The 60,948-nt window shown below is 35.7% G+C and overlaps 3 protein-coding genes and 6 non-coding genes across 11 annotated transcripts; 8 read left to right on the forward strand and 1 right to left on the reverse strand.

Annotated features, from left to right (window-relative positions):
* Positions 1-7,324: 7,324 nt before the first annotated feature.
* LOC116029874 lies at positions 7,325-7,849 on the forward strand. The gene has a single exon (XM_031271916.1). It carries the CDS (start codon positions 7,325-7,327, stop codon positions 7,847-7,849), a length of 525 nt encoding a protein of 174 aa, XP_031127776.1.
* Positions 7,850-15,210: 7,361 nt separating this feature from the next.
* On the reverse strand, positions 15,211-15,294 carry TRNAL-CAA. Its single transcript has one exon. It is a non-coding gene; the product is annotated as a tRNA-Leu (tRNA).
* An 8,687-nt stretch (positions 15,295-23,981) lies between these two features.
* LOC116028987 (soluble inorganic pyrophosphatase 4-like) lies at positions 23,982-28,224 on the forward strand. Of its 3 annotated transcripts, XM_031270859.1 has the most exons (10): positions 23,985-24,176; positions 24,613-24,645; positions 25,093-25,237; positions 25,325-25,353; positions 25,796-25,861; positions 26,734-26,841; positions 27,256-27,321; positions 27,391-27,511; positions 27,626-27,707; positions 27,858-28,224. In XM_031270859.1, the coding sequence occupies exons 2-10, from the start codon at positions 24,640-24,642 to the stop codon at positions 27,898-27,900; spliced, it is 666 nt and encodes a 221-aa protein (XP_031126719.1). In that variant the 5' UTR covers positions 23,985-24,176; positions 24,613-24,639; the 3' UTR covers positions 27,901-28,224. The 3 variants fall into 3 exon arrangements, with proteins under 3 accessions (XP_031126717.1, XP_031126718.1, XP_031126719.1); XM_031270857.1 differs by having other exon boundaries at positions 23,982-24,176; positions 27,256-27,511; XM_031270858.1 differs by lacking the exon at positions 24,613-24,645 and having other exon boundaries at positions 23,984-24,176; positions 27,256-27,511.
* Positions 28,225-29,611: 1,387 nt separating this feature from the next.
* Positions 29,612-29,683, forward strand: TRNAW-CCA. The gene has a single exon. It is a non-coding gene; the product is annotated as a tRNA-Trp (tRNA).
* Positions 29,684-42,491: 12,808 nt separating this feature from the next.
* On the forward strand, positions 42,492-42,563 carry TRNAW-CCA. The gene has a single exon. It is a non-coding gene; the product is annotated as a tRNA-Trp (tRNA).
* Positions 42,564-48,216: 5,653 nt separating this feature from the next.
* Positions 48,217-49,006, forward strand: LOC116029875 (exonuclease 3'-5' domain-containing protein 2-like). The gene has a single exon (XM_031271918.1). It carries the CDS (start codon positions 48,217-48,219, stop codon positions 48,880-48,882), a length of 666 nt encoding a protein of 221 aa, XP_031127778.1. The 3' UTR covers positions 48,883-49,006.
* Positions 49,007-49,280: 274 nt separating this feature from the next.
* On the forward strand, positions 49,281-49,352 carry TRNAW-CCA. Its single transcript has one exon. It is a non-coding gene; the product is annotated as a tRNA-Trp (tRNA).
* A 4,716-nt stretch (positions 49,353-54,068) lies between these two features.
* On the forward strand, positions 54,069-54,140 carry TRNAW-CCA. Its single transcript has one exon. It is a non-coding gene; the product is annotated as a tRNA-Trp (tRNA).
* A 6,327-nt stretch (positions 54,141-60,467) lies between these two features.
* Positions 60,468-60,539, forward strand: TRNAW-CCA. The gene has a single exon. It is a non-coding gene; the product is annotated as a tRNA-Trp (tRNA).
* The last annotated feature ends 409 nt before the right edge of the window (positions 60,540-60,948 follow it).

Genomic DNA, 60,948 nt, shown 5'->3' on the forward strand with positions numbered 1-60,948 from the left:
TAGATCTTTCTCCAAAGTATTTTTTGTGTATAGTATATGGTCATACTATTTATATATAGTCACCGCCTTCTACATAATATAGATGAATTTCCTTCGAGTTGGGTGTGGGATGTGCTAGGGGCTCAAACTTTGTAGTTGTACGAGTTTATTTTATTTATTTTTTTATGTTTTTGTCTGGGCTTCTTCTTATATACCAAAATATAGTATAACTACTATTTATAGTGATACAATCAATATAATGAGTGAAATAAATTTATAACGAAAGTTGCATTTAATATCATTGAAATATTGTGAAGAAACTAACACTTACATGCATGCATGTATATTCATACATTAGGAAACATTTCATACAGAAGAAACCCAAGGCTCATACTTCTTACACTACATCTAGTAGGTCAAAGCTGAGACAACATACATGATTTGCTTTTTCAATTTTCAACTTAATCCAAGTAAGTCTTTGGCCTGTTTGGTAAATGGTTGTTGGCTGATTGGGTTGGCTGTTTGGGTTAGAAGGTATGATTTGTTAATAACATTAGCTGATTGTAAAAATTTGTTTGATAGATTAGCTGTTAGCTGATAGCTGTTTGGTATAATTTTTTTCTCAAAAAGTTAATTGAAAAGGTTGTTTTGAGTAGCCTTTTGAATTTTAGTATTTTAGAATTACAAAAGGCTTATTAACCAAACAACTAATAGTGATCAAATAAGCGAAAATTGACTGATAGACTGATTATTACCAAAAAGGGCCTTTATACTAAAGATGAAATTGGATACTCATCATTGAGAAGTATAAGATCATACTTGTAATTAAGAGTTACAGACAATATATAAGTGTCACGATTATTTTTATACTTATTATGATCTATTGTGAGAAGAATAAATTATATTAGGATGATACTTGATATTGCCATGTCGTGAAGCTTGGAAGTTCCTAAATTGGATATGAAAATAACTTTCTTAAATGGTGAGTTAGATGAAGAGGTCTATATGAAACAACATGAGAGTTTTATTGTTCCGGGAAAAAATTAAAGAAGAAAGCCTATAAATTGGTTAAATTATTATGTAGTTTGAAACAAGTGTCGAAGCAATGACAGTAGAAGTTTGATCATGCAGTAATGTCGAATGTATTTAAGATAAACGAGAGTGACAAATGTGTCTATGTAAACCATATGATAGACAATTATGTCATTTATATTCTTTGTTTATACGTGGATACTATATTCTTTATTGATAGTGATGATCGAATAATCAAATTTATTGATAAGCCGTTAATTAACATATAAATATGCTTTAATTGTACTAATTTCTAAGTGAATATCATGTGTTTGTGCAAGAAAGAAGTGTATTTCAGATATTTACGACTCAATCATTGGAAAGTGGGACCTAGGCATGAGGAAGCATAAAATGAAGACGAATCGGGATGAATTTAAGGCAAAAATGGGTCAAGAATTAAGGGTCAAAACCATAGCAAGTTCAACGGAGAATTGGAGCAAAGGAGAAGCTAGAAAACACTACCGGGAGGGTGTCACGCTGGAGGTCACGGTGTGACCTACAGCGTGACACCATGGTTATCTTTCAGATGGTGTGTGTCACGCTACAGGTCACGCCGTGACCCGCAGCGTGACCAGCCACCATCTGAAAGTGGCCTGTGTGGTCACGATGAAGGTCACGCCCTCCATCGTGACTTGCAGGCCACTTTGCGGATTCAAGGCGTCACGCTGCAGGTCACGCCATGACGTGCAGCGTGACGGTCTGGAACCCACAAGGCTTAAAGTCTGGTCACGATGAAGGTCACGCCGTGACCTCCATCGTGACCAGGCATCTTGGAGGTAGTTTTTTTTGGCGCAATTTAATTAGTATAAATAGGGTTAGACTTTATTTTGAACTGAGTTTTTCATTTTTCTAAGTCTTCTTTTAGTTTCCCTCTCCACAAACACTTTAGATCATTTTATCCATGCAATTCCATTATTTTTTTAAGAAGATTTAGAGAATAATTACTCTTTGTAATTATCAATTTCATTACAATTTCATAGTCAAACATTATGAATTCAATCAAGTAAGAATTTCAATTTCTTCTTCTTTCAATTCTTAAATTTCTTTTGCATTTAACTTCATTGCATATTATTCCAATTGTGTTAGTTTATAATTTCATTATGAGTTGTTAGAACACTTCAAGGATTTAAATTGAATTGCATTGTATGAATTCTTGCATGAATTAAATTGCTTATTCTAAGTTCTTCATTGCTTTTAGTATGAATGTGATTGTGAAATAGTGAATTACGTGACTCTTGTTTGATTAGGGTCCTATTACACAAGAGATGTATGGAATTGGAGTTTCACCTATGAGAATATGGATTCACCATAGCCAACACTTTCACAATTCTAACTTGCCCTTGAGAAAGGGAAGTTGGAAGGGATTATGCACACAATGTGTTTGATTAAATGCATCACCAACACCTAGTCTAATTGCTATGAGAATAGGATTAGAACTTTGGTGATAGCCATTGTCCACGAGAGTGGCATTGGCATTGACTTAATTCCCTCACTTCATTGTTTAGTATTGTTAAGCCTAGAACATTATAAAAGCATTTGTGCATTGCTATTTGATTTAAATCCTCGTCTTTATCATTGTTTATTTCTCAATTCAATTACTCGTTTTTATCATTATCTCATGCAACCAAATACATCATTTTGGTTAGCTTTAAAACACTCGATGAACTCGTGTTTAATCCCTTGCTACTCAAATCCCTCCTAGCCATTCCTAGAGGACGACAATCACTAAATTCAACCACTAAAAACTACAACTTTCATTTATCAAAAACATGTTAAATTCGAGATTTGACTTGGATGATATGGGTTTCCATTGTATCAATTTTGTAAAATTTTAACTTATAATGGTTTTAATAAATTTAAAATATATACAGTTCAATACTTCAACTCAAAGATTTTCCATACATCACATGTATTATTTCAAATGAAAAATGTTATTTATTACTAGAATACATTTTTTCACCAAATGATACATTTTAATCTATATAGTATTATCCATTTTAAAATATTGGAAGAATGCAAACTAGCACAATAATAAATACTCCATATTTACAAACTACTTGTTAGTTGTTACAAACCACTACTTGTTACTACTACTACTAATACTACTACTACTACTAATAATAATAATAATAATAATAATAATAATAATAATAATAATTGGTATTTAAGTTACATGGAGCATTTTTAATGCAACGATGGAATGCTCCCTAAACTTAATAAGATACAAATTAGTTAATAATTACACAATATAATATGATTAACAAGTAATTCATTGGGTTGATCAGAATGCTAGGCCTCCTAGAGTCCTAGGGCAGATGGTTGTTGTTGACATTGCCTAAGCAAGGCCTAGACCGGATGTTATAATCCCAAAAGCCTTTCTGCGGAGAGTTTTGTACGGTTTTTGAAAAGTTTTTGTATGTGTGATTAGAAAAGAGAAAAGGAAAGAAATAGAAAATGAAGAAAAAAAAAGTTGAATTAAAAAAAAAAAAAAAAAGAGAACAGAAAAGCTATTAACACGCCCTCTAGGCACGCACTGTTGCCAACACGCGTTATTATAATGCACCTTTTTCTTGTCATGCGGGACCCACCATTGCTGACCAAAAATCGGGAGCTCCTGCAACACCCCCATCTTTTCTCTCTCTCTCCCTTCTCTCACTTTCACATCATCTATTTTACATAAAAAAAATTTCACCCAAAATCACAAATGGGGATGACCTAACAAGAATAATTGCCAAAATTACAAAATTACTTTTCAATTCATTTTAAACTTAGGGTCACCAAGAAATAAAAGGGATAAAGTACAAATAAATCACTGAACTATCCAATTAACATTTTTAACAGGTTAATTCCAGGTTTTTTCTGACTGGATTGCCAACATACACGCGCGCGCACACACACACACACACACACACACACATATATATATATATATATATAAATACATTTTTAGGTTTTTTTTTTTAGAAAAAGAACTTAATTCATTAAATCGGATAAAAAGGCAGTTAACAAAGAAATGAGGAGGAGTATCAAACCACTCCCTGCAACACACAGAAACCGCTTCCCGAGTTGATGACCAGAGACGGGGATTCCCCGCCCCTGCCTAATTCTCCGTCGGGACGTACGTGGATGGGGTCGGGGTTTCGGGGACAGAGANACGCCCTCTAGGCACGCACTGTTGCCAACACGCGTTATTATAATGCACCTTTTTCTTGTCATGCGGGACCCACCATTGCTGACCAAAAATCGGGAGCTCCTGCAACACCCCCATCTTTTCTCTCTCTCTCCCTTCTCTCACTTTCACATCATCTATTTTACATAAAAAAAATTTCACCCAAAATCACAAATGGGGATGACCTAACAAGAATAATTGCCAAAATTACAAAATTACTTTTCAATTCATTTTAAACTTAGGGTCACCAAGAAATAAAAGGGATAAAGTACAAATAAATCACTGAACTATCCAATTAACATTTTTAACAGGTTAATTCCAGGTTTTTTCTGACTGGATTGCCAACATACACGCGCGCGCACACACACACACACACACACACACACATATATATATATATATATATAAATACATTTTTAGGTTTTTTTTTTTAGAAAAAGAACTTAATTCATTAAATCGGATAAAAAGGCAGTTAACAAAGAAATGAGGAGGAGTATCAAACCACTCCCTGCAACACACAGAAACCGCTTCCCGAGTTGATGACCAGAGACGGGGATTCCCCGCCCCTGCCTAATTCTCCGTCGGGACGTACGTGGATGGGGTCGGGGTTTCGGGGACAGAGACGGGGAGTATACTCCCCGGCCCCGCCCCGTTTCCACCCCTATATATATAAATGTAATATATATATATATATATATATATATATATATATATATATATATATATATATATATATATATATATATATATATATATTATTAAAACTTAATATTATTTTATATAAATTTTTAAATATGAAAAAGTTAATATTATTTGTAGACATTACTTATTTTTTTGAACTTTGAATAAATATTAATTTTTGTTAGACTTTAAAGTTGTATTGCAAATTCACAATGTTAATATTCGTAGACTTTACTTAGGGTTGAATGAACCCTAACCCATGGATTAGTGTTGTAAAACGTAAAAACTGAAAAGACACTATTTTGACAAATTTTGCATGTGCATATCCCTTGAAAAATGACTTTTCCAACACATACATATTTTCCTTTTACTAAGGCATCATTTTTCATTGACCTCATTTTCTCCCTCTTGCCAAACACTGAAACCCCGAAAAACATTTTCTAAAAGTCCTTTTCCAGATTTTCCCTCTAATTGGAAAAAAAACTACATACGTGGCATACTTGCTTTGTGTAATGTGATTTATAAGATCATAGACAAAATGGTGGCTAATAGGTTGAAACCACTGTTGGGGGAGGTGGTCTCGGAGTCTCAAAGTGCTTTTATCCCTAATAGGCTCATTACAGATAATATTCTGATTGCTTCAGAAGGTGGTCACTATCTGAGTAGGAAGCAGTGCGGGGTGGTTGCTTGGAGTACCCTTAAGTTGGATATGGCAAAAGCATATGATCGTATGGAGTGGCCCTTTCTGCGCAACATGTTGTTGGCTTTAGGGTTCTCTGTACGCTGGGTGAACTTGGTAATGCTATGTGTGACTACAGTCTCCTACAACTTCCTAGTAAATGGGAGGAATGCTGGGCAGATTGTTCCGACTCGTGGTATTCGGCAGGGAGATCCACTTTCTCCGTATTTGTTCATCATCTGTGCTGAGGGCCTTTCTTTGTTACTACAACAGGCTGAGGCACGAGGGGAATTCCATGGGTGTAGAGTCGCAAGGGGAGAACCACCGGTCTCTCATTTATTTTTCGCAGATGATAGTCTCCTGTTTTTTAAAGCCACTGTTCAGGAAGCAGGTGTTATCAAGCAGTGCCTGATTGAGTACGAGAATATGTCTAGGCAGGCAGTGAATTTCCATAAATCTAGTGTCTACTTCAGCAGAAACACCACTGAGGAGGCGAGGAATGATGTGGCTTCTGTGCTAGGAGTTGTCCAGGCTCCTAATTTTGGGAAGTACTTGGGTCTCCCATCCTTCATTGGGAGGGAGAAAAGAGTTGTATTTTCGTATATTGAAGACAAAATCAAGCACAGGATTGGGTCATGGAGTAAGAAGCGTATTTCTCAGGCAGGAAAGGAGGTTCTTCTCAAAAGTGTGGCACAGTCTATGCCTACATACTCTATGAGTGTTTTCCTGCTCCTGGATTCGGTCTGCTCATCAATTGAAAGGACTATGAATCGGTACTAGTGGGGCCCTGGGGATCAGAAGGGTATACATTGGAAGGCATGGGATCGGTTATGTATTCCCAAGAAATGTAGTGGACTGGGATTCAAGGATCTAAGGGCTTTTAATCTAGCAATGCTAGGGAAACAGGCCTGGCGCTTTCTAACTAGGCCTCATTCTCTGGTCACAAGAATTTACAAGGCCAGGTATTTCCCCAAAACTTCTTTTGTTGATGCTACCTTGGGCAGATGCCCAAGCTTCTGTTAGAGAAGTATTATGGCTGCCCACGAACTTATTTGCAGTGGAGTAAGGAAACGAATTGGAGACGGGAAAACAACTTTAATCTGGGGACACCCATGGCTTCCTGATGACCCTAGTCCAATGGTACAGACTGCTATGCCACATGAGCTTGAGGGTGCTACGGTTTCGGGTCTTATTGACCCAGCTTCTGGCTCATGGGATCACTCTATTTTACGAGACATATTTGATGCTGCTGATGTGGATCGCATTTTGAAAGTCCCGGTTAGCCCTCATTATGAGGATTCCTTGTTTTGGCTAGGAGACCCGGGAGGCTGCTACACCGTCAAACACGGGTACATGCGCATCACGGGAGATTTTGAGAGTACCCCGGGCACCTTTGACAAGTGGTTACATTTATGGAAGATTAAATGCCCAGCAAAATGGAAAACTTTTATGTGGAGAGCCCTTTCTAATGTTCTTCCCACAACTACCAACTTGCTTATGAAGAGAGTAGATATTGACCCGTCATGCCCTATGTGTGGCTTCATGCATGAAACCACTATGCATTCACTCCTCTTGTGTGATTATTCAAGTCTTGTTTGGCATGAGTCTTCATTGCATGTCCCTATTGTGAATGTAGATGACTTTGGGGTATGGTTCGGTAATGCAATCTTTGTGCTAACAGCTAGTGATATTGTGCTTGTTGTAGCAGTCCTTTACCACATCTAGAAGACACGGAACAAGGCTGTATGGGAGAGGTGGTTGCCACGTCCGAAGGTAGTGTGGCGTGCTACCCAGGCTGCGGCAACAGCTTGGCACACGGTCCATGCAGTCAATCTCGATCAACACCTCCTGTCGACCACGGAAACGCCGGCTACTTCTTCGACGCCGGATTCCGAGCTCATTCCAGGGGAGGTACGGTAGGGGCGATCTTGCTCACGCCGGATGGAAGTTTTGTAGCGGCGTACAATGGCCTCCTCCCGACGTGTTATTCGCCGCTTATGGCAGAGTCTTTGGCATGTAGTGCGGTTCTATCTTGGCTAAAAGGACGGGGAATAACATCAGTGCAGGTCTATACCGATTGTTCCACTCTCAAGAATTTGTTAACAGCACCTAGTAGTAGTCTTTTCTCTTATGTTGGTTATTCAATTGATGCCTCTAGGGCTATTATGTCTACTTTTGTTAGTTGCACAGTTAGTTATGTGCCTAGATTTGCCAATCGGGCAGCTCACACTCTTGCTACGATGGCTTTCTCGCAGGATATTGTGTTGTAATGGGAATCTTTCCCGCCTCTCTCTATTCTTGAGTTGATCTAATCTATCTTTCTGGTTGGTTTAAAAAAAAACATTATAAATTTGCGCATATAACATTTTTTAGCAAGTTATTTTAATTTCATGTTAAGCAGGTAAGATGAATGACATGATATCTTATGTGACAATTTTCAATATCTATCACATGTGAGTGCACGGTTGCAAGTTGCCTTGACTGTATTGTATAGTGGTTGATGATGAAGAAGATGGGAGATGTGCTTTGGGTAGAGTTGGATATCAAACTCATAGTAAATTGATTTAAATATTAAAAATTGTCATATAAGATGTCATGTTATTTATCTTACCTGCTTAATCTGAAAGTAACCTGCTAAAAATGTTATCTGCACAAATTTATAAAGTTAAATGATTTAATTGCACACTTTTTTGTTCAATGACCTAATTGCACAAACACTAATTAGTTTGATGGCCTATTTGACGTTTTTCCAAAATTTTATTAATTTAGAAACTAATTCATGATTTCAACTTTGCATAGATGAGTTGAACACATATTTCTACTCTTGGAAGTTTTAAGATCTTCAATGAAACTTATTGCATCGTGGACCATGGTTCACCATGCGCATTGTAGACCATGTTCAGATTATGTGCATGTAGTTAAACATATTATTTAATTAACAAATTATGTACCTCATTTAACTTATTATGTATCTTCAATTTATTTAGAGGTACATAATGTGGCAATGATCTTATGGTCGGTATGAAGTGCCTCTCCTAAATGGGAGCTCATGCATTTGAGCTCTAGTGAAGGCGGTATTGACTTTTCATGTTTCGATCAATAAGTTGAGAAAATAGTTATAATACATTGTAATAGATTCAAGTAGTACTAAAAAAAAGGTACATAATGTTAACTGAATAGACATAATCTAGACCGTATACAATGCACATTATAGACACTTGTCAACGATATGGTTTGCGCTTCAAGCGGAGAGGAGCATGAAAGCGATTCGAATTAAGCAAGGAAGTCGTGGATAATTCTATTTCTTGGCCGTCACCGGAGCTCAACTTGTACGCTCTTCAACACATCTCTATATACTTATTCTACAGAATTGTCATATTCCCCATCACCATTAACCTTCTCCAAGATAAATTCAGTGAAATGTTAATTATAGTGAAATTTTGAATACAATTCATATCTTATTATGAGATTGAGTCTCATATATTGCACTTGCATCTTTAATGGTTTTGCCACAATGACAAAACAATATTTTTATTTTAGTGATTAGGGATTTTATGTTGCAATTGAAATGATTTTTAAAATTGTGGACCAATTGGACTAAGGTGGGCAAAGAGACATCAGAAGAAGTGAAGTACCACAAATGATCTTAGAAAACGCCAACGTGGTTAATGGGTACCTTAATAGCTTAATGCCAAGACTAACTTTGCAGCTTTTTGGACAATTAAAGTATAACATTTAAAAAATGATGAGAAAATACATGGACAACATTTACAAAATAGCAACACGGGACCAAAGTGTTGTCTGAAAAGGAATTTATTTACAAAATATTTCCAAAATCAAGTCACGATCTACAAGGAAATTAATCCATGGTCTGAGCCACTCATCATATTCTTCTTAAAATGGATTCGCATTCTCCTGAGGGTGCTAAGAGTGTTGAAGCGTTTATTTTCTAGGATAAAATGGAATATAAGTGATGGATAAATACTACCCGAGTCTACCGCGGGTAAACCCGGAGCAGGAGTACGGGGCCGACCCGACTGGGTCGTCTTGGGCCCAAGTTGACCCCTTGAGGTCGACTGGCCGACCTCATAGGCCAACCCCGGGGTCGTCTTGGCCGAGCTCCGGGCTCTGCCATGGCCTCGGGTCCCAGCTTGACGTGGTCTTTCCGGCGCAAGACGCGGCCCAAGGCCGTTAGATCAGTTGCTTTCTCTCCGAGAGGTTGGGCCTAGAATTAGTATAAAAACATGCAACATTGTCCTATTGAGACATCTTCAACTACTTTGTCCTAACGACATTCTTATCTTATTATTACACAATATAATCTTGTAATAGTTTTTTCCTATTATTAGGTTTATTGATTCGGGCTACCCGGATTAATTAAATCCATCAATAACATAAATATTTAAGCATTCAAATATAAACGTTCTCGGCAAACTAAAACAAAGAGCACTTCGAATTTCATATAAGGTTTTGGTAGAAATTTAGAGAATGTAGAGAGAGTTCGAAGGAATGAGGATCATAATTTTTGGAAAGAAAAGAAACACATGCAACGTAGGGGAATGAAATTCATTGGCATTCACAATTGACAAATTAATCAAAACAATTCCGATGTTACAAAGTTAAATCTTTGATAAATTAAAATTAATCATAATTAAGTCAAAATTTTATCAAAATTAACTGAATTTTCAAATACGTTATAATAGTAAAGGAGATACAAAAATGATGGATGAGAACAATAAGCAATACAATAGTAGCAAAGCTTTGACGAAATCCTCTAGTGCTCGACAATAAAGGTTTGACAGTAATACTTCACACAATCTTACTAAAGGTTCAACGAAATCCTCTACTGCTCCTCGATAGTAATTAAGTCATCACAACCTTTACTGCTCGAAGCTAGCCATCCTCTATTGCTTAGCACTTAGCAGTAAGGCTTCATGAATTCAATTGGTGCATCTTGTTGCACATGGGTTCAAACTTTTTGAGTTAATTTTGGGGTTTAATTTGCACCTCCCCCGCCATTGTGTGCGCGCGAGAAAGTTTCTATGATATACAATTCAACTTTTTAATCTCAAACTTCATTTTTTTCAACTTATCCATTATTCATTTTGTGTGTATAATATATCAAATTTATAATCTCAACTAGGATAATATGAATTCACTTTGACTTAATCAAATCAAGAGTGGACCCACTCAAAATTAAACTTTAAAATGATCACTTTAAATGTTATTTTGTGACAAAAATTGTGCTTTTTCCCTAATTTTATGAATAAAACTTGGACATGTTACTATTGTAATTAACCAAAGTATCATGGTAGACATTGTATAGTGAAATGTAAAAAATTTAACCTCTCAAATCCAAAAATAAATAAAATAAAACAAATATTATAATGTATGTATAGGGAATCCTTATCCATCCAATGCCGCAATTTGCTTCAATATGCATTGAATACAAATATGTTATTGAGAGGAGAATAAGTAAAAAAGAAAGATTATTTGGGAGAATATGTATATATGGTGCACACCTAGAACTTTAGCCTTTTAAAGTTTTTTTCTTTTTGGGTTCTATTTTCTTTTTAAGCTAGAGACATTCATGGTCACATGCATGAATGCAATAGATCAGAAATGAGGTTGCTTCACCGCCACTGCGTGTGTTCTTTTTAAGTGGGTCACACTCCATGTATGTTCCACCGGCTGCTTAACCATCCATATAGATTCATGTGAAAGTAACATGTACATGTATTTGGAGATACCTTCCATAAAGAATATGCCCTTATTTTGTTGGCATCCGACAATAATATTACTTTGTAATTTGTTAAGTGTCAAATCATTAACGGTCTCCAAAGGCCTTCTGTTACTTCTGAAATGAGAGGTTTCAGGACTCTTGTGCTTCAGTTGGTTAAAAAGTGTGTATGAACAAATACTACATTGTAACAGAGTCAATAGTACTCAAAAAAAAAATCATTAACAGTCAGATAATAAAACATGTCACGATCGTGTCAAATAAATTTTGTTCAAATTTGTATAGTGTTACTCATAAAGAACGTAACACATATATTTATAAAAAAGTTACTCAAAAACAATATTCCTTGTTTTGTTTGCCATTCGGTAATAGTGCATTATGATTAGTTAATTGTTAGATCATGAAACTCCTTAACTAAACAAATAGCTAGAAATTACAAGTCATGTCAAACTGAGTTGAGTATGTATATATTACTCAAGGAAAAAAAAAAAAAACTCCTAGTCAAATTGATTAAACAGTTGGTTTGATAACAAGATTTTAAATTTGACCCTATTGGAGTGGTTTATTAACTTTCAATGTTTGATGAGTCAGTTAACTATGAGCAAACTAAGTTAATTTACTTTCTTATGATTTTTTGTCGGCTAGGGTGGGCGGGCACCGCTCAAATTGTACCTTCGGATAATAATTGTTGTTGGTTGTGGGCTTGTAACAGGTAATAATGTGTTATAATTGATTAATAGTTATATAGTGGAGTCTCCTCTAAATGGGAGGTCACATGTTCGAATTCCAATGGAGACATTGACTCTTTGTGTTTCATTATTTCAATAGGTTGAGAAAGTATATATTGACAGATATTGCATTATAACGAAGTTAATAGTACTCAAAATATAACGGAGTCTCTAAATTAAATATATATTCATGAGTAATTATTATGTGTCACATGAAGCGAAGAATCACACGTACATGTTGGGCGAGAAATACTATCAGAAAAAGGATAGGCCTTGTTTGTTGGCATCGGCAGATCGATCTGGTGGCAAATTATTGCATGGACCATGGTCCACACAGCTGTGTGGACCAAAAATAAAAAGTACATTACTTTTGTACTGTAGGTACATTATTTGATAGTATATATCAAATAATGTACCTTCAGTACAAAAATAATGTACCTTAAAATAATGTACCTACAGTACAAAAATAATGTACCTTCAGTATAAAAATAATGTACTTTTTATTTTTGGTCCATGCAATAATGATTGCGATCTGGAGGCCTTTATATTTCTGTTAATAGAAACGTAAAGCAACCAACAATATATTGCCTTGATGCCAAAGATTTTATGTAGCAGACTGATTAAGTCATCGTATTCCTTACGTCGCAACACTACACTAGTCGATACAATCTGCCAATGTGGAACTCAGCTTCTTCAACCACTAAAACAAATTTAAATTGTATATTCCTTACTAGTCGACAATATCCTATTTAGTCTTAGTTTTCAAAATAGTCCGAATAATTGATGCCATATTCCATCGAGTGCCTAACATTAATTACAACAAAAAAAAAAAAAAAACACGTTTGGTTCAAAGAATGAGCCTGCAATGGAATTACATCAATTGTTATACCATGGATCATATGTTTATAATAATTACAGACACATAAACTGTTAGTTGTAGGTACACAAAATATGTTAACGCTAGACGCATAACATGTTAACCAATATCTTATATGTTTGTATTTAACATATTATGTACCTACAGTTAACAATTTATGTATTTGTAATTATCATGTTATGTGTTTGTAGTTATCATGCGATGTGCCTTCAATTTGTTTACATGTACGGATACGATTAACTGAAGGTACAAAATGTATCAGATGCGGTTATTTTTGGACCAGGGACCACAATCCAAGGTAAACCGTCCATGGTATAATTTGCTAGAATGATATCCCCAAAACAAGCTTATTTCATTGTTTGTTAATTCTTTTTATTCTCATGATGAACATTGTTCCTGGGAGCCAAGAATGAGCTATTCCCTTTGCAAATTAGGGGAATAGCAATTCTCCGAGGTCCTGGTATTAGGCTATTTCTGAATTCTCTGAAATAGCCTAAATTTATTGTTTCTTATTTTATTTCCAATTAAACCTAGAATTTATTTATGCTTTTTTTTTTCTTCATATCATAACACTTTCTTTATCACTAGTTCGACAATTGCATGTCTTTTAGGTTCAAACTCTTCAACCTTCACAATAATTTATTCATATATATATATATATATATATATATATATATATATATATATATATATATATATATATATATGTTGCAAAAATCGGTTGCATAGGCCGCCTAGATGTTCCTTGGCCGAGGAGAATTGCTCCCTAGGCGGCCGCATAGGTGGCCGACTGCCTAGGCGGCCTCTTAGCGCCTAACTCGGCTGACTAGGTCGATCGGGTTGGCGGCCAAGTAGGCCGAGTTAACTCACCCAACTCAGTAGACTTAGCCGAGTTAACTCAAGCGAGTCGGCCTTATTAATTTTTTTTATTATATATATATATATATATATATATATATATATATATAAATATATATATAGATATTTATTTATTTATTTATTTATTTATTTAAGAGAAGTAAGAGAGATATATATATATTTTCAAAAAAAAAAAAAGAGAGAGATATATATAATATAATATATGACATACACCCACATACATAGCACTATTTTTTTTATTTTTAGACACCCCCGCCTAGGCGCTAGCCGCTAGTCTATCGTCCGACTAGCGTCTAGCGCCTATTGCAACTATGCAATAGGCACTATATATATATATATATATATATATATATATATCCATGCTAAGTAATCTACATATGAAATTAAAATTAACATGACCTAGTATACCATGCAGCAAACTCAAAGATTCAAGCAAGTAAAAGAAAATTTATTAATACTTTTATTATGAGATAATACCCAAAATTGTCCAGCAACTCTGTCATAATTCTCAAATTGATTATCAATTAACAATTCACTAAAAATAGTCTATCAACTAAGCAAAAATTTACTCAATTTAGTCTTTGTTGTAAGTAACAGAGAACTAAAATGAGTATAATTTTACATAGTTAGAGGACTATTTTAGGTGAATTGATAGTTACGGTCCAATTTGAAAATTATGAATTAGTTAATGGACTATTTTAGGTATTATCTTTTTTATTAATAACAATAATATAATTGTTACATTGAGTTTTAAAAGCCCATCAACTATAATACTATATATCTTTTACATACATACATACATACATACATATATACATATACATATATATATATATATATATATATATATATATATATATATATATATATTCCACGTATAAACAAAACTATTTTGTTAGACTTAAAAATTATCCGGAAGCCATGCTTGTTCAGTAACAAACTAGAAAGTAGGTTCTTTCACAGCTTGTTATCCAAAGTCAACTCCTTAATTAATTCCCAACCGGAACAAATATATGCCAGGTTACACCGATGTTAATGAACTACTTTCTTTAGTTCGAACCAACCAAGTTCACCTTAATCCTTATTTGTATGGACCATTGCATGCTTGACCTTTAGTCGATTATCAATTTTAGGCAAAACTTGTACAATAAATAACAACAAACTATTGACATGTACAAAATGTTATCCAAAGTCAACTCCTTAATTCCCAACCGGAAACTAGAAAGTAGGTTCTTTCACAGTTGACATGTACAAAATGTTATCCAAAGTCAACTCCTTAATTCCCAACCGGAATAAATATAAGCCAAGTTGCACCAATGTTAATGAACTACTTTATTTGGTTTGAACCAACCAAGTTCACCTTAATCCTTATTTGTATGGACCATTGCATATGGAATTTTTTTTTGTTGTCAGAAGTGGGATTTGAACCCACGCCCTCTCACGAGGACCAGAACTTGAGTCTGGCGCCTTAGACCACTCGGCCATCCTGACGATTTATGATTAAATAAAGTTTAAATATATTGAATACGCGACGTAGCTAGTGTGTATTCTCATTTTTTTGATAATGCTTCATTGTATACGATAATTTCGAAGAAATTTTACAATAAAAGAATATTGTATAAATACTAAATTTCATTTATTTATGAATATATTGATTTTAAATTCAATTAATGTGTTTGTTACGCTATTTTTTAAAGCACAAATTTTATATTACTAGAAATATTGTCAAATGCCATTATTTGTTGTTAAAGATGTTGGATTTGAACCGACGCCATCTAATGAGGATCAGAATTGTTAGTTGTTTTTGTTATTAGTATGTTTTTGTTTAATTATAACATTTATATATACAAAGAAATGCATATGCTAATTATAACTGGAAATGAGAACGTCAATATCTTCTTTTAATTTACTTTTAAAATTTAATAAACCATAACTAAAATAAATAAGAGATAACAATAATAAGGAATATTTGAGTATACTTAATATCTTAAATAATTAATTTTGTGCTAATGTTCTTTAATAAATAACAAAAAGACTAAACTCGTTCAATAATTTAATTAATTTCAAGTAAGATTCCATAATTTTTCAAGTTAGTCATTATATTCTACATTGTTGAACTATGTAGGTACTATTCTTTTCTTCATATAAAGTATTCTTAAAGAAATACTAATGAGTGATGATCTGAAAAATGTAGAAAAAAGACAAAAAATTTAAATTTTATTTGTGGTTCAATAAATATTTAACTACTATAAATCTATTTGTACATATAATTCTTTCTACGCACTTAATTTAAAATTTTGTTAACTATTACTCATGATAATTCATTGAATTACATCATGAAGGAAGTTAAATAGTCGTTGTTCAGTTGTTACGTTGATTTAGGTTATTGGCACCAAAAAGAAAAAAAAAGTGTACGTATTTATCTCTATAAAAGCATATTTATCAGTGGTTGGAGGTTTAACACAAAAGACAAAGATTTGTAACCAAAATCGCAAAATAGTGAAATAAACTTGCATTTTAATTGACCACAATATACAATACTTAGTTCGCACAAAATTACTTTGGCACCAACTAATTGATTGCAATTTTAGTGGCAAACATTTATTACAACATAATAACTTCACACAAGAGTTAATTCCATTTTAGGTCCTAGATTTATATGTGATAGTCCATTTTAGTCCTTTTTTATTAGAACTTCCGCATTTGATCCTAGTATTATTGTGGCATGGCCATTATTGGTCATTTATTAACAAAACAGTTCTAATGTCGTTAAATGCGAAGACATTTCGGTCTTCAATTATAAATTTTTTCAAAAAAAAAATAAACATACAAATATAGTAGGGTCAACTCAATTTGTATAAAAATGACCAAAATGCATTTGTATATAACGATATTTCAATGATTTGTTGACGGATGACCAAAAATGGTCATGTCACAATAATACTAGGACTAAATATGGATGTTCTAATAAAAAAAAGACTAAAAGTGGATTGTCACTTATAAATCTAGGACCAAAAATAGAATTAACTCATTCACACAATATTCATCTATTTAATTATAGTGACAAAATCATTGTAAAAAATAATTACTTGTCACAATTATCATAACATTAGTGACAAAACATGAAATCAACACAATTATTGTCTCAATTTAGTAATTTTTATTACCGAAATATAGAGTGCCATAAATATTTGTAATAATTTAGTCACAAAAAATAACAAAATGAAATAGTATCTTTTTTTTTTGTCACAACCGTATCTCAATTCTAATAATACTAACTAATTATATATTTATTGACAAAAAGAGTTGTCTCAAATATAATAAAAAATAATGATCAACAAATATTTGTTACAAAAGTACCAAAATTTGTGTCTACACTATATTTTGTCACAATTACATTCATTCCTGTCATAACTATAATGCCACTAAAATGCACATACATTTAGTGACAACAAACAGTGACAACTTATTTGTAACAAATACTTAGTTATCACAATTGTAATACTATATATATATATATATATATATATATATATATATATATATATATATATATATATATATATATATATATATATAGTCCCCATCAAACCCATCAGATGCGGCCAATCTCCCCCGTGCGGCTGTGTGGCCTTATTTGCACCATTAGATCCCATGACCTAAGGCTTCATATTAATCCAAACAATATAGGCGCCGATCTTTAGCTACGCGAACGGGAAGGATAATGTTGACAATTCACTACAATTTCAAAACCAGATCAGATCAGACAATGACGGAGACTTGAAGTCGACGAACACTGAGCAACAAACACCAGACGAGCGTAGAAGGGATTCCATCACCAGCAACGAGCGCTCCGTTCTGAACAAAACACATAGGACGACTCCAACAGAGAAACGAGAATAGAGTAATTCGCAATACTCTGTGCATTATCAACATTAATCTGGTTCATATTTGAGATAATATTGCTGTAGTTCGCAATAGTATGTGTATTTGGTGTGTGGTGGTTAAGTGGTGTGTTTTAATTTGAGAACTGGTGCATTTTATAACGTATAATGGTGTGTTTTAATTTTGTTGGTGCATTTGAATTGAGTGGTGTGTTTCGGTATGGTGGGGAATGGGGTGTTTTAATTTGTCAAGTGGTGCATTTTATAACGTAGAATGGTGTGTTTGAATTTTGTTGGTGCATTTGAATTGAGTGGTGTGTTTCGGTATGGTGGGGAATGGTGTGTTTTAATTTGTCAAGTGGTGCATTTTATAACGTAGAATGGTGTGTTTTAATTTTGTTGGTGCATTTGAATTGAGTGGTGTGTTTCAGTATGGTGGGGATGGTGTGTTTTAATTTGTCCAATGGTGGATTTTATAACGTATAATTGTGTGTTTTAATTTTGTTGGTGCATTTGAAATGAGTGGTGTATTTCGTTATGGTGGGGAATGGTGTGTTTTAATTTGTCCAGTGGTGTATTTTATAACGTAGAATGGTGTGTTTTAATATACATGGTGGTGATTTTTACGAGAGTAGTTGCATTTGATGTGTGGTGGTTAAGTGGTGTGTTTTAATCTAAGAACTGGTGCATTTTAGTATGTTGAATGGTGTGTTTTAATAATACGTTTGTTGGTGTTTTTTGTACTCTAAAATTACCTTCCCACTTACAATTATCATAAAGCCCCCACTTAAGTTACGCGAATTAAACTTCCTAAATCCTAATATATAACCTCCACCGTCAGATCACCTCCATCCAGCGACATATCTTGGGCCACACGACCGCATTTGATTAAAATTCTATATATATATATATAAGGAAAAAATACATATAACGAATATTTCAAAAAATATATACACAAAATATATAATTCGAAAAATTATGAGATTTATTTTATGAAAAATAATCTCAACCAAACTAGTACAAAACTAGTACCAGTTCAGAGATTTAATTTTTAGGAAAAATTAATCACACCGCACGAAACCAAAAATTATTATATATAAAATATATAAAGAAGAAAGGGTTGCAGGTTTTAACCCAATACAAGAAACAAAGGAAGAGAAATTAAAACTGATTCGCTACCCCCCGAGGGTGATAGAAGCATTGTAACGTCAGTCTCCTAGGATAAAATAGATCACGACCTTAAGTTTGAGCACTCAAACGGAAGGTCCAACAAACTTCAATAACAGGCTGAGCACTCCATACAAATTTACGGAAGATGTTGGCAGAATTTGCTTAGTAAGAAAACGATTTTGAGGGAGGAGGAGAGAAACCAATAATTTTGCAAGTTCAAAATTAGCTACTACAATCTGCCACACACCAAGGCTATTTGTAGGAGAAGAACAACTATTAATTCTTTAGAGATAAATTGGAATTAATTCAAAATTAATTCTTACGAATCGGAATTAACACTTCTAGAACAGTACTCCGAAGAGTAGTTCACCCTGTATGCGCGAGAGAACCTCTATGCTATACAATTCAACATGTTTTTTTAAAGGCTCTTGTATATATAGTAGTGGTGCAAATAACACATTTTCCAAACCAATGTAGGACAAGTGCTTTTACAAAGTCTTTTCACCTTCATTTTCCAACTCAAATGGATTTACTTTGATAATCAATTTCTAATTCACCTATTATCCTTTTTGAGCGTACAATATATCAATCTCTTCGTCTCATTGCGAAGGATCCGAATATACTCTGACCCGACCCAAATCAGAAGTGCACCCCACATATATTTGTACCATAAAATAGGCAATAGCCACTTAAATGCCATTTTAAAGCTAAAATCTAATATTTATTTCCAACTTCATTTTTTCCTACTCAAATGAGTACACTTTGAGAATTAATGTCTAATTCACACATTATCATTTTGAGGGTATAATATATCAAATTAAATCTCTCACTTAGGAGAACCTGAATCCACTCTAACATGACCCAAATTAGGAGTGAACCCCACTAAAAATTATATCACGAAATAACTAGTTTAAATATCATTTTAAGTTAAATATTAGTATGTTTGTACTAAGTTGAATGGTTAATTTGTTGCAATTAACTACATTATGTACAAATCAATTTTCCACGTCATTTTCATCTAGACCCTTTGACAGATGGAGGCTATATATACAACACGTTTTCACGTACGTAAGAATTGGTCTGGTACAGTTGTACCTAGTCGCATTTATTTATTGCATTAAATCCCTTTCTTTGATTAATCAAAGATTAATTAAGTAGTGGGGTTTACCTGTTTATGACTCTGAACATATTTTCTTCCGTGCCATATGGAACGCAGCAAAGACGACGGCGGTGGAAGTTAGGGTGCGTTTGGTTCGAACATGGGAATCGGAATCGGAATGGGTATCAAATACTTGGTAATGGTAATGGGTTTTGGTGAAAGTATTTAACATGTTTGGTAATTGGGTGGAATAAGAATGATTATTAATAGTTGAGGAAGAAAGGAGGAAGGGAGATGAAACTCTTATTTAATAAGGGTATAGATTTTGTCATTAATGGGGTATTCCAAACCCATAGTAGCATTCACAAAACCTATCAACCAAACACAAACAATCACTTTCATACCCATTCCTTGTGCCTAAACCCACCAACCAAACACACCCTTAATATTTTAGTCTTCGGCGTCATTACATTAGCGTTAGAATATTTACAGTCAACAACCAAATGTCTGCGGCCTTAGAATATTTACTGTCCATATTTTGTTTGTGAGTTTGACTATTTTAACGAATCAGTTTGATCAAACTATTATTGCTGTAAATAGTACAAAAAAAAAATTGTTATTACTCTTTTTTTAACTAAACAAACCTAGAGTTAGGCGAACTCGTTGTACTATGGGATGTTTTCCGCTTAATTTCGTTGTGAAGTTATGCATTAATCAATTTTCAGCTTCGTTCTTTCAAAAAAAAAAAATATCAGGTTATTAATTTTAATATGCTAACATAAAAAAAATGATGAAAATAGTAGGGCCTTAAGTTAGTAGAGAGTATTTATTTAGTTCAATAGGCTAAATTTGTTCACTTGTTATTAAAGATTACAGGTTTATTTAGTAAAGGAAGAAGAATTAAATATGCCTTCAAACTAATTCGTTAAGAAACTTCATGTTTTGAGCGACAATAGGTTGTGGAATAGCTTACTAAAAGACTTAAGCCTTTAGGGTGGAGCAGTGTAAGGTTTGACTTCTCAAGGACTGGGATGTCGAGATTGAACATACACTACGTGAGTTTAATGTTGTTACGGATTGGCTGGTCAAGGTTGCTATTAGGAAACAATGTGACTGGATTGAGTTTCATGTTCCCAGGAGAACATTAGAGACCGTCTTGAGATTGATAGAGTTAGAATGGCGAACCGAAAAAATAGCCATTAGTTGTACTAGATTACCCCTTCCCACTTTCCCAAAAAAAAAAATCAAATCATACTTGAAAATGTTAATTTCTAAACTATAAAAAAATTGTAATTAAATCATTTAACTAGTTAGATTTAATTGTGCAATTAAATCAATTAAGGGTGTCTTTAGTTCGCACAATTGAATTAGAATCGGAATTGGAATGATAATCAAATACTTGTTAAGGTAATAAGTTTTGGTGAAAGTATTTTGATGTTTGGTAGTAGGGTAGTATTGGAATGATTATCAACATTGATGTTTGGTTATGTATGACCATATAATGGGAATAAATGTTTTAAAAATATAAAAATAAAAAAATAAAGACAATTGGAATGATTATCAATATAAATCCTCTTTCATATTTTTGGGCCAACCTAATGATGAATTGGTCACGCATTCAATTCAATATATATTGCTCATCATCAAATTGATCTTCATAATCTCCATTCGAGCATATTTTGGATTTCAATTAATTTAATCATTGTAGTAGTAATTCTTTCAAATCGACGTAGTAACTTTTAATTCTGTGGCCTTTCAAATCATTGTAATAATTTAAATTGCTTGGGTCATGTCCTCATCATGCCTAATTGCTGTTTTGGGATAACTTTTAATTGTGTGGTAAACATAAATTAAAATTTGAAAATGATGTTTTGTAAACGTTGTTGAGGAAAAAAAATCTAAAAAAATGACTTTATGCATAAACGAATTCTCCAAAGCATTGAGAAGGGAGGAGGAAAGAACAAGAAGAGGAAATCTAATTTGAGGTCTATACCTACCAATTTGATCCAAAATGTTAAAATTGAAAGCTCTATTTTGCAAGGTTGCAAAAATCGCTAGGCGCCTGGGGGGCGCCTAGCGCCTAGGCCGCCTAGGTTGTTTTTTTTTTTTTTTTTAATTTAAAAAAAAATAAAAAAAATATATTTTAAGTGTTAATAATTATAAAGTGTTTAATATTGTAAGTCTTACACTTTAATAGTTAAATATTTAATACTTATTAAGTTATTAGTTACTACGTATTATTTATTAATTATTAGTGCATTACTTATTAGTTTAATTTAGTTATTACTTATTATTTTATTAAGTTATTACTTATTAATTATTACATATTATTAGACTATTAGAGTATTAGTTAATACATTATAACATTAATAGTTTAAATGTTTCAAATTTATAATTTTTTTGAATTAAAAAAAAAAAAAAAAAAACTTGCCGGCCGGCCAGGCGGGCTAGGCGGCCTAGGCCCCCGGCCGCGGAGGAGGCCGATTTCGGCCTTCCTCGATGCGGCCGGGCGCCGCCTAGCGGATTTTCCAGGCCGATACCATGCAGTAAACAGTTTACTGGAAAATCCCTAGTGAAAAATCCCACAGTGATTTAGAGAAAACAAAATCCCACTAATGCCCTTATACATTAAAAAAGAAATTATCTAAAACAAAGGTTATTGAAATTCAAAATATATTAGGGAAAAAAGTTTACTGGAAAATTAAGAATATCTGTCTCATATAAGACAAAGACTAATTCTTTTTTTTTTTACATGCAGTATCTGGGTAGAGTCAATATCGTCTTCACTGGGACTCAAATTCATAACCTCTAATTTGAAAGAATCACTCCATGCCTCTTGATCATAAAATCTTTGGCAAGACGAAGAGTAACTTAAAATTACTGTTTATGTTTTTATTGATTTTTCATCAAAATTTAATAAAATACTATAAAAATGATCAAAATTCCTACTTCAGAAATGATTGAAAGACGCAAAATAGACAAGATAATAACTGAACCTAAGTATATACACATAGAGACAAAGTATAACAAAAGATTTCATTTTATGATCTTTTTAAATACTAGTAAATATGAATTCATATCTCATTAAAAATAAAATAAAAAATTATACCTAAAAATTATATTCTTTTAATAAAGGTTTGGCGTGGAAACAGCATGGTATTATGGTATGTGCCAACTGCCAAACAAGATTGGTTCAATCTTCATAAGGCAGACAGCTCCACCACTAAACGGCACCCCTCACCGTCCGTTGACGATCACGCCATGATTGAACATTACCACACGACTGTTACCAATTCCGTCATTTTCCCATCTCCTGTATATTGACCCCCCACCTATATTCTTCTTTTTATAGTTTTATACTTTTATTCCCTACGAATCTTCTGATTCCATTTCCTCGTGTAAACGAAACATTTCATTAAAAATTTTGTAATTTGTATTCTCATTTTACTTTTTATTTCGTACTATGATGATTGAATATTGATATTATAAAGCAATTTTTTATATTATAATTTCTCTTGGACTCAAAAAGACCATTGATGACTGATTAAATTGGTATAATTAGATCGATCTATAGTAATTTAATTTTTTTTTTTTTAAAATTTGGGTGATCTAAGGCTCCTAGCTTTGTCGGACTAATTCTAAACTCACTAACCTCGCAACCGAGGTAAATCTCAAGTCATACAATCAGCCCACTGGTCAATCTTAATCTTCACGTACGCACAAGGAATCTAATCCAAATCTTCCAAACTTCCAACATTCTTGGATCTTCGAACCTCCATATTGTTGCCTTTAGTCATGACTTTTAAGTCATATGATGAACCAATTAGGCTAAACCCCACGCAGCTTTATGAATGTTTTTAGTTAGACATTGAATTGCACTATTCATTTAAAAAAAAAGGATATATTTGATTTATTTTCTTTAAAATTTTAACAAGGTTTAAAATTCCTTTGAATATGCTGAGGATTAAACGACGTGTAACTGACTAATTTTCCTTTTTCTTTTTTTCCTCAGCTCGCTTTAAATGATACGTTGCTGAACATAGCGGGAACGCGGCATTGGCTTTCAACTGCTTCTCCTCTCTTCTCTCTCTAGGGTTTCTTTCTCTGTCTAGAATAGTAGAATCTCTTTATTGAGTATTCTATTCTCATTGCCGTTGTTGTTACGCTTAGTTGTTCAGATCTGACTTGCTTTCACCGACGCTTCGATTTCGTCTCCAGAGGTGTGGATTGTTTTTCTTCAATGCATTTCTGAGTTTTTTGTTGCTATATTTCTGCTTATTTCACCTTATTTGTGCTTCTGTTCATTTCTGCATTCATGTATCTGTGAGCGTATATTGTGGAGAAGACATTTCTACCATTTTTTAAAATGTTTTCTTCCGTTCTTTTTGCTTGATTGGATACTGGTTTTACTGTTCTTGCCACGCATTATACGTGGTGAGTGCGTGAGATATACGTTTTGAAAACACGCGCATTTCACGCTCTCTGTGGTAATCACGCCAGGATTTTCTTCATGCTTTTTTGGCTTCGTTTTCAAATACCGTGCTGATTTTCTAAGCTGGCTTTACTGTATTTTTAAAAAGTTTATACGTACTATATATGAGTGCATGCTGGTGCGGCTTTTAATTGCATATATTTTTTTAATTTCACGATTGTCAGAAGGTTCAGTTCAGGGAGGGATCCTTTATGGAGGTATAGAATGATTTCTCTGTTTATACTGTCTGTTTGTTATTTATTTTTTGATGATTTCTTGTCTTCATGTGCTGATCTGGCAAAAGAATCATGCAACAAATGTGCCTGGATTGTATCATACTAGCTCTTTTTAAGAAGTTGCTGTTATTAAAATAATGGATCTTATTGTGCAAATAATAAAGACTCCAAATTGATACTTTAGGGAAATGTAGTTGTGCATTTGCCAGAAAGCAGTACGTCTGAATTCTGAATCAACATTTTGATTATGATTTGGTTTCTGCTTTTGTGTGGATGAGGATGCTGGAAGTTGAATAGCATAGGTCCTACATTTACATGTAAACTTTCCTTGGGATGAAGTGCTCTGTTCGTTGTTGTGCCTACGCACTCAACTGTTGTCTCTGTGCTTATGATCCACTCCTTTTTTTTTTTTTTTTTTTAAATGTCCAGTTTCCAACTATGGTTCCACCTATTGAAACACCAAACAAAGCTCCCAAGGCCATTATGTCCTCCCATCCGCCACTTAATGAAAGGATACTATCTTCCATGACTCGGAGATCAGTTGCTGCCCATCCTTGGCATGATCTTGAGATAGGTATTTAACTAAATTCTGCCCATATCTAGATTTGATAACTTTTTGGAGTTTAAAGTTACTTGATCCGTGTCTTGTGATCTGATCCAGGGCCTGAAGCTCCAAAGGTTTTCAATGTGGTAAGCATTCACTTTGCTCAAATCTTTCAGATTACTTGACTTCTAAAATGTTCCTTCTGAATTTTCAATTTGTTCATTTTAGAAATTTAGTTAGGACTCATATCATGCGGTAAATCATATCCCACTGCTTTGAACTCCGTAAAAATTTTTAATTTAATGTAAAAAAACATATACGTCTTATTACCATTTATGTGCAACAAGCAAATGAGCTAATCCTATTTGAACCCTCAAGCAAATCCATCAGAAATTTGAAAAAGAAAATGTTGATGTTGATATTGTCTTAACCTCCCATTTGAATGCTCAAGTGCTCATTGACCTTGACCATATGGATTTACTTCTGTTATACTCGGGGAATGCCATGATATTTAATGGACTAATTTGGTATCAGGTTTTTTTTTGTGTGGACAAGGATTTCAGGTTAAGTTTTTCTATATCTATGCAGGTAATTGAGATCAGCAAGGGGGGTAAGGTGAAGTATGAACTGGATAAGAAGACTGGACTTATCAAGGTAAAAAATATCACAAATTGTTTATTGAAAACATGCACAATGCTTCTTGACTAGGTACTCAAATGTATACCCATCAGTCAGGCTGGTTGAGCTCAGGAAAAAAATTGAACTGGAGCCAGCCTGAGCCCGCCAATATTTAGGTGAATGGTTGGCCTGGGGAAAAAATTTCTGTAGGTTATATTTGTTCCCATCTGTCCATCTCTTTCAAGTATACTCATGCATTAATTTACAATTTGTGATTCATAATTTTTTTACTTTCATTGTATATGGAAGGTTACAAATCAAATCCGCTATTGCTATGGTTGTACAAGCTTAAGTTCAACCAATATGGTTGTATAAAAAATGCACTTGTTCAAATATACAGTAGTTATTTTACTTTACAAATATTTGGAATATTTTACAAAAATAATGATATACTCCATAATTTTTTTTAACATGCAATTCAAACGAATAGTTTCTTATTGCAATTCTTTAATATAGTCAACTCAATTTTAGGAACATGTAAACAATGTTATTAAACTTGGACAAAGAATATAGTCAAATCCTGGTAAATATTATTAGAAGGCTTTAAGCTGCATAAAATGCTATACTTTTGTATAAACAAGTTATTGACAAATTGATTTTTGGTTTGGTGGCTATAGGTGTAGCCGTGTAGGTTACACTTTCATTATGCATTGGGTCCAGGGTTCAATTTAAACCTTTAGACATTGGTAAATTTACAAGTTAAATAGAATATTAATGACCAGAGCCAAAGCAATCAGTCTTACCAGGAAAAGTGGGTAAAAAAGAGTTTAGAACTGTGGAAGAACCTATCCCGTAGAGTGTTGAACAAAATATCTAACAGGTCTACTGAAATGTATATTCTTCTGCAGGTTGATCGTGTGCTTTACTCATCAGTTGTCTATCCCCATAACTATGGTTTCATCCCTCGTACTATTTGTGAAGACAGTGACCCTATGGATGTTTTAGTTATCATGCAGGTCTGATTTCTCTTCCAAATCCTTTCTACAAATTCTAGTAGGTGCAATTTTTAGCCGATGTAGTTTAAAGAGCTTCCTGTTTTCTCTACAAGGTTTTAGTTTTATTTAATTTTTTAAAGATTTGCATCTTTTTGCAATATGCTATTTATTTCAATTTGGTTAGCTTTGTGCATATGTTTGTGTTCCCAGTATATGTAAGTTAATACTATTTGGTTGAAGAAGCTATCTCAAAAATGCCATAGTGGAAACATCATCTCCAAAGGTTTAAACTACTAGCGAAGTGCTATTGTTATTTGTGATGAAACGGGCAGTTTAGCTATTGTATTTAACAAAGTGCATACTGTTATTTGTGTTGCCTTTAACTTTTGTTATTTTGTATATTTTAAGATGCTGACTGTTGTTTGTGATGATTAGGAACCTATCCTCCCAGGCTGCTTTCTCCGGGCCAGAGCAATTGGTCTTATGCCCATGATTGATCAGGTAAATAGCGATCCATTAAAATTTAATTCTATAAACCTAAAGCAATATTTAACAGTAGTTGAAATTCAGGGAGAAAAAGATGACAAGATAATTGCAGTGTGTGCTGATGACCCTGAGTACAGACACTACACAGACATCAAGGAGCTTCCACCACATCGTTTGGCTGAGATCCGCCGCTTCTTTGAGGATTGTATCCTTTCATAAAGATTATAAATGGGAACAGGAATTATGTTTTAAAGATCTTCGTTTTAACAGCTGATTCTAATACAAAGGTGAAAATATTTGATACTTAACAATTATTCAGACAAGAAGAATGAGAACAAGGAAGTTGCAGTTAATGACTTTCTACCAGCATCTGATGCTTATGAAGCCATCCAGCATTCCATGTAAGTTTTCAAACCTTTGCCTTTGACATATTTCCATTCTTGCATTATGAATGCCGTCACATATCAAATAGAAGAGTGTACTTGAACTTGTGTTTCCGTCATTAATTATCTCTCTAGAAATGTTTAATTGCAATTTGATGCGTTTGCCAGGAACCTCTATGCGGATTATGTTGTGGAAAGCCTGAGGCGATAGTTCACTTGGAAAATGAAGGGTGGTGGATGATATTCATACAATATATACAAATATATACAAATACTCCTATCTAAAAGTTTTGCGTATTTTACATTGTGCATATACCTTGCCTGGAAGACATCTCTATCTGGTAAAATTTCCCCCTCTACATTGAGGGAATGGCTTCTGCCATGGTTCCATAGATAAATTTTGAAACACTTTCCAAGTTCTAATTAGTCTCAGTGGCAAGCTATGACTGTATTATTTCATTATTTGATACTCCGTATTTTGTACCCTATTGTTACAACAATGCTTACAATTATTGATTGATATTTGATTCATATATATTGCGTTTGCGATAACCAGAATGTATAGACAAACGCATAAACCAACATGGTTGGCACGGTGATTCATTCTCTCCAAACAATTGAGGGGCTAAATTTTTAAATTAACGGACAAGGATTGAATTTTTAAAAATGAAACAATTTAAGGGTAAAAAGTGCTATTTTGTTCTTTTATGTGTGTGTATATATATATATATATGTATATATTTAATTAATTAATTAATTATTTTGATTTAATTTTTTTTTGAAAGATTGATTTCATTTCTTATTTACTATCAAATAAAGGAATTCATTTTACCTTAATTAATTATCATTATCATTATCAAGTATTTAATTTTGGGTACTATTTCGATTCTGATATTTGAATTAAATACACCCTTACTAATTACTATGCTGATGCAATTATCCCACTAATGGGTTGTGCTATTTGATAAATACAGTGAGGTATTATTTAATTAAAAAGCTAACATTAAATAGTTTTTCAAGATAATATTTAATCATTTTCTTTTGCAATTATTTAAAATGAAGAATTATTTTTATAAGAAAATATGGTTTAAATAAGTTACAAATTATATAATACTCCGTAAAATGTAATTGAGCTACCAAATTAAAAGAAACAAGAGTGTAAATATTGAACCTAAGGTGATGTGTCATTGTAAATTTCATAAATGATGTGAAAGTTCTTTTTCTTTCCTACCAAACTCCAGCAGACCAGCATTGCTCTGAAGATCTTATCCCCTCCATTGGACCACGAAACAAAGTGAGAGACCTGTCAATATGCATAGCTTAATTAGTCACAAAGGTAAAATTTGTCACAAGATATCAAGAATTGAGTTTCATCCACGACAGTGTAGAAACAACAACTTAAAGTGATGGAGACTCATTGTGCAAAATGAATGATTTACCTATCCACAGACTGTCGGGTTGGAGTGTGGGGTACCTAAGGTGGGCGTCCATCTTTTTGTAACAAATAAATTGAGAGACCCTGACCTCCATCCACCACACCACCGCCACCACGAAAGAAATTGAGAGACGAAGCATTTTGCTTAGTCTCAGAGATCATAAATGAAGCAACAACTATAAGAGAGCTTTATCTCATATTTTAAAGATGAAACTACTTACTCGTTTATAGAAAAAGCTTCTTACTTCATTTTAGATCAAAGCGAAGTCTAACTTGAAAACTAAATTTTACTTTAAATCATATGATTGATTACCATAGTATTTTTACATTTAGTTATCAATATTAATTTGATTATATTTAATTTGTTTGTTAATTATTTAAAATGAATATTATCATTGTAATCATGCAACTAAAAGAGGTATTGATTCTAAATAAAAAAATAAAGCAAGAGGTATAAAAGGATAAAAGTTTCATAGTACTCACCAGCGGATCCGTGGCGCAATGGTAGCGCGTCTGACTCCAGATCAGAAGGTTGCGTGTTCGATTCACGTCGGGTTCAATCCCCCGATCCATCACGGATTATCTTTTTCCTCACCCTAACGAATGCCTACAATGTGTCCATATTACACTCCAATATACAAAATCAAAATACATGCAGCAGAAAGTGCAACAGTGAGAGGGATGACAAATTATTGTGGACTCCGGTCCTCCTTGATATCGAATATTCAAATGTTCACAGCTATGTAAATTATGTATTTTGAATACGAGTCCACCTATCTTATATGGTATTGGGTATACTTAAATAATCTTAATTCACCAAATCAATCTTTAACCAACTATGATCAATTTTGAATGCCAAAGATCTTGTGGTCTAGTGGCACCTGGTGTCCCGGTTAATACTCCCACATGAATGATATGAGTGGGTTCGATTCTCAGTTGAGTTAACTATTGACTCTTTGTGCTTCATCAGGATTGTCATTAAAAAAATGATCAATTTTGAACCAAAAAAAACAACATTAACTACAGAAATAGTTCCTCTAATCACCCAATTATGATCATTGCATTTTGATTTTCCAAGTTCTTTACATGGCATTATAATTTAATGAATAAATCGTATATATGTCCATTCTTGGTCCAACCTTAAAGAATGTTTCTAAGAATAAATATGTGTATTATTAAAGGAGAAATTATTATTTGCACTACACAGAAGTGACATCATTAACATACATACAATAAAGTCACATGATAAGTATTAAGTTCAATGCGCACTGTATGATTTAGGGTCAGGGGTAAGCGCGGAGCGGATTTGTGGTGAATTCACAATCACATCCCATCTGCTAAAGGTGGATTTGTAAAATCCCAATCCGTTAGGAGTGCAAATCCAATCTAATTTTATCTATTAATAGTTGATTTAACGGATTGAATGCGAATAGGATGATGAATTTTAAGTTTAAAAAATAAAATAAATTATAATACAAGATTTCAAGTGTTAAAAAAAATTCAAAACCACAAACTTTCAAGAATAGAAAAATATTTAATGCACCGCCGGTATATAAGTTCTATTCAATGTCAACAAAGCTATATTTGATAAAGTATATACGGAAGTACGGATGAAATACTCTGTATTAATACTCAAACGGGTACAAGTAGGAATACCCTATACGAAACCGGTCTACGTGACAGTGAGTCAGAGGTTCCCGGTCTCTTTGACTATTCAGAAGATAAAACAGTCAAAAACCTTTCCTCTAGCAATAAATGTGCCTTTTTATAGGTGGCCTCGGGAAGCATCCCGGCCTTACGGCATGTGTTACGCGTGTCAAGCATGCACCGGCCTGCTCGACGGCCCTACGCACGGAAGCCAAATGCGAGTTCCCAATAGGCTGGGACTACTAGCTAAATGGCGCGCTAAGGAAAGGGCGGGATGTCGGTTTAACCGGCCTACGTGGACCGGAAGGTCGGGTGAAGTACTTAGGTGAGAAAACACTGGTAGCCGCATGTAGATCGGTAGACTGGGAAACGGAGAGCGGAGAGCGGGATTTTATCCCTATCAATATTGAAGGAGAGCTAGAGATGCGGTACTTGTTTCCTGTGAGTTGATTAAGTTTTGGATTGGTGATGGTGGTTATATTTTAAACAAAAGATATGTTTTCAGTTTGAATTGTCTGTCTTCTCCAAGGCTTTCTACAAAGCTCTACGAATGGAGAAAACATTGCAACAGGGCTCGGGCACCGATTTAAAGAGTAATTTCTAGGTTTTTGTCATATATGTTCTCTTCCATTGATTCGAGCAAACTCTTCGATCATTCTCAGTTTCCGGTGGCTAGCTTCCCCACCACCTTTGCAAAGTCAACAAAGCCCTCCTTTGCAGCCACCATATTCCCCTTCCTCAACTCCAAGATCACTACCTCTTTCCCCACCACCTGTTTCCAAATACCCACATACTGGTTTCAGCTAATAACAACAATTCCCCGGCCAAGGTATAAAGAAGGATCGACATATTAAATTCTTGACAGCTCTCAAGGTTCGAGGGATCGGAAGGTTAGGCTCTCAATCTACAGGTAAGTTCTTTGATCATCAAGACACGTTGGGTTTCGACAAACCCGGCCAATCAAACACTCAATTGAGTCTTCGCCAAATAAAAACTAGCCATTGAAGAGCTAGTCCATGCCACCACCCCCACTTCCACCACTGATGCTAAAAGGAGGACTCTCAAGTCCCAAGAAATGGGTACAGGGGCAAAAGATTCTCTCAATGAAGAAGAAGACACTATTGAAATTATTACTGATCTTGCTAAGCACTCCAGGGCAATGGCAAGCAAAAGAGCTAGGGCAAGAACGAGCTGAGTGAAGTCAAGATGTTACTCGCCTAGCCTGGTCCCTTAAGCGAAACCCGCAAGTCGCAAGAAATCAGAGATGTGGAATTTATTTTAATGAAATTAAATAATTAAAATAATAATATAGTAAAAAAATAATTAAAATAATAATGATTGAGAAAGTTGTTTAATTAAAATAATAATGATTTAGAAAGTTGTTTATTTGCAAAGGAGGGCTTTGTTGACATTGAATTTTTTTTAATGACGTGTCACATTGTTGTTCACCGCCGGTGTATAGCACTTATACACTGGCGGTGCATTAAATATTTTACCTTCAAGAATTTGATTAAAAAAACAATATCTAATTTTTAAATACAAATAATTAATTTTAAAATTCAAACAAATTTAAATAACAAATTTTGGTTAATCTTCAATTCTGCATTCATCTTCAACAAAATGTTGAAATGTGATTGTGACGTCGTGAATAAGAACAAATCTGACTTGAAGAATGAAAAAGACGGAAAGTTAGAAATGACAATTGTGAAAGAGAAACCTAAAACCCAAAGCTAAAATTCAATTATAATTTTAGATTTGAATTGCACTTTAAGTAGATGTGGATAGAATGTGAGTGAATTTGACAAATTGGAGCATATTTGGCAGATTCTTGCTCACCCCTAATATGATCCATACAATTCTTACAAATATGTTTCCGACTATTAATATAATGCTAATTAATATATTTTATGACTAGTTCTTTATATTAGCACTATCTCTAATGGATAATTACTAGCTAGCTAGGAACCAACATGTATGCCTTGACTCCCACTCATTAATCTTACACCAAAGATAGATATAGAGTAGTCATAAAATACTCCAACAATTAAATGACGAATCCAAAAACTCAGCTTACAAAAGAAACTTTCAAAACATACGCTAAATTAAAGAATCTCAAAAGGCCAAAGATCTTGTGGTCTAGTGGTACTCGGTTTATACTCTCACGTAGAAGGGAGTGGGTTTTAGTTTCAGTGGAAATGACTGTTGACTCTTTGTGCTTCATGAACAATAGTACTTAAAGAAAGAAGCTCACTTTCATAACATAAAGTGACGAGGATTTGACTAATGCTATTTTATGAAGCAATTTTATAGAGTTTAAAGTAAAAGTTGCATTAATATAACCAAATATCTTCAAAGTTCACATAAAGCTAAACACCAGTTGTTATGCCATGGACCGAGTTCACCTTGTAAGGTAGACTCATGTCCATGTTCACAATTTTACAACTGTATGTTCAAAATTTTTGAACTCCATTTTCACAATTTCAGAACTCTATATTCATAATTTTATAACTCTATATTCAATAGTATAACACAATTTTTGAATCTATATAACAAAATTGTGAATATAGAGTTCAAAAGTTGTGAATATTGAGTAATGCAATTTTGTATATTAAGATTTAAAATTGTGAACATAGACCTTTTAAATTGTGAACATGGACCTGAGTCCACCTTGTAAGGTGGACCCGAGTCCATAGCATAATTTGCCGCTACACACTTACCCATTATTTTTGGAGTTCTACTACACATACCCCCAAATTCTACTATCTTACTTTTACTCTCTGAGGTGTCAAACAGACATTGATTATTTTCATCATGTGAACCCACAGGAAAGTGTCTGCATCAAAAACATGTGTGAGGGAGTACAGATTGAGAGTATAAAATGGGAGTACACCAAGTAATTTCTATATTTTTGTGTCCAATTTTGTGTCATGTTAATGAGTTGTCTCAAATTGTCCGTTCCACTTGTGACTTATTATGTGTGATATAAGAAAAAATTATATTATTAAATAACATTGAAATTGTTTCAATATATATTTCTAGTTGCCAACTTGATTATGAACCTAGATAGTCACACCAAATCGTCTTCTGTGGTGTAGAGAGAGAAATTTTTAATAAATTGTTACCCGTTTTAAATTAATTTTGTTAATGAAATTAACTAATAAAATTAATCTCTAACTAGTATGTTGAAGTTTAAAATGATTATTTGTGGATGTATATATTTTTTTTTTGTGCTCAAGTAGATGGATGAACGAGAGGACGCTACACCTAAGGCACGCTATGAGGGTAATTTTATTTTTTTGAACAATAAGACTTAATTCATTGAATTAGAAAGAAGACAATCGACAAGATAATGACGAGGGCTATCAAACCATCCCCGCAACCTGACACAGAAACGGCTTTTCGAGCAACAATGTGAGCAGAATGATTCGCAGATCGCTTAACAAAGTGGAAGTGTACACCGTCAATCGTGGATGCAACTTCTTTAATATCATCAATAATAAATCCAAAAACTGAATTAAAAAAGTCAACCTAATGCATAATAAACCAACTGAGAATCGGAATCCGTTTCCACATCCACATCTCCTATGCTCATTCCCTTTAACCAACTGAGCGCTTCTCGAATGCATACCGCCTTTGCCTCCTTAACCTCATACCTTACCAGTATATTCACTCCTTTCGACGCAAAGAAATGGCCATCATCATCTCGTAGAATCCAGCCTAGGCCCATCATATTGTTCTCCTCATCAAACGCTGCATCTGTATTCAATTTTATACGGCCAAGATCCGGCGGCTTCCATTTATCAAAATCAGTTCCTCCCACCATTCTATCCACAGAACTCACATTTGCTGCTGTCTAACTATTTAGAAATGAAAGAGCCAAATTCATTCCATTGTTGCACATAAAAGGGGTTTCCTTCCACACCTTGTCATTTCGACCCCCCCCCCCCCCCNCAACCCCCAACAAATCATCACAAACTTTTCTCTCAACTCCTCATTAAGCACTGATAATAATTTAAAAAACCAATCTGTGAAAGTACCTTGTGAACCAAGCGATGAAGCTGGCAGCCCCATGCGAGACCAAATTGTTCTAGCTTGCTGGCGGTCCTTAAATAAATGCTTGGTTGTCTCCAACTCCTGTCCACACATGTCACACATTAAATCACAAGGAATATGCTTAATCAACAAAGCTTCATGCGTGGGGATAACAGATGAGGCAAGTTGCTAGCAGAACAACTTTACCTTGGGAGGAACATGCAACTTCCAAATTAATTTCCAAGGCTCATGTTGTTGGACTTCAACACAAATCAGTCTGTAACATGATATGACTGAGTAGTTCCCTTTGGACTCAGCCCTCCAGACCCAAGCATCGGGTGGTTTACGCAAAGACACAAGATTGAGATAATTCTAACAAAGCCAATCTTATTTAAGGAGCTTGATGTTGAAAAAGAGAAAGGAGATCAATTCAGAAGAAAAAAGAAGCTAGCTAGCTGAACTTAGCTCATATAGCTTTAATAGCCTTAAGGGCATTTTTCTATTTCTACCTCTATTAGTCTGTTATAACCGTTTCTCAAGCCTTGTACATAAGCTGGTTTTCTTTTCCCCCCAAGACAGAACTTCTAGTAATCAATTCCATTTTTCTCAGTCTCAAAGCTTTGCATTGCTTGTCACTTTGATATGCACTGATTTCTCATCATTGTATCAGAGCTTCATCGAAGCTATGCCGCAGCGGTAATGGCGGAAAACGATGAAGGTTTCTTAGTTGAAGGACAGGTAGGAGGAGCTTCGAATCCGAATCAAAATTCAACTCAACGCACCGATGAGTTTGATGATCCGCTGTACCTACACATTACGGAGAATCCGAATCTCATTCTCGTGTCTCCACCTCTGTCTGAAATTAACTACAACTCTTGGAGTAGAGCGATGAAGATAGCGCTCGAAGTCAAGAACAAGTTCGGTTTCGCGGACGGAAGTATTGCGAAACCAGAAGAAGCCGATCCAAAATTTGCAGTCTGGAAGAGATGCAATAACATTGTGTGTTCGTGGATCTTCAAATCGCTTAGCCCTACGATTGCAGAAGGAGTTCTATATTTTGATGTCGCAGCAGACATATGGAATGTCCTCAGAAAAAGGTATTCTCAAGTCGATCCTCACCGAATTGCTGAATTACCGAATGAGATATATAGGTCCTCACAAGGTAATCAATCTATCAACGAATACTTTACTAAAATCAATGCGTTATGGATGCAATTAAATGCTATGAGACCTATCCCTGCTTGTGAGTGTATGCCTAAGTGTTCTTGTGCCCTAGTGAGTAAGATTCAGAAAGAAAAAGAAGAGGATCAGATTATCAGGTTCTTGGAATGGCTGAATGAGGAATATGAAAACATCAAGTCAGGGATCCTTGTTATGGAACCTATTCCTACCATGGAAAAGGTGCTGAATATGACTTTGAAAATGGAGAGAAAACTCAAGAACTCGGTCTATGTTAAGGGCAATGATCTTGTTCAGACCAATGCAGTGCAGAATTATACAGAAGAGCAGTCTGTTGTAGCAGCATCTAATTCATACAACAAAAGAAGGTTCAATGCTAGTTCAGGAAAGAATGTTCCTAAGTGCACTTACTGTGGGATGCAAGGCCACACAGTTGAGAAGTGCTACAAGAAACATAGCTACCCTCCTGGGTGGGTAGCAGGCTATAAGTCTAAGGGAAGGCAGAATCAAGAGATACAGCAGAATTCCAATGCTTATGCCTCTGTTAATCACATTGGTGATGTTGGACTTTCCACTGAGCAACTCCAAAAACTCATGGCATTATTGCAAAGCCAAGGCAATCAGGCCTCCACAAGTGCAGTAATGGCAGTCACCAACACTGGACTCAGGCCTGACTTCAAACACTCAATGGAAAGTGATCACAATGAAGGCAGGTCAACCTCTAAACTTTCTGTTAATGCTATTCTAAATCTCTCAAATGTTTGGATCCTAGATTCAGGAGCAACTGACCATATTGTGTGTTCCCTAGAGTATTTTGATGTCTATATTGCTGTTCATGGAGTGTTGGTAAAATTACCTAATGGGAATAAGGTAGAAGTTACTCACATAGGTCAGGTGAGGCTACACATGGATATTAGGGGTGTGCAAAATTTTGGTTAACCGTAATTAACCGACCGAACCGAGCTTTTTCGGTTAACCGTAACCGAACCGAAGTTTTTCGGTTCGGTGAACGGTTAAAAGATTTCTATATTTTCGGTTAACGGTTAATTCGGTTCGAAACAGCCGGTTAACCGAATTAACCGAACGGATAACCGAATATATATATATATATATTAACATGTTAAACAAAGAGCCAAATCTGAAATCCCTAATTTGTAATCAGCCGCCAGCCCCCTCTCTGTCTCTCTCAATCCCTGCCTACCCGGCCACCAACCACTGCCAGTCCGCCACCACCAGCCGCCCCAGGCCCCAACCCCTAGCCCCTCACTATATCTCCCGCACTCTGTCTCTCTCTCGCACTTTGTCTCTCTCAGTCTCACCACCTTCACCACCACATCCACAGCCACTGCCGCCCCTCTGTATGTCTATACTCTTATTCTCATTTGAATATCTGATTCTTCACGCCTCAGTCGCCATCTCCCTTCACCAGCGGCCGGCCATCAGCCCACCACGAGGATCTGCTCTAGGCCACCGTCGCACACTCTTGCTGACGTCTTCACCGCTTCCACACTCCAGATCTGCTATTTTGCTTAGTGCTTCCAAGCTCTAGAGTCCAGATCTGCTATTGTGCTCCAACTGCTGTCGTGCACTTGTGCTGTGTCTCCACCATACCACCGCCGTGCTACGTCTATGTCTAGACATCTAGTTGTCTACTCCACAGAGTCGGAGGCACGGCTCCAAGATGAAGTAACGACTCAGATTCACAAATTTGCACCCTCACTCTTGTGTATTTTTATGTACAATATTTATTTTCCATGTAATTTTTTCAAGCAGTAATTGTCTGTATATAATTTAAAGAATTTCAAATTTTGATTTAAAACTTCGGTTAATCAGTTAACCAACCGATTAATCGAAAAAAAATTCGGTTCGGTTAATTCGGAAATAGAAACTTCGGTTTGGTTAACAGTTAAAGGGTTTTGCAAGTTCGGTTAATTCGGTTTTGGTAGTTCGGTTCGGTTAACCGTCGGTTAACCGAATGCACACCCTTAATGGATATAATGTTGCAGAATGTGTTACTTATTCCATCTTTCACCTTCAATATCATATCTGCTAGCAAGTTGCTAAGACAATCCAATTGTGAAATTGTTGTGAGGGCTGATTCTTGTACCCTTCAGGGGCACTTTGGAATAATGAATGGTTTTGCTAATGAAAAAGATGGACTGTACCTGATCACCAAGCCTCCTGTCAAGAAGAGAATATGTGTTTATAATTCTAGTTCAAATTCTGTTTGCAGTAGTGTTTCTGCAGAATTATGGCATACTAGATTAGGGCATTTCCCTATAAATAAAATGAGATTGTTGAAAGGAATAAAACTTGTGCTTCCTCAGAAATGCAACTTTGATTTTGTGTGTGACACTTGTCATTTTGCTAAACAAAGGAGACCAAACTTCCCTACTAGCACAACTACAACAGAAAGGATTTTTGATCTAATTCACATGGATGTGTGGGGACCTTTCCCAGTGGCTTCTATGAGAGGGGAACACTACTTTTTAACCATTGTAGATGAACACAGCAAGTTCACATGGCTACATCTGATGAGACATAAGTCAGAAGTGAAATCCATATTTCAGAATTTCTATAGCTATGTGAGGACTCAATTTACAATAAAGATCAAGGTGGTTAGGACAGACAATGGTGGAGAGTTCATGTTGAGCAGTTTTTTTTTTAATGACAAAGGGATCATACACCAAAGAAGTTGTGCCTATACACCCCAACAGAATGGAGTGGTTGAAAGAAAGCATCAGCATATTCTGAACATTGCAAGGGCTCTCAAGTTTCAATCCGGAGTAATAGATGGATTCTGGGGTCACTGTGTTCTCCATGCCTCCTTCTTAATCAATAGATTACCTACTGAAGTTCTGCAAGGTAATAGTCCTTATCAAATTTTGTATAAGAAGGATGTTGATTACAGTCAGTTGAGACCTTTTGGATGCTTGTGTTTTGCTGGAACTGTTGCACAAGGCAGAAACAAAATGCAATCAAGAGCTAGAAAGCGCATTTTTTTGGGGTTTCCAGCTGCTGTAAAGGGCTACATCTTATATGATCTGTCTGATAAAACCACATTTGTGTCTAGAGATGTTTATTTCTATGAACAAACCTTCCCACTCAAAGTTAGAAAGGAAGCCTCAGAATCCAAGCACAGTAATGCCAGATCACAAGCTGCTGATCCTTCTCTTCCCTTGATCCCAACTGATATAGAATGTGGATCATGGGAATCAACCAGCAAGCAAATCATCTTTGAAAATCAGAATCAAAGCCATCACAGTGATGAAGCAGTCAGACATAATGGTCACATTGATCACTCAGCAAATTTTTTTTGATGAACAGCCAAGCCCCAGTCCAGCTGATCACTTTGAGCAGTTACCATCTGAGGGCAACTCATCAGAAACTTATATTGAGCAATCCCAATCTGAGGGACACATAGCAGATGACCACATTGACCTACCACAGCCTAGGAGGTCAACAAGGACAAGAGTCTTACCTAACAGATTGCAGGATTACATTTGCCACTCCTCAATGATGGATTCTGATGAGAACAGGACCTCACCACACTCTATCACTAACGTAATTTCCTATGATCAATTGCCTCTCAATCACAGGATCTGTGCAGCTTCTATAGTCTCTATACCTGAACCTCAATCATACAAGGAAGCTGTTGAGTGTGAGGAGTGGAGACATGCTATGCAAACTGAAATAGAAGCTCTAAATCATAACAATACCTGGATTCTGACAGACCTACCATCAGGGAAAATCCCCATTGGATGTAAATGGGTCTACAAGGTCAAGCATAGGGATGATGGCTCCATTGAAAGGTACAAGGCTAGATTGGTTGCAAAGGGGTACACTCAACAATTAGGGGTGAACTACATTGAGACTTTCTCTCCTGTGGCTAGAATGACAACCATCAAGACTTTTCTGGCTGTTGCTATTGCAAAGGGTTGGGACATCCAACAGCTTGACATCAACAATGCTTTTTTACATGGAGACCTAGAAGAAGAGGTCTACATGGTGCTGCTCCCAGGGTTTCAAACAGATAAACCTAATCAAGTTTGCAGATTAAGGAGATCTTTGTATGGGCTAAAACAAGCAAGCAGGCAATGGAATGCAAAGTTAACCAAGGCTTTAGAAGATTATGGTTTTAAACAATCAGTTGCAGATCCCTCTCTGTTCACCAAACAAACAGAAAAATCATTCCTTGCCCTTCTAGTATATGTTGATGATATCCTGGTTGTAGGGACAGATTCAGATCAAATTAAGGCCCTAAAACAGCTGCTGGACAATTCTTTTAAGATCAAAGACCTTGGTAATCTGAATTATTTCTTGGGCATTGAAGCATTCAGAAATTCTAAAGGCCTAAACATCTGTCAAAGAAAATATGCATTGGAAATCTTGCAGGAGAATGGATTCTTGGAATCCAAACCCTCAAAAACACCATCTGTGCCAGGCCAGAAACTGAACAATTCAGAAGGAACTCTCCTTGAGCAGCCTAAGATTTTTAGAAGGTTGGTTGGCAAACTCCTTTACCTAACCAACACCAGACCTGATATAGCACATGCTGTTCAGCAACTGAGCCAGTTTGTGGATAAACCAAGGGACATCCACTTGGTTGCAGCTCACAAGGTGCTAAGATACTTGAAAGGATCACTTGGAAAAGGCCTTTTCTACCCTGCAAATCCACAGTTCAAGCTTCAAGGATTTTCTGATTCTGATTGGGCAAATTGCACAGAAAGCAAGAAATCCATTACTGGTTACTGCATTTACCTTGGAGAGTCCTTGATTTCTTGGAAAACAAAGAAACAAGCTACTATTTCTAGATCATCTTCTGAAGTAGAATACAAGGCATTAGCTTCAACTACCTGTGAAATCCAATGGCTCATATATCTATTGGCAGACCTCAACTCAGCAGTGAACAGTCCAGTTCCCATATTCTGTGACAATAACTCTGCAGTTGCCATTGCAGAGAACCATGTTTTTCACGAGCGTACGAAGCACATAGAGATTGACTGCCATGTGGTCAAGCAAAAGGTTAATGAGGGAGTAATCAAACTTTTGAGCATAAACTCCCACAATCAAGTAGCAGATGGCTTCACCAAAGCATTGACTAAACCTATGTTTGATGCTTTTCATGCTAAGCAGGGCCTTCAAGACATTCATGCTCCAGCTTACGGGGGGGATGTTGAAAGAGAGAAAGGAGATCAATTCAGAAGACAAAAAAAGCTAGCTAACTGAACTTAGCTCATATAACTTTAATAGCCTTAAGGGCATTTTTGTATTTCTACCTCTATTAGTCTGTTATAACCGTTTCTCAAGCCTTGTACATAAGCTGTTTTTCCTTTCCCCCCAAGACAGAACTTCCAGTAATCAATTCCATTTTTCTCAGTCTCAAAGCTTTGCATTGCTTGTCACTTTGATATGCACTGATTTCTCATCACTTGAAATCTAATAGCTTTGACACTTTATATTCTACTCTCCCAACTTGTATTTGATAAATATTTCACAGTCACGTTTGGAACATTATCAAGTAAAATTTTTCACCTTTTTGGAGAACTTGAAAATAAATCATATAGGGGTTGCATAACTCCAAAAAATGAAATTGCTTTAATACAAGAATGTGCCATATCACTAAATTCCTAATTTCTGCAATTAGAATCCCAAAAACAGCATTAGCCATTAGAACAGGTCAACAATACATTATACATAATATGCATTCTGCCATTTCTGCCGACTACAATTCGCCAATTCATGAAATACTTAAATACCTTTGAGATTGCGAATCTGCTATTTGCGAATTGCGAATTGCGATGGCTCGGTGTGACTTGTGAGTTGTGAGCGGTTGGTGTGCACGGTGCGACAACGTCTCTTTCAAAAGTCAGACAGTCTTCTCGAATCTGACTTCCAAACAATTAACCGTATTATTTTTTTTTAATATATACTAAGTATAAAGTAATATATATTATATATATAATATATCTTATGGCCTATGGCCCTATGGCCCCCCTATAGAGATGGGCCTTGGGCAGGTGCCCACCTTGCACTTGCTCCAGGGCCGGCCCTGAAAGTGAAGGGGGCTCATTGTGCACGGTGAATGGTTTACCTCTCTACAAACTGTGATGCTAGAGTGTAGGGCACTTGGGATGGGTGATTCCATTTTCGTCACAAACAAATTGAGAGAGCCTATCCTCCTTCAACCTCCATTTTGCTTAGTATCAAAGATAATAAACGTAGCAACAAAGATATGCTTCATCTCATATTTCAGAGACGAAACTACTGGCTCGTTCATAGAAGAAACTTCCTACTTCGTCTTAGATCAAGATAAAGTCTAACTTGAAAATTAAATTTTACTTGATTACCATAGTATTTTTGCATTTAGTTGTTAATTATTAATTTGATCATATTTAGTTTGTTTGTTAATTATTTAAAATGAATATGTCATTGTAATCGTGCAAGTAATATATAATTCTAAATAAAAACAAGTATAAAATGATTTAAGATTCGCATTGATCAACAGCGGATCCGTGGCGCAATGGTAGCGCGTCTGACTCCAGATCAGAAGGTTGCGTGTTCGATTCACGTCGGGTTCAATTCCCTCATCCCGCACGGATTATTTTTTTCCTCACCCTAACGAATGGCTACATGTGTATATTACACTCCAATATACTTAAATAGTCTTGATTGACCAGATCAATCCTTCACTAATGATCAATTTTGAACCCAAAAAAAAAAACAAAAACAAAAACAAAAACACTAACTACAGAAATAGTTCCTCTAAACACTCAATTATGATCAATGCATTTTGATTCCCCAAGTTCTTTACATGGCATTATAATTTAATGAATACATCATATATATGTCCATTCTTGATCCAACCTTAAAAGAATGTTTCTTAGAATAAATATGTATATTATCAAAGGAGAAATCATTCGAACTACACAGAAATGACATCATCAATGTACGTACAATAAAATCACATAGTAAGTTCAATGCGCACTATATGATTTAGGGCTAAGGGTAGGCGCGAAGCGTATTGGAACGGATTTGGGGTAAATTCACATTCCATTCGCTAAAAGTGAATTTGAAAAATCAAAATCACAAACTTTCAAGAATCTCATTAAAAAAACAAATATCTAATTTTTAAATACAAATAATTAATTTAAAATTCAAACAAATTTAAATTGCGCATCTTCGTTTATTTTCAATTCTTCATTCATCTTCAACGCAGTGTTGAACTTGTGATTGCGATGTCGTGAATAAGAACAAAATTGACTTGAAGAATGAAGAAGACTGAAAGACAAAATGACAATTGTGAAAGAGAAACCTAAAAGGATAAGACCCTAAGCTAAGTATAGAAACCTAGTTGCCAACATGATTATGAACCTAGATAGTCACACCAAATTGTCTTGTGGGATAGAGAGAGATAGAAATTTTTGATAAGTTGTTACTCTAGTTAAATTATTTTGTTAATGAAACTAATAAAATTAATTTCTAACTAGTATGTTGAAGTTTTAAAAAGTTAGTAGTTAGTACCTAATTAAGGGCTATATAAATAACCCTTGCTTCATGCATCTTTATAGAGTCTAAGAGAATTTTATGGAGTTAATATCTAATTTAGTCCTTGACTATATTAATTTTTTTCAATTTAGTCCTAAATAATTTTTTGTGCTTAATTAGGTCCTCAAATTTGATAATTTTACTCAATTGAGTCCTCGACTGTTAGAATCAATGACTAAATCGAGAAAATTCATTATAGTCTATGACTAAATTGTGTAAAATCATTATAATCGAAGATTAATTTGGATAAAATTACTATAGTTGATAACTAAATTGAGTATTAATAGAGGTGATATTACCAAGTTATCTTAACAGATGGCTCAATTGAGTAAAATTATCAAAGTCGATGACTTAATTAAGCACAAAAAATCGCTTAGGACTAAATCAAGAAAAATCACTATAGTTGATGATTAAATTAGATGATAAAGGTAAAATCCCGGTCTACGTATCCCGATCTCCCGGGCTGTGTTCCCAGTTGGGAGTTAACCAGACCCTCCGAATCCTCCTCCCGATCTGATCAGGCCGGGCCTCCTTGCGCTCCGGGCAGCAGTAAGGGCCTTTGCGGAGGTTCGAACCAGAGACCCCGCGCCCGCGTGCCTATCCGCGGCTATGTTGGACCGACAGAGTGACCGGTGCATGTCCGCCACGCGTCCTACATGCCGCCAGACCGGAAATCTCATTGGAGCCACTATAAAAGGCGCATTTAATGCGGTAGATGGACTTTTGGCTATTTCTTCTAATACAGTAGCTAAAGAGACCAGGAACCTCCGACCCACTGTCACGTAGCTCGGTCTCGCCTAGGGAACCTTTCCTTGTACCCGACCCATATAAATACAAGTATACTATTCCGTATTTTGTTGTATCATTAGATATTAACTTGAATTTTATGTAAATGAATTCTAGAAATTTGTGTAATTTTTTTTGTGCTCAAGTAGTCAAGTAGATGGATGTACGAAAGGACGCTGGTTCTTTAAGGTTGTTCAAACAAACACTACACCTAAGGCACGCTATGGGATCGAGATGGTATGTACGTAGTGGTTCTCCCATATACAGGGAGGTAATGAGATCGAGTCTCAATGGAGGCGATACTGATTCTTTGTGCTTCAACAGGTTGAGAAAGTATGTATGAACATATACTACAATATAATAGGGTTAGTTGTATTCAAAAAAAAAAAAAAAACACGTTATGAGGGTAATTTTTAAATTCAGAACTATGTATAGTTTATTAGAATCCAAAGAATTTTGTGAGGTAAATACATTGTAAATTAAACAAATGACACCTTTTTTTTTTGAAAAACAAAAATCACCGATCAAATTAAATTCTCAAAGAAATGCGAAATACAGAAAGGGGGAACGAAATCCCAAGTACCAAGGACAGAGTGAGAATCAGCCGCCCGTGCAAGCACATGAGCTACATGATTCGCTAACCTATTGACATGGCGAATAACAACACTGCCAATGTCACTAGTAATTAAACGACAAATGACATCATTAGAGTAAGGTTAATAAATTATTAGCTCACTAAAATGCATTTGGTTTACAAATGAATATAAAAGAAATATAAAATATTTGTGAAAATGGATATGAAAGTGTGAAAATAAGTTAACAAATTGCAATTGAATTGCCGATAATTAAACAAATTGAATGAAATTAGCATATCATAGACTTATAAAATTGTTTTTCTTTTTAATTTTTAAATACGATATGACAATATTGATTGGACAACTAAAATATAGGGGTCAAATTAATATTGTCATATTATTTACTTCCATCTTGCAATCTTAATCTAACGTTACTATAATAACAAGAGGATATTTTTATTCAATAAAAATGCAATGTAGAATATCTTAATCACCATTTACAACTTTACTAACACCAAAAAGAAAAAAGGTATAGCCCGTTGGACTAGCACTTTGGACCTGATCCAATATACAGAATTTCACTTTATAAGTTTCAAAATTCATGTTCATAATGCACAAAATTATATAGATGAGTACACATAAACACTTAACATAATACACATACACATTATGGAATTGAAATTCATAATGTAAAGAATTATATAGATGAAAGACACATAAATTCATAACATAATACACATGCTCTGTCTGTATTTATATTAAAATATCATGTTTATGTGTATGTGTATTATGTTAAGTGTTTATGCGTCCACAACTATATAATTCTGTACATTATGAACATGAACTCTGTACCTTATGAAGTCAAATTTCGTATATTGGACCTGGGTCCACAGTGCACTGTGGACCCCGGTTGACAATATAACGATTGCCTTTGTGTTCAACTGAGTTACCATGATTTGCATCCTCCTAGATATTCTACGGATAGGGGCGTGAGAGACCCTTAAGGTTGAGGATTTAACCTTCTGGGAAGAAAAAAAAGGTATAGGGCTTGTTTGGTTATCAGCAATTAACGGATTGTATTAGCGGTGTGTAAAAAGATGTTTGGTAAAATTGTCTGTTTAGATTAGCGGTTAACATGTAAAATGACCAAAAAGGTATAAATATATTTCATAATAATAATTATTATAATATTTTTTTAGGATAAATAATAATAATAATAATAATAATAATAATAATAATAATTTAATAAAAGAAATAAAAAAAAAACTTAAAAAGAATAGAACATAAGGGGAGTTTGGTTCAGCTCCCTTTAGTTTTGCCACTTTTCCCACCTCGGTGGGAAAAGTGGCATGGGAGCCTTAGGAGCCTCAAGGCTCAAAATTAAACATAACATTATGGCTTAGGCCAATTAGCATTATTGCATGGACCATAAATAAAAGGTATATTATTTTTGTACTGAAGGTACATTATTTTAGGGTACATTATTTTTGAACTGAAGGTACATTATTTGATATATTATCAAATAATATATCTTCAGTACAAAAATAATGTACCTTTTATTTTTGGTCCACACAACTATGTGGACCATAGTTCAGGCAATAATTTGCCCCAAACTGGCGCATAGTTCTAATTTTTTTTCTTAAACAAGGGCGTTTTAGAGAAAGAGAAATCTTTCTCCAAAATGCCAAGTAAAAACACTGCATATTGCCGAGAGCCGCCTCCTCATAGCAAACCCTAGTGAAGTTCTCTCCTCTTTTGTTTTCCTTACGGCCGCCGCCTCCGTGAAGTAAGTGGATTGGAGGCGGCGTCCAATCGTCTTCCCCTGCTGTTATCTCCACCTCAGGCAGCGTCCATCTTCATTGTCTTTTCTCCATTCACTGTTTTCTCCTCCATCTCCACCGTTACCGGTCGTTACTCTCTTATTTTCGCACTGTTTTTCCCTTTGCTTTGTTTTATTGGTTTAATTTTGTTTGAAGTTTTTGTGTTTTTTCTCTCGTTGTTTTGACGAGTTTCTTCCTCTCGTTTACTTGGCGAGTTCTTTTTTCATAATGCGTGAAACGATAAAACTAGTCATAGCGTACGTGAATCTCATCCTGGGTGACAAACATGACAATGAGAAAGAGACTCCTATGAACTATGATATGCAGTTCAGCCCAATGGAGATATTGTCAATAGATAGAAGAATGGCGTTGGAGATATTGTCAATGGATAGAAGAATGGAAATAGATACTCAGGTGGTGTGCAAGACTATTCAACCAGTGTCGGTCTTGGGTACGTTTGACCAAATCATTAAAGAAGCTTTAAGTTCGTTCAAAGAATTCAGCTTCAAATTTGTAAAACAGTCTGCGAATCAAGTTTTCTATGCTAGGGAAGTTGTTTCTATGTCTGACTGTAAAGAATGTTTGACCATTCCATCGATCTTTATTGTAAACGTTTCAGCCTATGATTAATGAATTAGCTTCTTTATTTTCAAAAAAAAAAAAAACACTGCATATTGCAGCTTTTTCATTTTCAGCGGTTTGCTCCAAACCGCTAATAACCAAACACCACATTTAACGGTTCGACTTGGTCAAGTAAAACCACTAAAGATGGTCAAATCTGCCAAAAGTTGGCGGATCAGCTCACAATTAAACATGCCTGTAATCTTCATTAAAAAAGAAATTTCATAACCTGTATAACTTTCATTAAATAAGATATTTTTTAACATAAAAGAGTTAACATATTTAGTTAAAACCAGTAAATATATCTATATAATTAGATGGCATGATTACATAATAGGATGACATAGCTTATGAATAGAAGAATATTCAGTAGCAAATATGGTACTTTATTAAGTTTTAACTCTAAACTTAAGACCTTTATTGATTCAATCATAAAAAGGGTGAATGTGATTAATTGTGAGATGTGTCTTAATTGCTTACATGTTCCTAAATGCTTAAATATTGAATACACCTATACTTACAACAAATTTAATTCCAATGACTTAAGTTGAATAATATAAGGAAAAAAATACAATTTTAGTAGTTCCTTAACTTAATTGTGAGTTGAGCTTCTTATTTTATAATTTGAGTAAGTACTTTCCTAAAACTAAATTGGAAACTATATAATTTTCCCCGCCACAAAACCAAATAAAAACAGCAAGTATCGCTACATACTTAATACTTCACTTTCCTAAAACTAAATTAATCAATACAGAAATTATATATACCCCCTCCCTCCTTCCATCTCCATTCAAAGATTTCTCTATTCCTGCCCTTATGTGTTTCAAACCTAATCGAAAGTGGAAAGCTTTTCCAGAATTTTGAGTTTGTTGGGGGGCGATATGATGGTTCCACTTCCACCGAGACGCAGACGCAGACGCGTGTTTGGGCTACACCAAGTTGAGTTTCACGGCGTAAACCTGAGCGTGACCGTGACGAAGAGAGCCGCGGAGGTTGACCAATGGGTGAGCGAGGTTGTCCACAACAACCGCCGCGTCCTCCACAACCTCATCGTCGGCCTCGACATCGAGTGGCACCCCTGTCTTGTCGGGGAACACAACCCCGCCGCCACGCTCCAGCTTTGCGTCGGGAAAACCTGTCTCATTTTTCAACTTTTGCACAAGGATTACACTCCCCTTTCTCTCCTCGCCTTCCTGGCTAATCCCCAATTCACGTTCGTCGGCGTCGGGGTCGGAGATGACGCGCAGAAGCTTCTCCGGGACCACGGGTTGGTGGTAGAGAACTTTGCGGATTTGCGGTGGGTGGGCGCGGGGGTTTACGGTTCGGAGCGGTTTATGAGGATGGGGTTGAAGAGAATGGCGTGGGAAGTTGTGGGAATGGTGATGGAGAAGCCATTAGAAGTCACTCTCAGCGATTGGGATTCCAACACTCTTACCTTTCGCCAAATTGAATATGCTTCCATTGATGCATTTGTTTCCTCAGAAATTGGTATCAAATTGTTCATTAGCTTACACAGAGTTACAGGGACTGGTATACCATTTAGTTGTTGATAAGTTGAGTGGTTTTGTTGTAAAGTTGGTGTGAGTTCTAAGGTTTTCAATTGTATCTCTCTAAATCTCACTATGCTAAATACAATCATACTTTGAAATAAGAAATTTAGTTCTATTGTGATTGTTTTTTATACTTAATTAGGTTTTCGACTTTGGTTAGCTCTTTCTTTAAAGTTTTTTTGGTTGTTAATTTTTCATCCTCATTATGGCGTAATAGCATGTTTGGAAGTTATAGAGATTCTGATGCTTTGTCTATCCAATGCCACTCTGCTTCTGATGTGTGCAGTCTTAATTGCTTTGAACACAGAAAACGCAAACTAAATCCAGAGATTGAGGGAAAATCATTCCAACACAGAATGTTTTAATTTATATATTATTTTCAAGACAGAGACATCGGTGGATCTGTGGCGCAATGGTAGCGCGTCTGACTCCAGATCAGAAGGTTGCGTGTTCGATTCACGTCAGGTTCAATCCCTGTTTTGCGATTTTCCATCGCATTGTATCCATCACGCTTTTATCCTTTTTCATCAAAGTGAATGCTGCCCTTGATGAATAATTTTTATTGGTTTGTCCAAAACGAGTCTCATAATTTCTATTCATATGAAACTCCCACGTAGGTAAGAATAGTTATAAAAAAAAGTGGTACGTTACATTATTTGTATACTTTTATTTTCTCTCAACAAAGATGTGGTTGTGGTTGTGATTTATCTTCTCACAAAGGAATGTGTGAACTTATGGTGAATGGAGTTACACAACAAGGTGTTTATAGAAACGGGGGTTGTGTAGTGTTATTACACTTGAAGTTTTAAGGAGCTTATTACACAGATAATTTAGCAAAGCTATGTAAGGAAACTTCGTACAAGGGTCAGAAAGGAGTATTATCAGGAGAAGCTTTTCTAGTTAAGATAATTACAACAAAAACATTGTTGAAAATCTAGGTAGATATATGACTTGTGTAATCATGAAGATTAGCCCAACGCATATTGTAATGTTTTTTTTTTTCCCATGTGATTGTTTTATAATGTTAATGTTTAAATAGATGGTAGAACTAGTGTAGTAAATCATTTGAACCTTGTAATTATGAAAATCGAGGTTGATCTTGAGTGAAAAAAGTTTTAGATATGACCCTGCTGATTAGGAGGGGTTTTCCAAATGTGATATCAATATTTTTGTGTTTTATTATTCTATTTGTCTCGATTTAAATTGGAATAGTATAGGAAATAACTACTCGTGTTGAAACTCCCAACAAATTTATTTCTTTATCTTGCATTATAAACTAACAATTAATATCAAAGCAGTGTCGCTCAATTATTAGCGAGATTCTAGAGATACTTGAATTTACTTTGCAGGATAGAAGAATGTGTGCATCAATCACAAGACTGCTTCTACTACTTAGAGCTAGCAATCTATGATGGACTCTACGCTTAAGTTGGTGTAAGGTTGACAGTGATTTTTCTGTGTTGCCTTTCGAAAGTGTGTTGTAAACCTTGAGTGTACCGTCACCAGACAAGTAACGCTTTTAAGGCAGTGTTTCAAAAACACGATACAAATTTCTTCTATCACCTCCTGTACCGAAATCCGCATTACAAATTTCCAGCTGTCTTCCACAATGATTTCAACATTTTCTAACAATGGTCATGTGCTTCTACATTGTAGCGTGCGCAAGATGTCTAGAGACTCACCCCCTACTTTCCATTGGTCCAAACCCCTTCATGTTTTGGTTGCAAGACGTTGTTGACTCAAGCAGTAGGGCTATGCTGCTTCTAGTATAGCCTAGAGAATGACGTCTGAACGTCAGTATCATCCCTAAGAATAACACTCCATGGGCCCCTATCTCTAGTGACTGAAGTTATAGCATGCAGAGAAACTATCTCTCCTAGCTTAAAGATTGAGATATCATGTTCGACTAAAACCTGATTGCTCGAGTGCGGTTGTGGCCCTAACTCGGATAACAAAGGCCTGTTTTTACTCAGGGGCCATCCTCATGCAATGTTATCATATTATGACTAGTTTTGGTAATATTGTTTGTCTTTATATTAGAAGACCAACTAACCTGGTTGCTCATACACGCATGCAGGGGGGGGGGGGGGGCTCTCAAGTTGACTCTTATATAATTTGAGACAATACCTGATAGTGTTTAATCCACTTCAATACACTCCAATACACAAAATATGCATAAAATTGTATGTAAAGTACACTGTGATCAGTAAATAAGCTCTCAATTCATTCCTTTTATTAATTGATCTTGAATCATAATTTAGAGAGAGGAGAGAGCTAAGCCATTTCTTTCTAGAGAGAAGAAGAGAGGGGAAAAAAAGTCCCCTCAAGTGAAGGGCTAAGGCCTATATATAGGGCTAGCAATACGCGTACCTAATATTGAAATACACGTATAAAGTACGGAGGACGGTATTTTCGGGGTATATTCCCTATCAAGTAGCCCTCCTGTCCGTGCCCTGACGTCGAGCCAACGAGGAAGGGCTCGGGCTGGAAAACCTGTCCATATAACCCGCAACTTACGCTGGTCGCCTCGCTAAAAACCTTAGGCCAAGAAAAAACCCAATGGGAAAAAATATTGGCTAAGGAAAAAAGAGCACAACCTTGAGCGTTAACGAGGAAGAGTTCGAGCTGAAAAAATTGATTGTATAGTCCGTGACTTACGCTGGTTGCCTCGTTAAAAATCTCAGGCCAAGAAAAAACTCAATGAGAAAAAATCTTAGCTTAAGGAAAAAAGAACACAACTTTAAGCACAGTCTTTTGGACTATAAGAGTCGTCCGAACTCTACCGATCTAGGGATTCGATTTGCGATATGACTGAGATTCCGAATTTTACCGATCTAGGAGTCGGGTTTACACCAATCGGGAGCTTGGATTTTATATAAGATCTAGTGATCAAGTCTTACCAATCAAGGGATTTGATTTATTCGCAGTCCAATGACCTCTATAGATCTTACCGATTAAGGGATCGAACGTCTAACACGATAGAGGGTTTGAATGCTACCGATCGAGCGATCGGATTCTTACACGAGATCTAACGATCAAGTTTTGCCAATCAAGAGATTGGATTTGCCTAGGCCGAATGCCGACCTGGCAGTCCGAATTGCCTACATCGTAGGACTTAACGTCAAGAACTGGTCAAAAGCTAACTGTGTCGGTGATGGCGATGTCGAGCTAATCGGGCTTACGGTGCCGGTGGTGGTAATGCCGACCTAACCTGACTTAACTGCCTACTACATAGGACTTGTACCAGGGTATGATATCGGGCTCATCGAGCCGATGGTGGCGATGCCTACCTAATTGGGCTTATAGCGCGGTAATGCCGACCTAACCGGACTTAGCACATGGGTAATCTATATACATGCATGATCGTACTACAATTTATAAAGCAAAGTAAACGAGGGTAATTCTTCCTCGTCGGTACGAAGACCGTGGTTTTTTTCTGACTTTTCGGTCGTAATCGATCTTAACGATCGTAAATGGGCACCTTACTCCCAACACCCTATAACCGGGTAAATAAACGGGCACCTTGCTCCCACAAAGACCGGTTCGAGGACCGTAACGGGCACCTTGCTCCCACAAAGACCGGTTCGAGGACCGTAACGGGCACCCCTCTCTCATAGTGGGCACCTTACTCCCACAAAGATCAGTTCGAGGACCGTAACTGGCACCTTGGCCTAAGGTTTTTTACGAGGCAATCGGCATAAGTCGAAGACTATACGGTCAATTTCCCCAGCTCGAACTCTTCCTCGTTGGGGTTTAAGTTGTGCTCTTTTTTCCTTGGCCAAGATTTTTTTCCCATTGGGTTTTTTCTTGGCCCAAGGTTTTTAGCGAAGCAACCAGCGTAAGTCATAGATCGTAAGGCCAGTCTTCCAGCTCGACCCCTTCCTCATTGACTCGACGTCAGGGCATGGACTGGGGGCTACTTGATAGGGAATATACCCCGAGTATACCACCCTACGAAGACTATATGTATGCCTAGCGTATTATACAGCGGACGATACAACATTAGCATATAAAAGGTCTTTGGTCCTTCATTTGGATGGGGCTTTTGGACTTTTTCCTTCTCATCTTCTCTCTAGGAGACCGAAAGGCCATTGAGGCTCCCTACTCTCTACATTACTCAACAACAATGAATAAAATGGGGGGATTTGGTCTAAAATTATTCCAGTGATGTTATACTTTACATACATTGCTATTTTCTTCAATACATGGGAGAATTAACACTATCAATACCCATCTTGACCGTGTTCTCCATCTTGTTTGGATAGCTTAATATCAGTTATGTTGTTGGCTTTCAATCAAAATAAAAATTAAAATAAACAAAATGACAAATTTAAAAATTCCAAACAGGTATAAATCAAATTGTACAACTTATTAATGCAGATGATTATTATACTAACATATTTTGTATTCTCATTAGAATTTTAACAATACTGACTCTTATATAATTTTTTTTTTTTTGAAAATCAACTCTTATATAATTTAGTAGATTATATAGAGTGTTGAATTCATTGAGTTAATATGATCAATACAATTAATTTTCAATGGGTAATTTTGGGTTTTAAAAGGTTAGCACTTTTAAAACTCAAGGAGTAAGAAATAGTCCTTGCCTACCTGCAAGTAATTATATTGTACATCCTGAAATCTATCTTGCAATGTGGACTATGATAAATGTTCACTTTTAATATATTACAAAAATTCGTCCTTTTTAAATTAGAGAAGAATTGAAAAAGTACTATAAGGTGATGGTAAAAATCTCCCAGTTTGTGATAGTTTGCTCTGTGACATGTTCTGCTGCGTGTGCTATTTGTTGTCTGAATTTCATGATGAAACTATACCTGGCTCAGATTATAGGAAATCAATCATTTACAGATCAGATGGCTAGCAACTGCAAGATTGGGGTGCAGGAAGAGAAACTATAGAAAATGCAAATCCAGAAATTGATAAAGAAATGGTGGAGCATTTGCTGTTTGGTGTTAGTGAAGAGCAGAAGTATGTTAACCTCATAGAACAAGTATGGGAGCCAAAGAAGATTTGAAGTGCAACATATGTAGCTTAGACGTTTAGTTAATTAGATGTTTTGTTTTTTCGCAGGTTGTTAGATAACGAACTGCATAAAATGGCTGTTGAGGGAAAAACATTCTAAAACAGAATGTTCATATGTTTTTAAGATATAAGCTAACACCAATGGATCCGTGGCGCAATGGTAGCGCGTCTAACTCCAGATCAGAAGGTTGCGTGTTCGATTCACGTCGGGTTCAAAACCCCCATCCATCGCACGAGATTACTCTTTTCCATCTCGAACTTTGAAAATACTTTCATAAGAATTCTTCTTACCTTACAAAATTGATATAGTTTTTGTCACTTCCTATTTGACTATTTTTTTATGATTAGTTTTCTTCCTTTTTCTTTTCATTTAAATTCTAACTCACTACAAAATGTCACATCGATAGCGTGTTTGTGTCAATGGTAAAATATATAATTATATGCAGGTAGGTTCTAAAAAGTGAGGATAAATTTCAACCACTCATCAAGGTTTATCAATTGTTGAAGGTTTAGTAAAATACACAGGTCAATATTATAATTATTATAATCTTTTAAATTTTTAATATTTATTAAACTAACTCCGCTTTTTTTTTTCATCATTATTCATGATCCGTGTTCACTTGTTACCAAATGAACATGCTCTCACCTAAGCATTCCCCTCTATAGGCTCATGATTCCATGAGAACACACACATAGTAGAAAATTAAGAAGTAATCTTAACTTTACATATGTAAAACCGAATAGATCAGATCAGGTTTTAGAAAAAAAAAATACAATGGAATTTTTATAATTATCGTCAACTTCACTTTGTAAACTTGAACACTTAAATATGTATTTTGTAACAACTAAATATGCAAACCTGAATAAATTATACTACCTCCATCCCAATTTTTTATAATATTAAGTTTAGCATTAATATATAAAATTTATATATTTAGAAACAACATTGAAAGTACTATTAAACACAATAAATTAAATTTAAAAATAATAAAAAATTACTAAAGAAAATAAGCAATGAAGAAAGAGTTGATTTGACCAATGAATAGTAAATATGACATGTAAAATGGGACAGAGGGAGTAAAAATCAATGAAAAAACTTAATTTTAAATTTAAACTATAAATGCTAGATTCTAATCAGTAAAAAAGTAAACCCCTAAACTAAATAAAATAAAAAACCTCAGTCATAAAATTCAAACCCTAAGTGTAATGCACATTCGCATTTTTGCAACTGAAATCTTTTAATACTAAATATGCAATATGTTAATACTAAATGTGCATCTTGTAACAACTAAATGTGCAAACTTGAAAAATTATGAGAAGTGTAGATTTTAGTGTTCAAGTTTGCATTATAAAGTTGGTGATAATTACAAAAATGTAATCGCATTTAAAAAAAAAAATCTAATCTCATCCACATGATTTTTCATATATAAAGCTGGGGTTGGTTCTTAGTTTTTCTCCTAAGAATTTTTTCTCATATGATCTTATATATATATTAGGGAAAACAATACTTTTAAATGAATTTAGCTCTTTACTTGTTTCATAATGTTGCACGTTTAGTACCTAGTGTTATATAATTATCAAACTCCATTAACATATGAGATTATTTTTATCATTTAGAATTAATATTCATGATTAAAAATGACGTTGAATGGTGAGAGTGAAACTTTAACGTAACCATGGATACTATATTGATTCTAATGGAGTTTAATAATTATATAACACTAGCAAGGAGCTGAAAGTACAACATAATAGGTAATTAAGTGACTAAATTTGTTTAAATCAATTGATAAAGACCACATTTCCAAAAGTGAAACAAATTTGGAGCTAAAAGTATTGTTTTTCCTATAGTATTGTGTTAGAAGTTTTAGCAAAAAATGACATTAAGTGGCTATATTGTGATATAAATATATGTGAGATCTATTCCTAATTCGGATCGGGTTAAAGTCAATTCACACTCTTCATGGTGAGATGAAGAAATCGATACACTTAAAACGAATAATGAGTGAATTAGAAATTGATTCTCACAGTAGACTAATTTGAGTTTGAAAATGAAAGTGAAAAGACTTGGAAGCATCACCTGGAAAGTGGATTTGTACCACTATATATATATATTATATATATATACTACCCTTTTAAAATAAATTTGAATTGTATAACTTAAAGGCCCTCCCTCACGCGCAAGGAGAGTGCAAATCAAAACTCAAAATGAGCTTTAGAAGGCTTCTACTCCCATAAAATAATGCAGTTAATGACATTTTAATTTACCAGCTTCTGATGCTTATGAATCCATCCAGCATTTAATGTAAGTTATCAAACCGTTCTACATTATGAATGCTGTCCTATATCAAATTAAAGATTGTTCTTGAACTTGAACTTGTTTTCCTGTTCTTAATTGTTTGTGTGAAAGTTTTAAATGTCATTTGATGCATTTGCCTGCCAGGGCAGGGACCAGTATGCAGAATATATATGTTGTGGAAAGCTTAAGGCAATAGTTACCAGAGAACTCAAGACATGCAAATTGAGAATGCTTTATTTTTTAGTTAGTTTTGAAATTTTGATATGTCTATGAAACTGGGGAAAAGGTAAACTATTTTTAAAAGTCAAATATATTTTAAAGTTTATTTAATTCTTTGAACCTCTTTCGTAACTGTGTACCTATCATCTTGAACACATGGTGACGGTAATAATGTGTTACCGGTATGTATTTGAGTATTATTGAGTGTTATCAAGTATTTGAATACAATATTAAGCGTAGTGCTCAGAGCGTAGTGCTCAGTGTACAAATGAATTCAGTGTTGTTTTGTCTAGTAAGAAGTGTCCCCCTCACTATGTGGTTGTGAGTCCTTTTATTCCTTTTAGCTCAGTAACGGAGCATGGATGAGGAGTTGAACGTTGGACATCAATACCTGAGGTGTTGAATGCTAAGGAGCTGAACGTCGGTCATCAATGCTGAGGAGCTGAACGTTGTGCTGAAAATTTTGTATGTTGGATTCTAGAAGGAAATTTTATTGGAATTTTTTTTTTGTTTTTTGTTTTTTTTTGTTTTTTACGTTTTCCTACCTCGGCACCGTGCCGAGGTCACGTGGCTTGTGACTTCGGCACGGGGCCGAGGTCGCGTGACCTCGGCCCGCGCCGAGGTCACGGTACGTGACCGTGCCCTTTTTTTTTTTTTTTTTTTTTTTTTTTTTTTTTGTCGCTCTGTGTGTGAGTTCACTTCGATCAGCCGTAGGCTCGGTCAAAGGTCAGCTCTCCGTCAGGTAGCTAGTGAGATCGGATCTCGTGCCAGCCCTAAGGGACTAGAGTGTGGTGTTTTTGAAATCAAGCATCTGGCTTGACCCAGGAAAACACTCTCCCGTCAGGTAGCTAGCGAGATCGGATCTCGTGCCGGCCATAAGGGAATAGAGTTTTTTATTTGATGAGGAGCAGCGCCACTTGATGAGGTGACACCAGCTTGATGAGGTGACGCTACTTGAGGAGCCACTTGATGAGGTGGCCAACTTCAAACCAAGTGTTGGCCGAGGTCAGGCCTCGACCAAGTGTTGGCCGAGGACTGACCTCGGCCAATTATATTATTATTATTGTTTTTTTTTTTTTAAATTTTGGACGAGGACTGACCTCGGCCAAACTTGGCCGAGGACTGACTTCGGCCAAATTGGAGAGTTTTTGACCGACCATCAGCGAATTACATTTTTTTTGCGTTGCACGGACTTTTCCTCTAGCTCACTGTTTCTTGCTTCCTCGCCCAGGTCGCACCTCCTCTTCTTGGTGTTGGAAGCTGAAGCCTCAGGATCTTCTTCCTTTCACCACACATTGTTGGGTAGGCTTTGTTGATGCTGGTACTGTCCCGGACACTCAACGAATGCTGGTGCTGAGGGAAAATGCACCATTCCCATTTCCTCAGCGTGACTTAGAATCACGCTAACCGGGTGAGTAAGCGGTGTTAAGTGCCGCGGTGGGGCGAGACGAGAATGCTCATCTCTTCCCTTCGTTGAAGGTGGTTGGTTTGGTCGTGGTGCCTGGCTGGGCGGACCAGCTTTATCAGGTCGCTCACTCTTTCGTCCTTCCTCCTCATCTTTCTTTCTCCTGTCAGCCTCTTCTGCGTCTGCGTACCGGTTGGCCGTTCTCATGAGTTCTTCATAAGAGCGTGGGTGGTGGGTGTTCAGTTGTTTGTGGAAATCGTCTGACCTCAGTGCTTGGATGAAGATGAGAATTGCTACCTTCGAATCGAAGTCATATACGTTGTTGACTTCTTTTTTCCATTTGCTTAAGAAGTCTCGCAGGCTTTCTCCCTTATCCTGCTTTACCCCACCGAGATGTGAGAATGGTTTCTTATGTTGTATACTCCCTGAGAAATAAGACAAGAAACTTTTGGATAGCTCTGCAAAAGTCTGAACTGATCCGTCTGGGATTGTGTTAAACCAATCTTGAGCAGTCCCGTCCAAAGTGGACAAGAACGCTCTGCACATTATGGCATCGCTTGCCCCAATCATGACCATGGCTGCCTTGTATCTTGTCATATGGGTACGCGGATCTGAAGTGACAGTGTAGGCCTTGATGGTGGGTAGTCGAAAGTCTTTTGGAAGAGGAACTTCCATTATGTCAGGAGAGAATGGAGCGGCCATTCTTACCTCCGGTTCTGGTGAGTGTTCTCTTGCTTCTACTTTCTTTTCCAAATCATCTATCTGCCTTTGGAGTCTTTCCACCAGGCCTTCCTGTGGTGTTTTGTGTCTAGTGGAGTGACGCGGAGCCAATCCACCAGATTCGCCCATCCTTTCTCCGGATGGTCGTTTGGTTATTGCCTTTCCTGCTTGGGCACGGGGACCTCTATTGGAGGATCCTTGCACCCCCAGAGTTCTGTTTTGCCTCGGAGATTGCACTTCTTCCTCCAGAGGGGGTGGTGGCGGTAAGATCTGGCCTTGCATTCCTGCGACTAGTTGGGCCATCGTCCCCGCCGCCTGTTGGATGACCTGCGCTGCTGCCTGAAGGTCCACCACCTGGGCTGGAGCAGCAGTTGCTGGGAGGGGAGTACGGCCACCACCATGGTTGTCGTTGAGTTGGGTACGGAGGTCACCTTCTCTGCGGTTGTTGTTGTTGAGTTGGCTGCGAAGGTCACCTCCATGGTTACTGTTGAGCTGCTCACGAAGATCACCCGAGGGGTGACCCTTGTTCACCTGACTAGGTGTGTGCGAGCTGCTGGATCCAGATGCCATTGATAGTGATGAGATGAACTGAGTGGTTTTTTGATTTTGTGATTTTAGCCTGAGATCTGATCTCGGCTCTCAATGAAAGCACCGATGACGGTAATAATGTGTTACCGGTTGTATTTGAGTATTATTGAGTGTTATCAAGTATTTGAATACAATATTGAGCGTAGTGCTCAGTGTATAGATGAATTCAGTGTTGTTTTGTCTAGTAAGAAGTGTCCCCCTCACTATGTGGTTGTGAGTCCTTTTATTCCTTTCAGCTCAGTAACGGAGCATGGATGAGGAGTTGAACGTTGGACATCAATACCTGAGGTGTTGAATGCTGAGGAGCTGAACGTCGGTCATCAATGCTGAGGAGCTGAACGTTGGCCATCAATGCTGAGGAGTTGGACCGTTGCGCATTGATGCTGAGGAGTGAGGTGTCTTGGTAGTTTGAACGGCAACTGTCTTGGTTACGACAATGGTTCCGTGTCGGGTACCCAATTACCCTGTCACATGGCCCTGTTTGGTAAATAATCAGCCTATCAGCCAATTTTGACTTATTTGACCACTATTAGTTGTTTGGTTAATAAGTTTTTTGTAACACCAAAATGCTAAAATTCAAAAGGCTACTCAAAGCAGCCTTTTCAATTAGCTTTTTGATAAAAGAAAATATGCCAAACAGCTAACAGCTAACAGTTAATCTATCAAACAACTTTCTACAATCAGCTAATGTTATCAACAAATCATACTTTCTAACCCAAACAGCCAACACAATAAGCTAACAGCCATTTACCAAACAGAGCCATGATTTTTAACAGGGAAATAAAATGCTTGGTCTTCAGCCATTCTCGAGTATAAATCCAATATAAGGATTACGATTATATATGATAACTTATTCTTGGGAGAAAACTAAGAACATTTTATCTTATTATTGTATCTAAGAGGGTAATAGTTTTAGAATAAAGAATTAAAAAATACAGTCACATTTTAGTAAATAATTCAAACTTTAAAGTGCACTTTGTAACATTATACGGTGCACTTCGAAACGCTATAAAATGTATTTAGCGTTTACTAAATGCACTTCAAAGTTTATGTGAAAAGTCCGGCCATAATATAGTGTTATATCGTGCACTTTTAAAGTTAATGTGTAAGTGCATTAAATAATACCATAGAGTTTATTTAGCAACACTACAAAGTATACTATAGTTTTGTAAATTATACTTTAAAATTAGAGAAAATTATTAAAATATCACTATATTTTGTATTCATTAGAATTTTTTTAATTTAGAATTTTAGATAGATAAAAGTCTATTAATACATACCAAATACATTCTTGAGCCGCAGACTAACACTGGTGGATCCGTGGCGCAATGGTAGCGCGTCTGACTCCAGATCAGAAGGTTGCGTGTTCGATTCACGTCGGGTTCAAATCCCTGGTCCATCACGGATTATTTTTGTTCTCGATATAAGTTGTTTAGTGACTTCACTTATCAAGTATGGAGTATGGACATTTATAGTCTACTTTCTAGTTTCTGCTATTAAGATCGTAGTAAAGTTATGACTTTGGATTTAATTAGGGATGGCAATGTGCCCCGTCGGAGACGGGGATGGGGATCGGGGACGGGGATACCCCTCCCCGCCCCGCCCCGTCCCCGAATAAAAAATATATTTTATATATATATATATATATGTATATATATAAACAACCAGTAAATTTACAACTACAGGTAATTTATACTACGTATTTGTGTATTATACTGTGTATTTATTTTTATATTTGTGTATTATACTGTTTAATATGTATTTTAATTTTAATCTGTAATTTTAATGTATTATG

This window comes from Ipomoea triloba, chromosome 9 (genome assembly GCF_003576645.1).
Source record: "Ipomoea triloba cultivar NCNSP0323 chromosome 9, ASM357664v1".
In the NCBI taxonomy this organism is placed as follows: domain Eukaryota; kingdom Viridiplantae; phylum Streptophyta; class Magnoliopsida; order Solanales; family Convolvulaceae; genus Ipomoea; species Ipomoea triloba.

Bases quoted from the DNA above. Each gene is read 5' to 3' on its own strand.
- LOC116029875 (XM_031271918.1), top strand. From the start codon at position 48,217: ATGGTTCCACTTCCACCGAGACGCAGACGCAGACGCGTGTTTGGGCTA.
- LOC116028987 (XM_031270857.1), top strand. The intron at 25,354-25,795 runs GTAAGCATTCAC...ATATCTATGCAG, and splicing joins CTCCAAAGGTTTTCAATGTG to GTAATTGAGATCAGCAAGGG. The intron at 27,708-27,857 runs GTAAGTTTTCAA...TGCGTTTGCCAG, and splicing joins GAAGCCATCCAGCATTCCAT to GAACCTCTATGCGGATTATG.
- LOC116029874 (XM_031271916.1), top strand. From the start codon at position 7,325: ATGGGAGAGGTGGTTGCCACGTCCGAAGGTAGTGTGGCGTGCTACCCA.